At 41.5% G+C, this 72089-nt stretch overlaps 1 protein-coding gene across 1 annotated transcript; it reads left to right on the top strand.

The window, feature by feature from the left end:
* The first annotated feature begins 25050 nt into the window (after window positions 1-25050).
* lrrc38b (leucine rich repeat containing 38b) lies at window positions 25051-46891 on the top strand. The gene is made up of 2 exons (XM_083772023.1): window positions 25051-25965; window positions 42260-46891. Exons 1-2 carry the CDS (start codon window positions 25338-25340, stop codon window positions 42505-42507), a joined length of 876 nt encoding a protein of 291 aa, XP_083628149.1. The 5' UTR covers window positions 25051-25337; the 3' UTR covers window positions 42508-46891.
* The last annotated feature ends 25198 nt before the right edge of the window (window positions 46892-72089 follow it).

Here is a 72089-nt window from a genome sequence, read left to right on the forward strand (position 1 = left end):
TTCTGGAGTTTGCATGTTCTCATGTCCCCTAGGGTAGGTACCCTCACAAAAACATGCAGTAATCCTGGTCTCTAAACTGCCTCCCCCTGGCCAGCCGGGGCGCCTGATGGAGGGGAAAGGAACTGGTTGGAATAACGTGTGACAAGTGAGTGAGACAAGTCAAACTAATTGAGCCACAGACCAGCACTGACCACATCAAATGTCCAATATTTCTGCTACAGTATATTAGTCATTAGATGTAGGTAGATCTGCACTGTGTTGGCCATCAACATTAAAAAAACATCACTCACTTTCAGCGTATGTAGATGCAATTTCTGAGAGCCGCATTGAGGTTAAAAATTAATTAATTAATGATCTGGGCTAGATTATAGACTATTGCATTGGGAAAGTGCCCGATGGCACCAACGAATTTGCAGTGCTGGGAGGCAGCAAAAAAGTAAATGGATTTTGTGCTCAGAAATGGCAGATGAAGCATTTTTCAAGCACTTTGACTTTGTTACTTTCAATAGTGTAAAATAAATAAAGAACTGTTGAAAAGTAGCTGCATGCAATTGTCACATCCATCCAACCAACCATCCATCCATCCATCCATTCATCCATTCATCCATCCATCCAGCCATGAGCTTCATCAGCACAGAAACGAGAGGATAGTGAGATGGAGAGAGAGAAAATAGATGCAGTTTATTTAAATAAGTAGCATATTAAAGCATACACTTTATTGCTGCTCAATGTACAGCAGTAACCGTCCGTCATCAATATCCGTTTAGGGACTCCAAAGCATCGTCCGTGTCCTGCTCAAATCAGTACGGGGGGGGGGGCTCCTCTGACCCTCAACACAGGACCCCCCCCCCCCCCAGGGCTACTTACCCCCCACAGGACCCCCCCAGGGCTACGTTATCTTCCTCTGCTCTCTGTACACCCAACAACAGTGGTAGACCTGATCACTGATGATGAAGAGACGGCCGACAGGAGTGAGATCAAGGACCTGGACACAACCAGGAGAACAACCTGTCTCTCAACGTCGACAAGACCAAAGAGCCATTGTTGACCAGGAAGCCAGACAGAGGCTATATACATTGACGGTGCTACAGTGGAGAGGTTTGGTGACTTCAAGTTCCTCTGCGTCTACATCACTGAGAAACTCACCTTGCCATGTGGTGAAGAAGGCACAGCAAATGCCTCTTTTAGTGTCATAGGTCCTGATTCTTCAAAAACAAATTACGCCAGAGTGTAACGGTGGCGGAAACAGATATCGTATTTATCCGTCCGATCAAGCTACGTTGAGATGACGTGTTATTCAGAGAAGCTGTTGTAATCACTTCATTTGTGCGGATCGCTGAGTGTATCCTTTCCGCATTTTTCCCAAGCGATTCGCCTGGTGTCGCCTGGTTAGTTGGAACATCCACGCCCATTCTACACCATATAAGGCAACAGGAAATCTTGAAATTCATCATCATAGCCGGCACAGAGGATTTACATTCTATACAACAGCGCGATGAGCTTGTAGAGTAGTTCATTTTGATAGGAGGTTCTCTGCACGGACAGATCTTCAAGCAAACAGCGCAAATTATCTAATATAACAATTGTAAGTTGTCACGTGGCGCAAAAGATGTGCGCACTAGCTTACTTAATTAAGGTGAGCTGGCTTAAAACTATACTGGCCGAATTGCACGCGCTGATGCAATAATGTGGCAGAATGCTGCTGTCCGCCCCCCCCCCCCCCCCCCACACACACACACACTCACTCACACACACACACACACACACACACACACACACACACACACACACACACACACACACACACACACACACACACACACACACACACACACACACTCAACGACAGTCAGACTGACTCAAGTAACAAAACAATTTAAATAGGCCTACTGCAGGCATTACTACACTAAACAACGTTGGATTCGTACAGTGCAGAATGCAGATAAGTGTATGTTATTATTATAATTGTGAGTTTGTTTTTTAACATGCAGCGCGAGCCGATCTACAAGCTCACAACGCGTAAGTAAGTAAATAGTAAATGGTAAATAAAAAGGTGTCGGAGCTTGCAGGGGCAGTTTCTAACTAGGCTAACTTGCCTAGAATGCATGCATTTAGGCATACAAGTGCATACAAGTGCACTGGGCTTTTTATATATAGGCATATATATATCATTTTTTTATGTGCTGACCAATGTTGGGGGGACATGCCTACATATTTTATCTGAGATTTGGGAACTATTTATTGATTCAGCATGAAGACTAAAGCCTTCTGAATATATCCGTAAATTCCTCCGCCACCTAAAGAGGTCCCGTAGGATTTGACGGAGTTTCCGACCAACCTACGTGAGCGTCAAGTTCACGGCCATTTCCATGAATTCCAAATGAATGTGGGAAATCCACGTAAATGCCTTTCCGCTAGCGTCACGTCATGTTATCAGCGTAAACGCCGTTGTGAATTTGGACCCTAGAGAGTATATGAGCCTATAGTATAGAGAGCATAGACTCGGAGGCACCATTTGCATCACTGCCACGGATGAGAACCTTGTACTGCCATCAACTGCAAGGCCAAGGCATCGCAGTTGCCTTGCTGGACTGTTCAGAGCACGTCACCACACATTATCATTTTTCTGTTTTGTAGCATGGACAACTGGCCTGTTTTTGTATGGTTGTGTCTAGCGATTTCAGAACACTATATTCGTGTGCTCCATGCGAGATCTGCACTCTCTGACAGCTTTCTATACAGGCCAATATTACTATTTTTGTATCAAAGAATGAAGGCAGAGAATATTCTGGCTACACAGCCATCTGACACCATATACAGAAGTCAACCATATTATGTGGTGGGAAATATACAAACGCAGGTGTCCGAGGGCAAAGCTAAACCCTGTTGATCACCACATAAACACTTCTCTTAATAGCAGAGCTGCAAACGTCCAAGTAGAGCTTCTCTCTTGCAACATGGCGTAATCCGAACCCTATGCACGATCAACCAACCATTTCATTTGCCCTGACAGTTGGCAAGGGTAAGGAGGCGTGTGTAGCATCTGACGAGTCTAGGGGGCACTTAGAGGTGGCGAACAACATGACAGAGTTGACAGAACAAGAGAAGTTGTTATTTCCGTTTGTGACTTCAGACCGAGTCTTTAGAATAGAGAGAGAGAGGGAGAGAGAGAGACTTTTCTTCTATTCTTATCATTTTATCCCACAATTTTGCAACCCATTTTTTCACCCAGTGTCAATTATATAATATAATAATAATAATGAGTGCTACACTTCCTCTGCCAACCTGGGGGGCCAGCGGACTGACCTCATGCTTCCTACTATGCATGAGGAGTCCAAGCTGCTTGGGGACGTAGCACGTGGAAGGAACACGTTATTCCAACCAGTTCCTTTCCCGGCTGGCCAGGGGGAGGCAGTTTAGAGACCAGGATTGCTGCATGTTTTTTGTGAGGGTACCTACCCTAGGGGACACGGGGAGAACATGCAAACTCCACACAGAAAGGCCCTTTCACCAACCCCGCCTCGGGTATGGGCACTGATGACACGGAGGAGAGAACGCCCCCATCGGGAATCGAACCCAGGACCCAGGAGGAGAGAGAGAGTGTATTTATGGAACCATAGCATGAACAGTAGCACGGTCTACTATGCAGTTCGTGCTATGGTTCCATAAAGTGAGGGGGACACTAATGTTAGCTAAGCTGTGCAGTAAATGTAGTATTTGATTTGCCAACAGTGAGTATTGTTACAGCATGTAAGAGCCTACAGCGCATGTAAACGGCTTAATTGTCAACTTGTGTGGAAGCTAATGTCCTGCATTGTTGGTTTTTATAGCGTACTGATAGCTGACGTTAATGTATTGTATGTGTGTGTTGTGAAGTCCGCAGTCCGCACACACGCGCAATTTGTGTGATCCTCTTGTAAATGGTAAATGGTAAATGGTGCATTTATATAGCGCCTTTATCCAAGGCGCTTTACAGAGATTGTGCATTACATTCACCCATTCACACACACATTCATACACCGATGGCAGCGGAAACCATGCAAGGCACCAACTAGCACATCGGGAGCAATTAGGGGTTCAGTGTCTTGCTCAAGGACACTTCGACACTAACTCTGGGGGAGCCCGGGTTCGAACTGGCAACCTTACGGTTACCATCCAGGCACTCTACCCCTGAGCCACCGCCGCCCCCTTGTAGCATGCACAATGCGTCGGCGCGGGGTGGGGCCCCCGAAAATCAGCCCATTCTCACATTAATAAGGCCCTCGTTGAATCCCAGTTGGCGAGCCGCTCGAGTCTGGCCGCCAACCCCCGGCCGAAGGACCACCGTGCTTTCAGTCTGTCACCACAGTCATAATTGATATTTTGTACAGTATATAAATTAATTCTTGTTTCTCTCACCCCCCCCCTCTCTCTCTCTCGCTCACATGCACGCACGCACGCACACTCACTCACTCACTCACTCACTCACTCACTCACTCACTCACTCACTACTTTCTTCTCTCTCTCTCTCTCTTTCCCTCTCCCTGCCTTTTTCTCTCCTGCTCTCCCTCATGCTGGGAGATGACACAGTTAAGAGCTCTGGTTAGACACCAACTCATCCTCAGGCAGTGAGAAGTGTGCATGCATGTGTGAGTGGTGTTTCTCTTTACACTAGTGTGATTTCAGCCAAGCTTTAGACTCATTCTGTCACAGCAAGACGCCCTTGGGTCAGGAGATCTTGACGTCTATGTCTGATGCACACGTTAATTTCAATATTTTAATTCTTGGGATACCGGTACATCCATATTATTTGCTGTATTGGCAAATGTTGGGAGTGAAATCACTGCTGTCTGATATGTGTAGGCCTAGCTTTAGTATTATTAATACTAGTTATAGTGATATGACGATATTGTTTATTTCTTTTACAGAATGCGTTGTTTTTGGTTGAGTGCATTGTGAGTGCACCAAAAAAAAAAGCTCAGATTTATGGAGGCGTCCCTCCCATCTCAGTTGTTGTGGCACAAAGAAGACTCTGTTTTGCTGGACACTGCACTGTATGTGTTCTGCATACATGGCTGCTGGGTCGCAAGACAAATTTCAGTGTGAACTGACAATAAAGTAGGCTACTATATCATACCATATCATGATGAGGAGAAGGGGGAAATCTCATTATGAGTGTTGCGCAATGTCTGATGACATTTCTCTTAGGGGTGCACGATTATGAAATTATGACCGATTATTTGACTATACGGTATATATATATATATATATATATATATATATATATTATTATATGACTGATTCCGATATTATACAGAGGTACCACGATGAAAATAAGCCTGGGCTCCTAGCTTGTTAATAAAGTATTCAATCAATAAATAGCCTATACTCTTTTCCAAGTGTCTGTTTTCACAACTGAATGACTACTGAATGAGATGAGTACACAAATTAAATGTAATAATTAAAAACAAAAATTGCTGGTGATAACCGATTTAAATAATCGGTATTATTTTGAGACCATTCCGATACCGATATGGCATTTTTATGCTACCGATTAATCGTGCATACCTAATTTCTCTATCTGCCACTTATAACGGGTGGCACCAATTTGGTGCCAATTCTGTCCTCAGATTTTGAGGACAAATACATTGCGGTGCAGAATGGCAGACCTCCCATTCACCTATAACCCCTTCCTTTATACTGGCGTCCTCAATTTTCTGTCCTCACTACAAAAAGTATATATATATACTAGAGAGGTGCCCGTGGGGCCTCTACTACGGTGCCCAATGGGCACTGGCCTACTTGGAACGATGCAAGTTGGAAATGGATGCCCCACCCAGATATTATGTCTGTGTCCCTTTTATGCCCGACGTCAGAATGATGTCTCTCTGTACTGTGTCCCTTTATCCCTATATATAGAGTTCTGTGTCAGCCATGCCCAAATATGGAGTGTTGTGAGGTCAGAACAGGCCAGCTCCATATATGGACCCTGGGCAGGGGCCGGGTCCAGAGCCTGGGCAGAGGCCTTTTGGGGCGGTTCTGGACAACTGTGGGTCAGACCGACTCGACACCGGGCACTGCACACCCTGTGGTGGTGTGGAACGAGTGTGTTGAATTTTAAGTCAGTGGGGCTAACGGTTCTCGAGTTACGTGGATTACAGACGAACACATGTACTGTACACACAGAGACTTGGTGCATTTTTGTTAGATAGATATATTTTTTTTGCATCTAATATTTCCCTATGTTTTGCATTGTGCATTACGCCTGGTGTATACTTTTCAATGTGTGTGACACCAAGTATAAATCAGGCATTACTAATCCTGTTTTCCCTCGCTATTTTTGTCTGTTTCTGTCATCCTGTGAGTGTGAAGGCTCATCCATCATGTGTCCAGCGTTATTGTCACATCACAGTTTTACAAGAAACTACGCTTTACTCTCCTTTTTGTTCCTGTTGCAAATTTTCAATCCACACCAAACACTTATGTAAGTGTGACTAACTTTTGGTTTTAAAAGAGACCTAGATAGAGATTAGTCGTGCAGGTAGCACATCTAATCAGGGACAACATGGAAGCGCCCGTGGCCTGTGGGCACTGGGAAAGAGTGTCTGTTTCCCCCACCAGGCCTGTACACCTGCAGCAGCCCAGCAGTATAGTATAGTTGCGAATTCACTAAGCAGTCACACACAAAAAAACACACGCAAGCAAGCGTGTGTGCGCGCGCGCGTGCGCGCGCTCTCACACACTCAAGAAAACTTAAAAACTTTTTTTATTCTAATTGTTGTTGCAATTTAGGAGCTGTGTTCGCTTCCCGCTTTCTGACCAATTACACCTAAAAACTGAACTTAACATGTATTTTTGTGGTCTGGGATCTACTGAATAATTAAGCTCTGTGAATTCAGCCTGTGGACTGGGGAGGGGGGGGGGGGGGGGGGCACTATTTATTTCTCCATGTTTAACAGGTATAGTAGAATTGGACCGAAAAGAAGCAGTTGGAGCTGCAACATGGCGGCTGGATAGCTCCATTGCATTTCTTTTTTTTTTAATACCAAAAAAGAAAATATGAGGCAAAAAGAAAGCTCTCCAGGGGACGCCAGTTGAATATCACAGTTCGATGCAGTGCAGTTAATACAATTGAAAAAGAGGAAATGTATACTTTCCTACAAAAATCATTTCTATTCTAGATAATAAACTGATAATAATCTGAATTGGAAATTAAATCTAAATATTGTACATCCATCATACCATGTCTGTGGGTATTTCATTAATCAGGAATGAACAGCAGGTGAAAACGCATGCATTCCCCGTGCATGTCTTAACCCCTTTTGTGCGGGAACCCCTTTTGGTGATTTAAAGCATTATGTTATACTTTAGCTATTGAAAAATAGCAGATCGCTATGAACTAGTAGGTGAAATCGTGAAAATGTGCCTCAAATCTTTGAATATATATTATTACAGAGTGAACATTTTAACTCAAATCTTTGCTTCTGGGGAGGTCCCTGGAACAACATATTTTCAGATGGGGCGGCGGAGGCATATTACATATCATTTTTGGGGTCCTTGACATGAAATATTGAGCACCACTGATACAGAAACATACGGTTTTTCAGAAAACTGTCTTTTTGTCGTTTTTATTTATTTCAACGGGTGGGTAAAAACTTTGATATTGATTGATAATGACCAGCAGCTGTAGGGTGAGTGAGGCATGTTGCTGGTTACGTGCCTGTGTGTAATGTATAGTGTACATCGACCAACCTCTTCCTCCCAGTTACTGATGTACAGTAGGTGTTTACGACTGTCCATCCAATATTCCTCCTGTTCTCACACTGTGAACATCTATCTGTCTGCAATGCTTCAGTCAGGTGTCTGTTCTTATTGCCACCAGGAGAAGCATGCACAGTACATGACAGGGGAACATGGGCTGTTTGTCACTGACTAGTGTGTGTGTGACAGCTCACAGGGAAGAAAGTCCCTGTGACCTGCAGTACACACACACACACACACACACACACACACACACACACACACACACACACACACACACACACACACACACACACACACACACACACACACAAAACAAAAACATTAGGCCTGGGGGATTACATTAATCCACTTGCCACTATACAATGCTTTTTTTTGTCTGTTTGCTGTTTTACAGCCTGGACATAAACCTATGCTGAGGCTCTAAAGCACCACTAGTCGACACTGAAAATGCTATTATATAAATGTTGGCATACAATGTATTACTGCACTATATATTTTTATATACTGTATTACTACTGCACCTAGAGGCAGTAGTACAACTCAACAATATTGTACAGCAATTATAATCATTTAAGTTGTGTACAGTACAACTGAAATTATTTAATGTACTGTAGATGCATAGGATGAATTTGAATGGATGTTTTGTGATAATGTCATCGGTTGACGCTCTGTGTGGCTGATTAATTTATACATACTTGCACACACACACACACACACACACACACACACACACACACACACACACACACACACACACACGTTTAATTTCCTTCTTCAGAATATTGTATTGTTTTCTCTTGCTGTTTTTGACAATCTAGGTCTGTTATATCAATATGGAATTGACTTGCTTCAACCACCAATTGACCGTAGCAACAGAACTGCACTGTAAAAGGCCCAAATATCCTCCTACCATGCTTCTCCATCTAAATCTTTCATATCTGGTTAAGTATAATCACTTGGCACTTTGCTCAGAGGAATTTCACGAATAGTAGGCTATGCAGTCGTGTGAACTGGAGCTTAATAGCTCCAGGGATAAGGGATCATGTCATGGTTAAATCCAGAATATGCACAAGATCAAAGAACCATGCACAGACACTTACAGTAGGGGCTTCCACTTCACTAAAGCATGACCAAAGAACAGGATGGACCAGATGGTGCACCTTTATAAACAAAACATATTCTCATTAAAAGCATGTGCAAAGTAGTTTGGAGCATCTACCATTTAAATGTCAGCTGACTCACGCAAATAGTGACAACCACTTAGTAAAAAGATTAGTGAGTTGAAATGGTGCAGAATGAAGGCAACCAAGCTCCATTTCAGATCGCAGCCTTGATATACAGTAGTATGTGGGTTGAGCAGGCATAACTTGCCTCAATGTTAATAAATAATAATTAGAATTAGAATTTAAGCTCCCAAGTCTGCAGTGTTTTTCAGAATGATTTTACTACAATACACATAAGAAAGGCTCTGTAACAATCACCTTAATAAATATGTTAATCTCACCTCGCACATGTCTGCACGACCAGAAAGCCTCCATATCATGGCTTCTAGTTGGAGGATGGCTGATTTAAGCAGTCACACCTGGTCTGGGACAAACTAATTGGACTCAGAGCAAGGTGTGACTACACACCTGCTGTGCATTGACTTAATCAACGCACACAGGATAAATTTGTCTTCCCTGCTAATGAATGCATTATTCTCAAGGGGACGTGTGAGATACCAACAGTCCGACAAACGTGGCTGTTTAAGACACATGCGCACGACTGCGCAACAACGCAGTCGGAGAACAATACCCCTGGCGACCTTTGGCAGCAGAGAGCAATGCTTTTCCTCCACTGCTCCTAGCCCCCCTCTTTCTGAAAGAGGAAGCCACTTCCACCGGCTCCTTGAGTTGTAAATGTAAACACGGAACGGCATGGATAGATCACATAGAAACATAACATCATCGTTCGAAGCACAGCTTTACTCGTCGGTGATCAGGCCCGAACAGAATCTGCAGCCGTGGTGTTCTGGCGAGAAGTCAACGTAATTACCACGGAGAACAGATGGTTCAGATAGCTCTGATAGTTGTGTATAATTTATCGTCTTCTATGCTTCCATTTGGTGACAATTTGGCCGTTTACAGACGCGACCTATACAGACCGTGTTTTCCATTGCAGATGATCATATTTATAGTTCCTTTTCTCAGCCTCTTCAGTTGTGTATTGCATGATCTTGAAATCCCAGGCAGTGGTTTTGTTGACAGCCTGATAACTATAGCTTAAAATAAACGCTGCTGTTTTACAATTATGAGGCCTTGACAAAGTTATTATTGTTCTTATTCTCTCTTATTCTCTCAACAAAACAAAATGCAAATACATGTAATGTAAAATAGTTGACTATTAATTACACTTCCAGCAATAATGTTACATTACTTACAATTCAAACCTTTACCTTCAATAAATGTTAGGCCCAAGTTAGTTTCTCATTTATTTTGTCAAAAGCCTTCAGTTTCACATGTCACTACAGTGTTCATATCATCGAGGCTACTATTTTGACAGCTCCCATCTTCATTTCCGTCTCGAAACACAGAATTGCATTCTGGGAGGGCAGGCCATCTAGAATAGTTAATTGCATATTATAGACCGACGCAAGTCAACAATAGCGCGCATGTCAACAATAGCAACACACAGGGCACTCTGTATGGACAGACACTAAAAACCTTGCGTGCATTGTGCATTGTTCCTGAACTTGCCTCCCCCCCCTCCTTTTCTTGTTTTGTGTGTTGTCTTTGTATTCTGTGTTTTTAGTCTATGGGGTCGATTTAGGACTTCTATTTTACTTACTTCTATATTACTAATCTAATTACAGTATTATGATCTGGGGGCGTGTAGTATGTCATATTGCAATTTTGGGCATGTTAAGAAGCGCTTTTGACACCCCGCGGAGTGCGCAAAACGGCCTTGAATTAGTCATGGGTGTGTTTAAGGCGTGTTTGAGACGTACCCAATCAACATGTCCGTACTATTCTCTTTACCAGTCAGCTGATGTCACATACGGAATGCACACTTTGGGGGTCGTGGTATGACATTTCTTCAGGCTGGCACCATAGAAGACATGACATGCCTTTGTCACATTTGGGTTAATTATTCCTATTGCACTGCATGCTGTCACCTTTATGCCTCAAAAGAACAGACCCACCTTTCAGATCGGAATGGAATTGCGAGTAGATAGCAGCATATTGGCAAATTGCCAATCCATGCGTAATTAATTAATTCGATAACGATAGAACCATGTACCATACAGCGAATGAAAGCAAGATTCCTAAGGAATATGGAGATTTTTACATTTAATAAAACGGTTGAGAAATGAGAGAACCATGAGTGTTTATAGGCTAATATCAACGTTTTTTTATGAAAGACCAAACGGGCTGTGAACTTGAAGAGCTCAATCACCATCCCGACACGGAAGAAATATAGCCTAGTGCATGCATGTATATGCACTGTTGCACTTGCACACAGTAGCCTACACACGCTCTTTATTTGTTTCTATTGAAAAACACCAGTAAAATAACGTTTATTATATTTTATTTCATTCAAGTCACGACGAAGGAATGAGTTGAATGCGTGCTGCGTAATGCTGTGGCCCCGATGGTATGGTCTTCGCTGAGTTCGCTCGTAGCATTTTATTGAAGAAGACTTGAATCGGGTGTGATACAGCATATGAAAGCACATTTCCCACGGATTATGGAGATGTTTTTATTTATTTTTAAGGTTGAGAAATGAAAGAATTATGGCCGTTTCTAATCTCAAATTTTTTTAAAAAAAGACGCAAAACTGCCATGTCTCATAGAAACAAGTAAATAGGTCTATAAAAATAAGCGCATATAAAGGGGTCTGTAACCTATTTTAAATGAAGTGCCATGTTTTTATTTTCTAAATAGTGAGTCTGCCATATCCAGATTAATTTGAATGACACCACATTAAAATAAAAAAACATATTTTGATTGTCCACAAATATAAAGTTCTTCCTTCTTTTTAAATATGTTCTTGCACATTGTTATAATGATCATTATATATCCCCCTGCAGTCAGAGTTCATAGTTTTAATGAATGAATGTGATGCATTGTGAGCTGGTATAGATCTGCTATTTTCAAAAGTAATCTTTTTATTACATTTTTGGATTAGCTGTCCTTAGTTGGGCAAATGCATTCATCTGGGGATCCTTGACATGGGAATGTGCTGTGTGAGGATCACTGGTTTAAACAACATTAGGAGAAAAGCCCAAATAACCACTTTAGAAACAAGAAAAACAACCACACAGAAAGCAACTTTACAGAAAAATAAGCCGCTTATAATAAACAGACATGGCAACACTACCAGCCTTCCAGAGCCGCTCAAGTGTCAAATCAAACAGTGCTTTTTGCGTTTATGAGGTGGTCAGACCCACGTCTAATCGTTATGCGCTGAGTGTCTTTAGGTCAAGGGGCTTAATAGCAAATTGCGCAAAGCGAAAATAATTAACATATGGACACTCCCACAATGCTAAAATATTCAGGACCGCGGTAAGCCATAATGTGTGTGCGTTCAACACGGGTCAGTGCGTTCAACACGGGCCGATATGCCTTTCATAATACGAATGTGCGCAGAGCGAGGCCAATTTATGTATTTCCATTGGTAAAACGCACCTTCAAAATCTACCCATATGTGTCTACTTACTGTTTTACCTATGTACTGTACAGCACTTTGTGGCAGCTATGGTTGTTTTAAATGTGCTATATAAATAAAGTTGAGTTGAGTTGAGTTGAGTTGTGTGTCTTCTCTCACCCTCAACGAAAGTCAAAACGGACTCTGTCGAGGCCTTATCTCTGCGATCTCCTCAAACGTCATGTCCCCTCCCACTCCCTCAGGTCTGGTGACGCAAACCTCCTTGAGGTCCCCCAAGACCAAATATCGTCCCTGGGGCGACAGAGCTTTTGCTGTTGCTGCCCCAACCCTGTGTGGAATGTAGCCTGGCGCAGCCACACTTCACCCGCCCCTATTGCGTATGCATATGCCCCGTGGTATATTAGTATCGCAACGTGAGGCTAGTGTGGAATGCACTCCCCAAAACGCTCAGAGATGCCTCACCCACCAAACCTCCAAATATCGCTTTCCCTAGCTTCCACTGTTTTTATTGATTTTATTCCTTAGCCTTTAGTGTTTTTTGCGTGTATGTCTGTCTGTACAGCACGGAATCGATTGCTAATAAGAGCTTCACACAAGTGTGATTATTTTCCTGTAAAGTTGTTTTCATTTGTTGCTTTATCTTGCCCCCATGTGTCTTTGGGTGCTCAGAAAAGTGCTATATAAATTTGAGATATTAAAAATAAAGCATTTATTTACAGTATGTCGACATAAGTTTGTGCTCTCTACACGCCAGTCACTAAATCTGGGGTGCATACGTTGGTTAGACATACCAACAGTCCTACAGTCATTAGTCAGACAAACCCATGCTGCGGGTTAAAAATCACTCATGCTGCGGGTAAAAAAATCACCCATGCTGCGGGTTAAAAATCATCCGTGGCTCCTGTCATGCGTGACGGCTAAAAACGAATCCATGCTGCAGGTTCAAAATCACCCGTGGCTACCCAGTCACAACACCAGAAAAGCACCACTGATTTGCCACAAAAATTGACTAATAGGGAAGCCACAGAGAAATTATACAAAGGCCCTTTAAAACAGCTGTTTGGCCGTCATTGACTTAAACATTGCTGAGTGTTGACCAAATAACAAATATTGTGACCTTGTTTGCTCTACCGAGGTCAGGGTTCTGCTAGGGTAGTGCACTCTATTATTCTGGAGCAGTCACAGCAATTTGTGTATGTCATTCTGTTTACTGTGCCATTGCCCATTGGCTTGTAGACAGTGGTGTCATGCTCACAGAACGCAGTACCACGCCGTGGTACCAGTAATATTTTGACGTGCACGCGCAGGGACGGAACGGAATGGTGCATGTGTGACTGTGTGCACGCTATAGAAAGCATCCCCCTAAATTCAAGAGAAGACGCACCTAACCAACCTCACGTCACCAGAGTTTCCAAGACGCACCAAGTATGCAGTGGTCTAGGTTAACTAGGTGTCAAAATCACCATGACACCACTGCTTGTAGAAGTGTCCTATGTCCCCCATATAATAATAATACTTCTGGGGCTAGCAGGGCAGGCCCATGATGCCCAAATGTCAACGGATGGCTTAGTTAATGACAGCTGCAGAAGCATCTTAGATATCTATCCCGATATTCCAAGAAGCCTTCAAAGGGGAGGAGGTGGTGACATTTGCAACTGTGGTCCACTGACATCCTCTCGCCTTTTTCTCTGTACCCCATGTTTCCCGGCCCTGCTGGGGCCATGAATTAATGCGGGGCACTCTTCTTGCAAGTCCAACATCATGCTGTGCTTGACATTCATCATTTATTGATGGAGCGTTCTTTAATTGCAGTTGGAAAGTGTTTAGCTTCTCTGTTCTCATCATGGTTGATCCATGGGGAGAGCCCTCCTGTTGAGACTAGATTTACACAGCATGCTGGGAGCTCAATTGTTGACTTGTATAAATGCTATGACACAAATGAAAAATACCCTGCAGTTTTTTAAATGTGTTTATTTTTTACATTGTCTTTCACAAGCTGTATACACTCATGTCAATCACATTCAGCCTACTATTATGCTAACAGAACAAATTGTATCAAAGATGACACAAATAATCTTAAAATATCACATTTAATAATAATTTGTCATTTAGGCCTTTTGGGGCTAGAGCACTGGTTTTCGACCAGTGGTCCGGGCCGGGGACCACCAGTGGTCCTTGATGAGGTTTCAGGTGGTCCCCGGCTAAATGATGGAGTTGGTAACCAAAGGGACCCTTATTAGATCTTTCACTCTTGAGGGCGTAAAATGAAACCAAATGGACCCATTTGGTTTCATTTTACGCTCTCAAGAGTTAAATATTGTTAAACATCTGCATTACTTCATTTACAATAAGTCTACATATTAGAGAATGTATAATTGTTTTTTGATCAATGTTGGCCAACAGCACGGAATTGCTGACAACAAAATATTCTTTAGTTTTGGGTCTGAGAGGCTACACGTTATCAAATGGTGGTCTGTGGCTCAAATGCTGAATAAATAATGGGCCGTGATATGAAAAGGGTTGAAAACCACAGCTGGGCTAGATGCTAGAGTGTGTGAGGGTGAAAATCCAACATGCCTCCCTTCTCTGTAAAAGGTGGTCATGGTTACCCCCCTCTAGGTTATGGCAAGCCGTTTCAACTTTTAATCGAACCACCGGCTTGCCATACTCAGTGGCAGAGGAACTGCCTCGTGCAATGCCGACAAAAGAGAGGAGATGTCATGTTTTATGTCATTAACATGTATGGCTACAGGGTAATCCCTGACATCTCTGCGGATAGTGCTTTTGTGTTCACTAATACGGTGTTTAAGTTTCCTGGTGGTTTTGCCTATAATACATGCAAGGCCACAGGGACAACGTAATTTATAAACCTGCACGTGAGTGGAAGCGCATGTAATGAAAATGTGTGATAGTTCTCAGATTGTAAAAGGTGCCAATGTTTCTTAAATACTGACCCTGATATGATATGAATGGTGAATGTGTACAGGTTACAGAAAAATGCTTATGCTGTTTTACACTGAGTAGATCAGATCGGGACTTTTGCAGGGCAGAGGTAAAAGCCTGCTCCACCCATTCAACAGCTGGGATATAGCCCCATTTGATAAAAAGCTTTGTTTCATTTCCACAGATTGATTTATGCTCATCTGTTGTGTTTCATATTCTTCTAAGTCTGAAAAATGTACTCATGGGTAGACCTTTTTTGAGGGGGGTAGGGTGTGCGCTAGTCGCTAGGATCAACCCTAAAGTGCGAGGTCGCGCCGTGTGCGCATCCGCCTGGGTGACAGCAGACTGCCTGTTGAGCGCTGGCGCTTTGCAGGGGGGGTCAGAAAAACATATTTGAATTCTGTACTGGCCATATATGGAGTGTGTCTTGAGTGTACAGGGTTTGATGAGGTCAGATCAACATTATGGAATGTCAGAAAAGGTCAGCTCCATATATGGAGATCTAAGGGTGGTAGCGGGGGCAGTGTATTGAGTGCACAGGATTTGATGAGGCCCCAGGTAGGGCCGGGCCTTAATTTTCGGGCCTGTTGAGAACTCTAGTTTTTGCCGGCTGCAGGCACGGCTACATTAATAACTTTGGGGCAGGCCCGTCTAGAGTTTAAATGGACATTTATCAGTCAAATGGGAGACATCGAAAAGGAAGGATGGATGGGGAAGGATCAACATTATGGAACAGGTTCTGACATATATCCATATATGGAGATCTAAGGGTTTGTGGTTTGTCAGATGTAGAGTTGCTGACGAATATTGATATTTGCCTGATGACCTTGTAGGTCAAAACGTTGCAATTTGTTGCCTCTAAATATAGCAAGTCTCGGAGCTCTAGAATATAGTGTGCGGATGTTCTTTCTCTTCCTTCATTGCTATGTGTTTTGTATGAGTGTTTGTTCAATACCAGGGGTCTCCCTGTCTCTCTAGTTCTTTATAAATCACTCATTCTTGAGATGAGGGACAAAAGTGGAAAAAACATGTCCCACACATAAGAGCCTTATTATTGTTAAGAATACATTAATTTAATAAAAATAAAAGCACTTGCAAAGTTAAATGTAATACAGTTGTGTATTATTATGCCATTCATTTCATTATAATTGTTTTCATATGCCATCTGAATTAGTTAAAAGCAGGCACTGTACCCAAAAACGCCTGTATTTAGCCTGTCCCCAGCAAGTGGTCATAATTTCAAACTGCTAAAAAAGTGTCTAATAATGTCACAATCACATAAATATACATACTAAATTAAAGTAGATTGTCAACAACATAGCAAACAATATACACAATAATTTTAATTTATATTTTCCATTAGATATCTCATATCAAATGTGTGTCCCACGTCTCCTGTCAACTCCGTCAGGTTTTTTAAAAGTCTTAAATTAATCAGAAAATATTGTCGACAGATTTAGCCTGAAGACTCCTTTTCCAAGTCCCGTTTGTATTTGTTGCAACAGTGGAGCACCTGGTCTGACAAGCATTCAATTGTTTGATATTTTAAACAAACAATGTTGATATCAGGGTGGTCACAGCTTTTACATGTCAACTCCGTCAGGACATTATTATGATCTTTGTTAAGAATTCCAAAATAATGTTTATTATAAAAGTTTAGGGTTAGGTTTAGCTAACAAATGAAGCAAAAACAAAATGGCTACATTGTACTACAGAGGGTTAAGATGAAAACAAATGACATTTTGTCAACTCCGTCAGACGTCAACTCCGTCAGGTTTTGTGTCTGACGGAGTTGACATGTATCTGACGGAGTTGACAAAAGTGTTCCTAAAACAATAAAATTATAGTTTTTGAATAATGGGACGTATTCTAATTTGGCACACAGTTAGAGCATGCCTTAAGGAACATTTTTGGCTATAGGGCCATCACAGATTTGTCTCGTGGTGACCATGGCAGCCATTTTCCAAAATTGCCACCACCTGATGTTATTTTACAATAACTCAAGTTCTACACCACCTAGGATCTTGATTCTGGTGACTAAGACTACATTTTCAAGGATGAGGGATACAGTGGTACAATTTAGATTTTCCCTGTGACCATGGCAGCCATATTTCAAAATGGCCGCCACCTGCTGTTATTTTACAATAACTCAAGTTCTACACCATCTAGGATCTTGATTCTGGTGACTAATCATACATTTTCAAGGATGTGGGATACATTGGTACTATTTAGATTTGTCCTGTGACTATGGCAGCGATTGTTTTTCAAAATGGCCGCCACCTGCTGTTATTTTACAATAACTCAAGTTTTAGACCACCTAGGATCTTGATTCTGGCGACTAATAATACATTTTAAAAGATGAGGAATACAGTGGTACTATTTAGATTTGTCCTGTGACCATGGCAGCCATTGTTTTTCAAAATGACCACCAACCTGCTGTTATTTTACCAATAACTCAAGTTTTAGACCACCAAGGATCTTGATTCTGGTGACTAATCATTACATTTTCAAGGATGAACTTTCTCTGGGAGGGGTCAGGGCTTATTTCAGGTGCAGGTTGAGTTGCTACTGACAGGACATTAAAAGGAGGTGGGCTTTCTGGCCTTTGACTTGTCCCTTTCAGGTACAGACGCACAGTTTGACTTCACTGGCCACTGCAGTGTGGCGTTGATCTTGGTGGCCTCCTGCCAGTGTTTCTCCATCCTTCTCATGACCTCTGTGTTCTGGGGCTCTGTTATAGTTAACTTACATTGTCTTGGCTGGAGATTGCTTTCCTGCAGGGTCCAGCCCAGTCTTGTGCAGATGGCTGCTGGCCCACCTGGAGGCCCCAAACTCACTTGTTCGGTTGGTGTGATTAGGTGGGGTGGTCTTCCCCAATCAGGATGAAGGGTTTAACCCTTTCAAACGGCAGTCTGGCCAAGTGTCTGTATTTAGTTGTGAGGCTAGATACAGGATACGATTTCTCACCCAGCCCCAGGTGACTTGAGGTGAAGGCTCCTTTGATTTGGTAACATTGCTTTGGTTGACATGCTGGGGACACAGAACGACACTGATGCCTTCAGTGTCTGCACATCCTGCCTGATAGTCCTGAAGGCAGATCTTCTGTCTTCAGTCTTTCGCTCACTGTTCACTGCTCAATGTTCACCTCAAGCAGGTCTTCAAGGTGTTTGCCTTTGCACAGGCTATATGGCTAGGACTCGTGCTTCAACCACTCAGAGAACTCCAACATGGTGTTGGTTGCTCCTGGGCCGCAGAGCATTGTGCGGCAGAATTCAGCTCTCATCTCTGGTGGCAGCTTGTTGAGGAGTCGTGCAACATGTGAGCCGCATCTAAGTTCTGTGTCTCCCCCTGGGCCTAGGGTAGACACTTGCTATTTTCCGTAACACTAATTGGTGGGGCTGTCCAAACTTGTTGTTTAGTTGTCAATCGGGTCTCTGTTGGTGAAGTCGGGTCTAGGTGGTCTAGAAGATGAGTTAGTCAGGGGATATTAATACAATACCAATGTGTTTGGAAGGGTGTCTACTAACATATCCCACATTGCTTTATATTCAACCACCCTAGGGGAACTTTTGACAGCTGCTGAAAGTTGGGGTACCATCAACAACCTATATAAGGCAAAATGTTCATTATGCTTTAAGTAGCATGTGACATGTCAAACTAGGGAGTTTTCATGATTCTGAATGCATTCCAAACATTAGCTATGCACGAAGAACACTCCTTGGGCTGAAAACGGCCATAGCCGTCATCACAAAATGAGGTCAGCACATTTGGGCAAGTGGATATATGGCCGAATTTAGCCCAAGGGGTTTGACCCCTAGTTTGGCCATAGACTCCCTAGTTTGGCCATAGCCACTTGGTATGGTACCCAACTTTCAGCAGCTGTCAAAAATGTTCAATAGAAACCAATGTGGGATATGTTAGTAGACACCTTTACAAACACATTGGTGAAAAAAAATTTGGTAAGAAATGTATTCACAGATTTAACATTATTCTGATAATATTCCCTGACTAAATTGGTAAAATAATAGCAGGTCCACCATTTTTGAAAATGGCTGCCATTGTCACAGGATAAATCTAAATAGTACAACTGTATTCCTCCTCCTTGAAAATGTAGGATTAGTCACCAGAATCAAGATCCTAGGTGGTGTAGAACTTGAGTTATTGGGAAATAACAGAAAGTTGGCGGCCATTTTGAAAAATGTCTACCATGGTCACAGGACAAATCTAAATAGTACCAATGTATCCCACATCCTTGAAAATGTATGATTAGTCACCAGAATCAAGATCCTAGGTGGTGTGGAACTTGAGTTATTGTAAAATAACAGCAGGTGGCGGCCATTTTGAAAATGGCTGCCATGGTCACAGGGCCAATATAAATAGTACCACTGTATTCCTCATCCTTGAAAATGTGGGATTAGTCACCAGAATCAAGATCCTAGGTGGTCTAGAACCTAAATCAGTTAAACTTGTCAACTCCGTCAGATGTTCGTCAACTCCGTCAGACGTTCGTCCCGTGATGTTTTTGTTAATTTCCAAAGAAATAGAAAATTCAATGTTAAATATTTTGTGCTTATGTATTGAAACACCAACTGAAATGATACGTAATGATGTTTTTTTTTTTTTTTACATGGTTTTCATGTTATAATATTGAAAATAAAGGTTGAAATGACGGATTTGAGAAATTGGATATTTCATAATAGTGTGATATTGGAACAAAACAATATTAAAAGAATTGTATTACTTAACTTGATTACTGAAAGCCATTATAAGATAACTGAGGACTTTATATTATTGTTGAAATTATCAAATTCAATTAAAAGGGATTTTAGTGTGTCTGACGGAGTTGACAAGAATCAGGTATTAAGTGCATAAATGTCCCATTTTAGAAATAAATGTTATGCGAAAAACCTGTTCCTTCTCAAGATTGGTAGTTGAGACCTGTGTCTACAAATACATCTATTTGATTTGAATGTATCTTAAAAAAAAAAAATCTAGTTTGAAAAAAGTTTTGTCCCTTATCTCAAGAATGGGTGAAATAATAAATAAAAGCAGAAAATGTCAGCAAATCAGGAGAAAGTAGCCATTTATCGTCTGTCTGTCTGTCTGTCTGTCTGTCTGTCTGTCTGTCTGTCTGTCTGTCTGTCTGTCTGTCTGTCTGTCTGTCTGTCTGTCTGTCTGTCTGTCTGTCTGTCTGTCTGTCTGTCTGTCTGTCTGTCTGTCTGTCTGTCTGTCTGTCTGTCTGTCTGTCTGTCTGTCTGTCTGTCTGTCTGTCTGTCTGTCTGTCTGTCTGTCTGTCTGTCTGTCTGTCTGTCTCTCTGTCTCTCTGTCTGTCTCTCTGTCTCTCTGTCTCTCTCACTCACATGGGATTAATTTATACAGTGGGATGATGAATTTAGCCCTGAGACTGCAGTGGCCACACCCACAGCACTATAATAGCAAGTTATCCTGATTGTTGTTTTCTCCAAATGAATACCGGTAACTGGGGACTTGCAGTGGCAAAGCAAAGCAGGACCAATGCTCCTGTCTCACTGACAAGGTTGCCACAATCTGAGGCCTTGGCTTATTATTATTTTTATTTTTTTGGCTTTCGCCTTTATTTTATATTTTTTCATGGGAGGGACAGACAGTAGGCTGACAGGAAATGGGGAGAGAGATGGGGGGAAGACATGCAGTAAAGGCCGTCGGGATCGGGAGTCGAACCCATGGCACACTGCCAGACTGGATTACCAGCCAAGGTGCCATGGCCCAGGCCCGGCTTATTTCATTCTCATGTTCCCTTTACACCTTTATGAAAAGCTTGGTGACTTGGCATCATTCATTTTTACAAACTGTTGTTAGGAAAGTGATGCTTCATCCTTGCCCGAATTGGGCTCTCTCTCTCCTTCTCCTCGCTTTCAGCAGATTTGATGTTGTTTCAAGACAAGTTTTGCCAAAAAGGGCATCTACTATAACCACAGTGAGAACACTGTGGTTATACCAATTGTAATCAATTCTTGCAAACAATTCTCACACACCTACATTTATAAGAATCAATACTGTGCTTCTTATCCAAGTTTGGCAACAATATTTACAAATTATGAAAGCTAGAATAAATTTAAGTCTTTCTGTCTAAATTAATCTGTACGAAAATAGCCAATCTGCAAGCTTTCTATGGGATGCAAGGGCACTAATGGAAAGGCCACGACATCAGTAGGGTTCAGCCATAATACGCGCTCAGCATGTCTCAGTCTGCCCCTCTCATTATGAGATTGCTCATGTGGAAGTGGAAATGTTGTCCTCAAACGTTAATGGAAACGTTAATGGAAAGGCCATGGGTCACCAAAATCAGTAGAGGCCATCTTCTGGGACGGTACAGCAATGCCATGGAACTCTTGATGAGATAATTTTTTTGGGGCCAATGTGGTGCAAGTCAGACATTCATCCATCCAGAAATGCAGAAGAATACATATCTTTGGAAATCGAAAAACGAACAACCAGAAAGGCATCGTTTTCAAGATGGCGTCCACGGTGGCTAAAATGAGCTGAAATGCCTATAAACTGGGATTTAATATGTAAAAAATCATAAGTGTATATAGATATTGATAGCAAAGAAGAAAAAAAAAGGAGGAAAATGGCCTGCAATATAGAAAATGAAGTCCTGAATAACCATTATTACAGTATCTTATTCAATGCGTACAAAGGGGTCTGTCTACTGGTATTGCACATAACGTTCTATTTTCAGGCTGTTTAACACTAATGGCAATCACAGACTCAGGGGACTGAACATCTGTGCAGCTGTCCTCAGAAATAGAGTGGCTATTATTGTTGTGCCCGGACGATTAGTTCAACCGTCTGGGCACCTGCTGAGTGCTTTGCCGTCTTCTCCCCATCTCTCTCTCCCCATTTCCTGTCAGAATACGTTCAACATATCAATAAAGGCAAAATAGCCAAAAAATATCTTTAAAAAAAAGAAGAAAACAAAGACTGCTATGGTGCTTTTGTCTATTTCTTGCGAGGGTTGTTGTAATTATTTAGACAACACAAACATCAAAGATAATCAAATGACTTAGGGAGATATGAGGCTAAGTTTGTGAAATTCAGTCTAAAAGCATCACATTTGCAACAAATTTGATGCTGGTCACCGGCACTCTTTCAGAATTTTCACTATAACTAGATGAGCTGCAAATGTTAACTTTAGGGTGTTGTACAGTTGTACCATTAGGAACACAGGTTTGGATGCATCTAGACCCTTAAGTTGCACACGTCCAATATTTGATTATCCAAAAACTAGTTTTACCATAACTTTTAAACTTGACTGGGACGTTGTTATACACTTCCATTGATCTGTTTACATTTTCCTGTATATTTAAAGCTGCTATTTGTGTGGTATAAACAATATAACAAAACAATAAAGAACAACCTGGAACCCTGAACCTTACACTGATTTAATGTTTGTTGCCGCTTGTCTGTTGTCTAATCCAGTCAAATTATTTCACGAGTACACTTAATTAATACACTTGATGAAATACATAATTCATAATGACCTGTAATTCATGATAATGAATACTTACTCATTCTCAACATGTAGATTAGTAGTCTAATAGTCTACTTCTTATTCACCTTTTGTAATTTGTATTGCTTAAATATTAAACATGCAGTGACTGATTAGATTTTTAATATGCAGGACAGGTTTTGCAATTATGTTCCACTCACTTCCACTTCACTCTGGCCTATATGATACAGAATAATGGCTGTCTTTGATGTGTGTGAGAAGTTGAGAACCAATACTCAAAAATCTTCATGTCCACTATACCACATGTTTCCCTTATTTTATATTTATACTTGGGACTTCATACATTTGCTCTGACACATTTAGAGGAAAATGCATCTGATACACTTTAAACTTCAAGCATGCAAAATGAATTAATCAAAGACGGCATCTCTGGAAAACCACCATTATTGACATCTAATCACAGTGATCAGATAGTGATAGAAGTCTTTGGAAATGAAAATTCCTATGCATAGTTACAGTAGTTAGGATGTTTTCACAAGCTGATATTAGCTGTCCACAGACGGACACACATGGATCCAGCCAGGGCTAAAACACAATCTCCGCCATAGCCTGGTTTGGCCATACTATAATATCACACTGCGAGGGCATTTTTTCTTTAGTTTTGTTTTGCAGCAGCAGATTCATGTCTGGCCACTGCGAAGATGACAGATTACTTTTCCACAATACTTTGGTCAACAACACAATGCATGACTGCTTGCTGCTATATGAGTTGTTTTGATTGAACTCTATCTCTACCGCTAGCTGTTAGCATAAACCCCAGTTCCCAGTGCCAGCATACGCGTTCACTTTAAAAGACGAGTTTTCCCGCCCGCCTCCCCCACACACCCGCTACACATTGGAACAAGCACACACTGTTTACCTTTCATCAGAAGCTTTTACAAGGCGGCAGCGTCGCGGTACAAAGGCACAAATGTGGATGGCAGAAAATCCACCAAGGACAGCGATCCTGGAGTCGGACTTATGGAGGTTTGAAAATCCTCCTTTCAACTGGTTTGCACTATGATTATATTTGCAATCCCATAGTTGGAACGGTGGGCCGTTGCTATAGGAACCGTTACTGGACCAATGTTTAAAACTTCCGTAGGCCTCAACCATTATATAGACGGAGTATAGGTATATATACGGACCTGGTATATGACGCCACCTAGCGTCGACGTCCGTACGTACCTGGGGAAAAAAAGATTATTACTGGTCTAAAAGTTTAGCTTAGATGTTCATTAGCAGTTTTTAAATGTCTATAGACCGTCTATGTATAGACGTTGAAACAACGTTGTTTCAATGTCTAATCTAAGCCTGTCAATCTCGCCACTGGACGGACGGACGGACGACAGACAGACAGACAGACAGAATTAGCATATTTTATTCATGTCTGCTGTTTCTTCCCCTCAGAATGATCCTCATTTCTACACACAATAGGAAGTGACATCACATGTTGACAACAGGGTTCAGAGACACGCCTCCATGGAAATGAGGAGGAGGAGAGGAGAGCAGAGGAGTGGAGAGGAGAGGAGAGGAGAGCATGAGATAAACCCTGGCACACTCAGAGACCGAGATTCTATTGGCATGCAGGACCTCAATCTGCATGCACATGGCTTCTCACTGGACATTTGGATTCTCTCTCCATAGCAACAGAGCTGCATTACCCAGTTGGACAGTTCATTATCGACCTGCGCTCCGCTCTCGCAGCGAGATGCAGAGCACTGGCAGATAGAGACGAGTACAAATAAAGATATGGAGCGCAGAGGAACAGAACCTTACCACGATTACTCTTCAGCGATGTTCTGCAGGATCTTTTCTCCGTCGCTTTAAATCCCCCCACCCACCACCTCCCCCAAACAACAAACATACAGAAACCTGGGACTGATGGGGGGATGCAACAATATCACTCTTCACTTGTTATGCCTGAATCAACCCTCTGCATATCCTTTTGTGTCGCTTTTGTTTGTCACAGCCGTCAGATTGACCGTGGGTTAGTCTGGTGGAAAGAGCCCCCTCCTCAGCCCCCCTTCTCCCTCCTCCGTGCCACTGGTCTCTCATCATTCCCGGCTCGCTTGTTTCTATTTACCTCTGTCACGCTGCTGCACCCTCCCCTTTCTGTTAAGCTCTCCCTCCTTTCTCTTGCTCCTTCAAAGGCAGCAGTCTGCCTTTCTATCCAAGCTGTTCGATACATGATCTCTCGGAGAACGGTGTCTGTTGCTGCTCTGCTCCCGGTTCCCTTCGAGATTCCCATCTCCAGGACGGCACGATGCTCCTTCCAGACGATTGATCCCCTCTTTCACTTCCCCTTTCGCTATCCCCTTCCCCTCCCTCCCCTTTCCTAACCTCCTGCCCTCTGACCCTCACCCCCTTGTCCCCCTCCCCCCACTCACCCCTACTCCTTGGCTTCCTCCCCTTCGTCCTTAACCCACTCCCAAGCCCGTGCTACCTCTTATTTCATTTCACCCCCTTGACCATGTTGCCATGTGTCCGCTTGCTCCAGCCTCTCCTCGTCTTACTGTCCTCCGTCTTGCGGACCAGGGGAGAAAACTGCCCAACTAACTGCCTCTGCCCAGACCCTCACACCGTGGACTGCAGCGGCCGTGGACTGACCCGTCTTCCCGAAGAGATCCCCCTGGACGTGCGTAGGCTTCTGCTGGCCGACAACTGGATCCCCCGCATTCCCGCCGACTTCCTGGTTCTGTACAGTGACCTGGTCTACCTGGACCTACGGAACAACTCCCTCTCGCACATTGAGCCGGGGACCCTCAGCACCTCCTCTAGACTGGTCTTCCTGGACCTGGGCAGCAACAACCTGACCGAGATCCCCAAGGGGACCTTTGGGGAGTCCCGTAGCCTGATCAAACTGCGTCTGGGCAACAACCCTTATCTAAGTATGGTCAACGAGGACGCCTTCCAGGGTCTCACCTCCCTGAGAGAACTTGAGCTAGAGAGAAATGCACTGTCCACCCTAAAGGCGGGGGCGCTGAGCCAGCTGCCCTCCCTGAGGGTGGTTAGACTAGAGGGGAACCCTTGGGTGTGCAACTGCAACTTTGCCAACCTGTTCGTGTGGCTGATGGAAAACACAAACAAGCTCCCTAATGGTAAGTGAGTAACTAACCTTGCCAGGGAACCGTTTGCTTGACCTAAAAATAAACAAATTAATAAAAGTCTGTCTCCAGCATACATTAGATTATCTATAAAGCCTCTGCCATTGCTCTGTTTCTATTTATGTTGTCCCTGTAGGAGAGGGAACCCCCTCCCATCCCCCTCCCCCTTGTTCTAATTCAGTCTCTCTCTTCTTCCACCCCCGGAGCCCATAGCGTGAGAGACAGTAATAGAGACCGTGAGATTTTGCCTGGAGCGGAGAAGCCTGCCCTGAAAAAATACAAAATAAAGTGTCATCTCAAAACCAATGTTGACCATGATCCTATAAAGCAACCACAAACAGGAACTCATGTTGAGAAATGTGCTTTTGCTCACAATTTAACTGTTTCCACAGCTGCAAATCCTACAGTACCATCAACACTAACCATGTATCTGATTCTCCTCGCACCACCTCGTCGGTCTATTGTCCTTACAGTTCAGTTGAGAGTTTTTTTTACACAATGTAGCACTGCGTTTCTGTCAAAGCATTTGTCCAAATTGCCTGGAAAACCAAGGCAGCATAATTTTTGTTTTAACATGGGTTGGAGCAGTGAAAATTCCAGTTCAAAACTAGGTTCTAACCCTAATTAAAGCTGTAGCTCTACAAATCAGTATTAATGAGCATTGTATTCTGTGATCCGTTCTTCATGGCATAACCCATGTTTCAGGTCTATTGTGATTCACCCTGGAAGGGCGAGTTAGGTAACAGGGTGGGAGTGTCTGTGTGTGTGTGTGTGTGTGTGTGTGTGTGTGTGTGTGTGTGTGTCTGTGTGTGTGTGTGTGTGTGTGTGTGTGTGTGTGTGTGTGTGTTGCGTGCATGCGCTCGCTGAAGAGAAGCCCCCCATGTGTGCATGCAATTCGTGTGTGTGTGTGCGGCAAGTGCGTCGTGTGTATGCACATGTGCCTGTGCACAGATGTACATGCATGTGTTGTGCTGTTTGTACATGCAAGCTTAGTTTGTGTACAGTAAGCCTCATTTCTCACACACTTCTCTCTCTCAGTGTATGGATGGAAGTCTGGAGTACAACAGAAGGAAAAGGAGATGAGCGTGTTTCTGTGGGAGAGTTATACACTGAGTCCAATAAGCGTATAGAGATGATTCCACTCAATATTCAAAGCTAGTGGGCTCACATTTGTGGGGTGAGAAATGAGGAGACTGACCCTTTCAGTGTTCATTCTTGACAATGGAGACAATGGAAGTCCTCTCAACAAACATCATTAACATTCTTGGTATCTGATTATTTTTTACATCATGTACATTTGTTTGGCTATACGGGCAGAGGGAACCAAGATGCTATTTGCTCAAGGTCAGCATTTCGTAATGATATTGATAGTCCTTATAAATACAGGACACAACAGAGTAGCAAGCACAAGGCAATATATTAGAGATCCACGGCAGCGGACATGAATATAAAACTGACAGTGAAGCCAGGCCAATACTCCAGATTTGTGTTGTTGTATTCGTGTGAGATGCTACAGTATATAAAATAAATTGAATTTGCATGAGGTTCCTAAAATGAATCTCTCACAGTGTTGTGAAATGTATCCCTGCTTATATGTATTATGTTATTTAAAACAACGATTTGATGACCGCATAACATAATATCGCTTTCACTGTACCAAGGTTATTCTGTGGCTGAAGTAATGTACTGTCCCATGAATCCTGTTCATGTGTATCACTGTCACACTATACCAACATGGTGTTATAAGGAGAAGAACAGCGTTGTAAAAGCCACAGACAAACATACAGCCATCCTCTGTTATTGTTCTTTCCTCTGTTACAGCCTGGCCCTAGACAATGATTTCCCTGGGAAGATACATTTAAATAAATAATGCTCCAGATTAAGGTTCTGGTAAAAGAAGTTAGAGATCAGGTCAAACTGAGACAATTCGTTTAACTGACCTGATGAAAGTGTTATACCACCTCTGAACAACTCAATCATTGTCTCCACCAGCCGAAGGCATGGGGAGAGTATGTTTTGCACTCCGTCCGTCCGTCCGTGTGTCCGTGTGTCCGTGTGTCCGTCCGTCCGTCCGTCCGTCCGTGACCAGCTAATCTCAGCCACCGTTAACCCGGTCGATGCCAAATTTTGCACACACACTCCCTGGATGCCAACCATGAACCTCTGCCCCAAACTTTCCAGAACGGCCTGTTATAGCGCCACCAGGAGGCCGCTTTGTGCAAAACAGGTTTTTGCACAGCACACCTACAGATTTTGTCCAAACATCACGCAAATTGGTACACAGTCTCTCTAGAGCCATTCAACCAAACCGGTCTTTCATATTTCTCACACTCCATCCTGATTGGTTAAGATTGGCTTCCAAAGTTCACAGGAGTGCTCAGTTTCAAACAAAATGCTGCAAATCATGAACACATCGCGTGATTTCCGTGAAATTGTGCACCCACATTCCCACTAGGCCGAGGACAAAATGCCACATCAACAATTTCAACTCAGCCTCAAGGTGGCGCTATAACTGGCCGAAAAGTGTTTTTACCTCTAACTGCACGGATCTGTGGATAACCTGGTGGAGACCTGTGCCCAGAAGGGCACTTTTTCTAGTTGTTCATGTTTTCATTAGATGCATATACAGTAGCCTACATTGTACAATGGCTTTTCATAGACAGCTACAATTTTACTTAAAATAAAAAGGAAAAAAAGACAACTTTAATTCCCACATATGTAGCCATTCCTCTCACAGAACTGTATGCGTGCAGACAATTGCTGACGGCTACAAACAAAACACCAAAGTAGGCCTACATCTTTGGGCCTTGCTGTGCCCTGCTATTGGCACGTTCTCTAGCTCCTCTCTAGTGGCATCCTGCATTCAGTCTGAAAATAAAGTTTAGGACAAACAGAAGAAGAAGTTCATAAACTGGCAAGAACACCTTATTCCCCCAAGTAATAAGAGACAGCAAACACATTCATCATGATCGAGTTCCTGGTGTTGTCTGCTGCATGGTGTAATGAATTGCATTAGCAGCACTGGCCAAGCGCACATCATCACCTAGAATGAAGCCAAAGGAGGATGCAGCCAAGGCCTTGGCATGTCTGCCAACTGGGCCCACTATCTACAGTATACTCGAGTTAATAACGTACATCCCAGCTTGCATCTAGCCTATATTATGTGCTTATGTGCAGTTTATTGTCTCATCACTGACTGTTTATTTTATGACCCCCAGATAGCAGACCACAAGCTAGAGGCAATTTACAATTTACAATTTAGGCATTTAGCAGACGCTCTTAATCCAGAGCGACTTACATTTAAGCAAGAACAAAAGCATGGGAATACATCACATAAAAGCATTTATCATGAGACATGCGTAAGCTAAGAAGGTAACAGTGGAATATCTATATGATGAAACTATACATACACTATACATAATAAACTATACATATTCACTACTATGCTATACATATGTACTATGGCGTGCTATGACTATATACAATACAATTATAGTGCTGTCTACATAACATGCTATAAGTCTGTGTCAAATGCTATCTAAGCCAACAGAAATGCTATCTAAGGGGTTAGAGGCAAAACAGAGGAGACACGTTATGTACAATCATGCACACAATTAAATATTAAGGTGGTGCATGCAGCGTCACCGGGGCAGGGCACACATCATACTGGTTTCTTAACCCATTAAGACCTTTTTTATTTGGTGCCGCGATTATGAATTGGATTTATCTATAGGATAGTTTCCTTCTGAGATTTACATCATGGGTTTTAAACCAGTGCATGGTCCGCGGAATGCTAACCCATCTGCTGCCACCTGGTGGACACAGAGCCAACCGCAGACTGCCAAGCCGTTTGTAGTGTAACACACGCTGGAGTCACATCCTGTTTGGGCAGCCATCTTAGATGCTAAATAATAGCGTCAATGCTAGCAAGCTAAAATGTAGCCATCCTTGCTCTAGAAAGCGCCAATGTTCCCATCTAGATCACCGGATAATCAGCAAAGACCTCCGAACATTGCATGTTTTATCCAAACCATGGGGAGCTCCGTAGATTTCGAGTTATTCCGCTTTTTAGTCAGCCTGTATAAAGGGAGAGCGGCTGTGCAATCCAGTCTAGGATCACTAAAGAAGGAAAGGCCAAGCCGAAAAGAAAAGAAAGAAAAAATAAATCAGCGATCCGTTTTGATATCAATAATAAAGCTTATCAGACAGAACGTTACTCCAGAAGCAGTTGCCAGTTGGATTCCAACTGGCAGAGTTAATTTTCTAAAACTATCAACATTGACCATCATCTTCAGTTTAAAAGTGCTTTAACACAATACACAACCAAGTTGAACCAACCAAATGTAGCCTAGTTATTAACAACTGCTTGAACAAAAGCCAGATGTAGGCCTATTTGACAGTGCAGTGCAGAAACATAATTGCCTTGATGCATAACGAGCGTCAACGAGCATCAGCCCATCGGCAAAACAAAGGAAATACTGCCAATATAGTCAACAGTCTGTCTTACTAACTTCATTAAATTCACACACACACACACACACACACACACCCACACACTCACACACACACACAATTTCGGGACTGCCCTGTGAGATGCGGGACGGGTGGTCAGCCCAACCGACACAATAGTGGTGGTCCCCAGGTTGCTCTTAGTCAGGATGGTGGTCCCTGGGTCAAAATCGCATTTACTATGAAAACCTGCATTTCCGCCAGTCACACCCGCCTCCATAATGGTCACGCCTCATGACATCACACCTTCATATAGTCAATAGTCATGCCTTGTGACATCACGCCTCCATATATGCATAAATTGGGCCGGCCAGCAACTCACATCTGACCTCAAACCCTTAGATCTCCATATATGGAGCTGACCTGTTCTGACCTCTGACATTCCATATTGATCCAACCCCACCGGTCCTTTCTGTTCTGATATTCCATATGTTGATCTGACCTCATCAAACCCTGTACACTCAAGACATGCTTCATTATGGCCAGTACAGAATTAATTCCATATGTTGAGCAGGCTATAAGCTCAACCACTTAAAGTTTAAGCGGTTTAAGTCTTAAACCCTATAATATACTTAACTAGAAAAAGTGCCCTTCCGGGCACAGGTCTCCACCAGGTTATCCACAGATCCGTGCAGTTAGAGGTAAAAACACTTTTCGGCCAGTTATAGCGCCACCTTGAGGCTGAGTTGAAATTGTTCATGTGGCATTTCGTCCTCGGCCTAGTGGGAATGTGGGTGCACAATTTCACGGAAATCACGCGATGTGTTCATGATTTGCAGCATTTTGTTTGAAACTGAGCACTCCTGTGAACTTTGGAAGCCAATCTTAACCAATCAGGATGGAGTCTGATAAATCTGAAAGACCCGTTTCGTTGAATGGCTCTAGAGAGACTGTGTACCAATTTGCGTGATGTTTGGACAAAATCTGTAGGTGTACTGTGCAAAAACTTGTTTTGCACAAAGCGGCCTCCTGGTGGCGCTATAACAGGCCGTTGTGGAAAGTTTGGGGCAGAGGTTCATGGTTGGCATCCAGGGAGTGTGTGTGCAAAATATGGCATCGAAAAACTTGTTTTGCACAAAGCGGCCTCCTGGTGGCGCTATAACAGGCCGTTCTGGAAAGTTTGGGGCAGAGGTTCATGGTTGGCATCCAGGGAGTGTGTGTGCAAAATTTGGCATCGACCGGGTTAACGGTGGCTGAGATTAGCTGTTCACGGACGGACACACGGACGGACGGACGGAGTGCAAAACATACTCTCCCCATGCCTTCGGCTGGTGGAGACAATTAACCGGAGGCCCCCAGGGCATATACTAGTCCAGGCCTCTTCCTTTATTCTCTTTCTCTCTACTACACTATATCTTCGCTGGAAATAAACAATCTATGAGCTCACGTGTTGCAGCTCACATGTTGCATTGTTCTAATTAATTGGAACAATGAATTAAGAGTTTATATACCATAGTACATGCATACAATTTCCTTATCTGGTTTCAGTATTTATTTATGATGTATTTTCTCTATTATTGAGGTGTAGCTGTAGCGGTCAATTTGTATCGGGGTATAGGGAGGGGGACGCAAGACAGGAGGTCGCAAGACAGGTAGGCAGGAGTTACAAGACCAAATGTATTTCCGTGGGTCCCCAGCCAAAAACGTTGAGAACTCCTGCTCTAAGGTTCATGTAGTTAAGCCTGATTTATACTCTATTGTGTGATTGTCTCACGGTGAAAATTGCCAATCTACAAGCTCACAACGCGTCTCGAAGGTACACTGGAGTGTACGCGTAACTAGCCCTGTGATAGTTTTTGTCAAATAGTCACTGCAGAGTGCAGATCCTGCTCCAGCCTCCAAGCAGCGGTGGGGGCAGGTGGGGTATTCGGGTTCACGCACATATAGTCATCATATCGGCAGACCTGATTAACGTAATGACCGATCGCTGGCAGGGGAAAAATGTAATGTTCTGTGGAGTGATGCATTGGAAGCGGTTACACAACAACAGATGTGAACTCATTAGGAAATGAAACTGATTTGATAAGCTTCTCAGCAGTGATGGGCAAGCTACTTGGTAAATGTAGTAAGCTACACTACCAGTTACTCTCTATTAAATATAGCTCAACTACAACGAAGCTATCCCCAGATAATTGTAGCAAGCTACACTATAAGCTACATGGCAAAAGTAGCTAGCTACATGGACACTACTCTTTTTTTAAATATTTTTTATCAACTTCATGATCAAGTTTCCACCGAACAAATAGCCTAATAGGCAGGCAAAAATGCTGAGTTTGATTGTTTATTAAAAAACAAACTGGAAACAAGCCCTCTGTCTGGCTTTTGGTGTCAACTTTTTCACATTTACTTGTATTAATGTACCTTACGGTGTCAGGAGCCGGCTGATTCATGTGTTCAGTGTTGGGAAAGTTCTTTTTTTTATTAACTATAGTTCAGTTCACAATAAAGATTTTTTAAAGGAACTAATTCAGTTCATAATTCAACATTTTGAACTAAAGTTCATGGTTCCAAAAAATGAACGATTGTAACATATAGCTTTTGTTGAAAGCTACGTCACTACTTGGGTCTAAAAATAGCTACACTACAAAAAACGCTACTTGGTTCAAAAGGAGCTAAGCTACCATCAAGCTACTGATAAATGTAGTTAAGCTATGTAGCTTCGCTACTTGTAGCTAGCTACTGCCCAACACTGCTTCTCAGTATGCATTGACACTCACACTCATCATCCATGTGGCTGGCTCAACCATCATACAACAAATCACAATGATAAAAATCTGTATAGAGCACAGCTATGAAAAGAGCCAAATCCCTGGGACTCTCAATTGATAATAAAATCAAAAATCAAAAGGAAATTGTGAAAAGGTTATCACCTTGAGGGATCTATATGGTTCCTAGCCTGCATAATGTACCAGGTGCACAGTACAAGCGGTATACCCAATTCCCTTTCCATTTCTCACTTTGTGATTTCCCCAGCGATGGAGTCCAGGGAAGAGTAAACGTTTGTGTTTTCATAACTTTGATTACTGTAGGCCAGTGTGCTGAGTGGGTGGTTTGAATAATGAACAGGAAAAATATTTTCTTAAATGAAATTTGATCTCTCGCTGCTGTTTCAATTGATTATGTGTGATATAATTACCAACACCTTGAGTTGGGTTTGATTTTCATCTGGTGATGAAAATGCAGCAGGCAATGCTGCATAGTTGATAAGATAAAGGATTAACATGTTAAAATGAAACACTGACACGATTTACATGCACGCACGTACACACACACACACACACACACACACACACACACACACACACACACACACACACACACACACACACACACACACACAAACTGCTGCCATATGTTGCTCAACCTGACAATGAGCATGTTCAGACAAAGTAATCAGACCCTTATCAATGTTTAGACCTATAATATTAGATGCTATTCACACACGTTTCTTTTTTGACATCTTCATCCAGCCAATCAGGAGCCTGTATGTTTCACGCCGGTGACTAATGTAAACATGATCTGCGGCTTTTGGTTATGGGTGAACAAAGGCCATGAATAATTCACAGCGACACAGTTGTACGCCACATTGGGCAGGGTAATCGGAGCCAGAGCTGCCCCTTGGGGTAAGGCAGGCCAACTCCCATGAGAGACCATAGACTGGGGGCCCGACATAGCACTACTTTCATAGTCATCAACGCATGCAGTTCCATGCAGTGTACAGAGGACCAGTTCATGTGACGAGGTCAAAGTCTGAATTTTCTTTCACAGACTATTGAGTTGCTCCCTGGTGACCGGCTGTGCCGCATGAGCACCCTCTGAAAGTATGATGCCATGGCCCTGTGCTGTGCTGTGTATCTGTAGCACACATGATGGCATTTGCCCTGCATTACTCGCTATCTTTTCAGCCCACAGGCATGTGATGCGAAAAATATAGTTTCCAAATTTATGAGCTGAAGGCTTCTTCTACCCTGGCCTCATTCTAATGTTTATTTAAAGTCGGGAGGTGGGAGAGGGTGTTGACAGAATTACAGTGCACGGTGGTATGAGCTCGATGCATTTATAGTGCTTGGAAAAACAATCTGCCCATGTGAGACATATCGTTACACCGGTGCTGGGTTTTCAACGTTTTTGGCTGGGGTCTGCAGGAAATGCTTTGGCCATGTCTCGCCAAACCCCCATTTGAAAATCTATTGTGCCAGGGACCCCCAGATGAGAAGATTTGTGTTAAAACTAACCCAACATTTTCTAAAATGTTCAAGCGGTTTCAAAAATAGAGCACACGCTTGCATGAAGTGAAGCATTGTGAGCTTTGTGGGTCACAACCCACAGGTTGAGAACCCCTGCTGTAGAAGACTGAATGTGTTTGTGGTCTTTGTTTTTTGGAAACGAATTAGTGAATCAAGTAAGGTAATATTATTAATACATTCAATCAGTACATTATTAGCTAGATGCGATGGGGGCATGGTTTGCAAACTTCGTCGACTGGAATCCCCCAGGGGTCTATACTAGCGGCTCCCTCTTATTTTCCCTATACACCCAATATATTCGCTGAAAACAGCCAATCTAACTGTAACAACATGAGGCATTATTACAGTAGCCTAAATTGTAAACTGATATTTCTTCCGAATGTTCGCTCCAGAATAGAGATGTTATGGGGTTCATATGGTCTCTGTTTGCCTCTCTCTCTCTCCAACTTTCACTCTCTCACACTTGTCCCTCTCCCAATTAGCAAGTGCTGTTTCCACGCCTCCCCTTCCCTAGACTCTCCTTCTGTGACTGCGACTGAATAATTCCCTATCTCTCTATGTAATTATCTCTGTCTCATTCTGTTTCTTGCTGTCTACGGCATAGCACAGGCCTTGAGAGGCACAACCGTCCCGTGAAGTGTCGTGAGGTGGGGAGTGATTTGATTTCATGAGTCACTGACACCAGCCTGCCGCTGTATTCCTTGACAGATTTTGAGACAGTGGCCCACACCAAAAGTGTACTGTGTATAAGATAGCACCTGTGAGTCTGTGAGCCTGACGTGAGCATAAACATGAGTGCCAAGTTGTTTCCGATGTGGGCCTGTGGACGTAAAACGGTCGGTGATGAGGGCTGCTCATGATAATCTGTGCTGAGATCAATCAGGATAGGCCGGATGGCGATATTGGGAAGAAGGAGATCGAGACAAGGCTCCGATATCGGTCACAGCCAGGTAGATCAATCTGACTGGAGACAGTGGTGTGTGCCACTGGTGGATAGCCTATCCCCCAGGCTGGCAGTAATCCTAAATGTAATCCATCAACTGTCTACACCGGGGCTGTAACCTAGACTGTGTGCGGGTGGGTCGACATAGCACCTGATAGTGCAGGGCTTTGATTTGCTGGAGTAGCCATATGATATTCTAGAATCACATTCTGTAATCTCAGTAATTTGTAACTCAACACACTGGCCTGTGAGGTTCCATGAGGCAGGTGTAGCTAAGTTGCCAGCAATGCCCGTTAGCATCACAAAGTTATTAATATCTATATGTTGACAGTGAAGACAGACAAATATGTAAAGGTTGACACGTCAGACATTATGGCAGGATGATTATAAAACACAATATTGCTACTAATGCTTTGGTATATGGATTGGAATGTACATATACTGTATCCATATACTAATATTGATGACATCAGGGATCTCCATATATGGGCATAATTGCGACAGCAGGTCGCATTTACTATGATATGATCCCTGATTTACTAACATCCCTGATGATGTCATTGTGATGTCACGAGACCATGGGCACAATATATATGGGGGCTTTCCCCATGTATAGAGATTTTGATGATGTCATAGTGATGTCACGAGACCTGGGCACAATACAATATATTGAGTGACAAAAAATGCAATATTTCATTTCAAATGCAAGATTTCAACTGCAACGTCATCCACCGACGAGAACAGATACAGTAAGTCCATACTTAGATTGAGAAAACGGCCCATGGTTGCACTTTGCTTTGGAGCTTGGCTCTGATGTGCTGTGTCAGATACAGGTTGTTGCCACATCTATAGGCCTATAGTATAGAGTGTCGCAGTCCTGCACCCTTTCATGACGACGCCAGGCCCAGGAAATGAATCCCAATGCATTTTTCCCATAGACATTTCAAAAAGTATTTATTTAAAGACCTTTTAAGCGTTGTACGAAGCCAACTCGAGTCGTGACAAATCATGACAACAAACACAATATTTTGGAGCCCCTATTTTGGGAGGGGCTTAGCCTATAAATAGGGAGACCTGCCACTGCCAGATAGATCAGTCAAGGTAGGACTGTGGGGGTTTGAAACCCAGGCCAATCTTTCCGGTTCTGTTGTAAATACTTTTGTTTTATTTTGATCCCTGGAGTAATGCGTGTTAAAGGTGAATAAAACACTTCGATTTTTCGAATAAGGACTCAGACTTGCTATTTTCAGTATTTTTGCACATTGGATCCAGTGGGTAGCCTAATCCAATACGTTTCCAAATAGAACACCCGAATAGAAATGTCAAACACACAGCGACAAAAACATACAGTATAAGTCACTTCGTCATTGACGCGACCCAATGGGTGTTGTTGACGTGTTAAAAACATTTGAAAAAATATATACAGTAAGACAGAAAGTATGTAAAGTAATGTACATGAAAAGAAAACAACTAAGAATGGGAATACATTTTACCCAGTAACACTGTGACACAATGTAGTTTGTCACAGACAAAACAGACAGGAGCCTCTAGCCAGCTAAACACGTTTATCACATGTTAGAATACCCACTCTCACTTCAAATTAAATAACATTAATAGTTTGTGGAACAAGACCCGTTCTCCTGTTCCACTTTTATCATTATTACCATAACTCTGACAGGGGTCACATGTTCTCACAGCAAACTCTAGTCTCTTATCTCATTAATCAAACCTTTGGGACAAGACGGAACCAAACAGAACCATCTCAGAGGCAAAGGCTAAGTCTCAGAGGTGATGAGTTACTTCGCCACATGCAATCGAGATCACTGTGAATATAAATAGTGTCCATTCATCTCCAGCACAAGCAGATGGTGACAGGGCTCTCCAAGCTATGCATCGAATCTTTCAAGAAGTTTTTGAACACCTTGGGGAAACTGAAGTTATTTCTGTAATGCTGTACTAATGCTTGCATAGTACAGTCTGTATTGCTTATGGCTGCATGATATGGACAAATTTTAATATCTATATATATAGAGGGTATGCGCAATGCATAAAGTGAATGGCAGATCGAGTGGCAAAGTGAATTTAATATTGTTTAAAGTCATTTAACACCACGTAAATCACCGTCAAGTTCAAGTGGACGGTCATGTGCCCGAGACGGAGATTGATAATCTCCGTCAAATTAGTGCTATGAAAACTGATCCATCGTCAGCAAGCCTAGAGGCGCTTGCTGACGATGGGCACATTTTATTAATGGATTAAATAGGCCCGGGCCAATGGATATTAAAAAAGAAAAGCTGAAATGAATATTATTATACATGGGAATAGATATTTTGTAAAGGATTTTTGTATGAATGAGGGGTGAACACTGTCATTTTTCTGTCATGAATGATGTCATAATTGTATCTGTTGCGCCCATGTTTTTGCTTTGTCCTTTGTTTACCCTTAATTTTGTTTCGTATTACTTACTTACTTTATTGTTTTATTCTACCGATGTGTGATTATAATGAACCCTATACCTGGAAACGAACAAACTAAGACATTCTGAAACTACTCAAAGAGGATTACCTTACTCTCCTGGAACTGTAAGACCCGTTACACTGTGAAAGTTAATAACAAGAAATGTAACAATTACGATATGTACTGTGATGCCCTACGTGACCCACCTGTTTACTGAAAAATAAAAACAAAGTTTCAAAAAAAATAAATAGGCCCTGGCCCTCAAGCTGTTAATGCAATCAAATAGGACTTTTCTGTTTGGATGTATAGGAAAGAAAGTAGTTTGCCACTTCGTATGCGTTTCTGCATAACTTCTGGGTATGATTATGTCACGCGCATACCCTCTATTCGATATATCGCAATACTGTTGCCTTTTTGCAATATTGATTATTTTTGCACATGTTCATACCTCGATAATGATACGATAACGATATGTTGTGCAGCCTTGCATCGCTCTATATTTATTATGTAGGCACATGTCTGCATGTTAAAAAACTGTTGTATACTGTACTAGTACTATACAGTATTTGTCTTATTGTTGTCTTAAGGCTTTATAATATTGTATGTGGGAATAACTTTAACTTGATGGTCTCTAAAAGCAATACCATATAGGCTACATAAATAAACAGTCAATGTGTTCTAATGTGTAACTACTAGTTTCAGAATTTCCTCTGTTCTATTACATTTAGGTATACAGTCACATTTCCCGTTCCAAATTGGGAAATATTTTAGATGTTGCATTTGTTACTTGAGTTCATACAGTATATTACTAGTTGAGTTGCATTACAATTTACAATTTACAATTTAGGCATTTAGCAGACGCTCTTAATCCAGAGCGACTTACAATAATCAGGAACAAAAGCATGGGAATACATCACAAAAGCATTTATCATAAAACATGCGTAAGCTAAGAAAGTAACAGTGGAATATCTATATTATGAGACTATACATAAGCTATATATATACTACTATGCTATACAGTACATATGTACTATGGCGTGCTATGACTATATACAATGCAATTATAGTGCCGTCTACATAACATGCTATAAGTCTGTATCAGATGCTATCTAAGGTCGCATTCATACCAGAGAGCTTTGCTGCTATTAAAACGAATCCTGCTGCGCATTGTCAGAAAGTGCGCTTCGTTTGGCAGGTGTGAAGGCTCATTTGAATCCTAATGCGCAGCAAATAACCGCATTTTACTCCGCCCAAAAACGTGGGTTTCGCTTCGCTTCGAATCGCACTTGACTACGATTCGGTGCAGGTGTGAATGCAATCCGCAGTAAATAAAGGAAATGAAGCAAACATAATGTGGCGGGTGAGGAGCTGAACACAGTTGGAGACGGAGAAGGCATATTTTACGCAGCGCAAAGATGTCCCATTACTGTGGATAGACGTGGTCGAATAAGGAGACTGAAGCCCTGATCGAAATGAGGACGTGTACATTAATCAATTGCTTAAGAAAACACATACAAACACTGCAGTGTAGACTATTATAGCCTACAGAATATTCTGTCTGTCTGTCTGTGCGTGCTGTAAACATGGAGTGCTATGGAGTGCTGTCACTGTGTGGGGACTGGGGAGTTATATCAGTGCGCTCATGCAGCGCTGTGCCTCCATGCCCAAAAGAACAGTGTGTGGCGGCTGCGTGCGTAGAGAGAGAGAGAGAGAGGGGGGGGGGGTCCCAGACGGCACGACACATGCACGTTATGAGTGTAATTTTATCACCATAGATTTCACTGCGTAGGCTAGTTTATGAATGGAACACATTGATAAAGGTCCCCCCTGCTGCGTTTCCAATTGCTGCGAATGACAGTGTGAAGGCAAACCGCAGCCAATTAAATATGCAAGAATTCCGAATCCCCGCCCATACGGATCTGAGTCTACCGAAGTATTAGGTGAGAATGTGACCTAAGTCTACAGAAATGCTATCTAAGGGGGTAGGGTAAGTGCTATGGGCCATGATGGAGTCTAAAAAGGTGGGTTTTCAGACTACGGCGGAAGATTGGGAGTGATGCTGCAGTTCTGCATCAGCATCACTGTTGGTGAAAACCGGTTCCAATACAGTTGCTTTTCAGGGAATGGAAAAAAAAGAAGATCCTGTGTTTGCTCCATTAGATCAATGTAGTTATTATATTTTTGTTAACACTTCATTGGTTAAATATTTATAAAACCCATAGAAAGACTTCAACACTTTTAACCTGCTGTCCCTATTTTGAGCATGTTATTATACAGTAGGTGAAAACCTTCCAAAATGGTGAAAATACAGGCTTGTAGACATGCTGTGAGCTTGTAGATCAGCTATTTTTTGGCTACTTTTATTCGACATGGTCATGCGATACAGCATAAAATAGTATGTGCTGTATGTGTGTGCACTGTGCATGCTGTGGTTGTGCTCAGTACCTTGAAAGGAATCTTGACGCAGCCACCCACTTCTTGTTTATGTTGTACTCTGCGCTGTGTTATGCCAAAATCTAGATAGGTGCAGGCAGTGTACGTGCATTGTGTTTATTCTCTGTGTGTGTGTGTGTGTGCATGCGTGCGTGCGTGCGTGTTTTTGACTTCTCCATTATTGAACAGCCTTATTGAATTCTTGAAATCTGGATCTAATTGTATCAGGGGTGATGTCTTGTTATCAAGCCTCAGTAAGAGTTCAGTTACAAACTGATTAATAATATAGAGTAATGTAGAGATGGACATGCATGGTCAAGGATATAAATTACATCTGCATTTTCCATTATGTATTTAATTGTGTTGTATAAATCATTCAAAATACATATCTGAATGTGTTTAATTTTCTTTAAACTAACTAAGGACTGAGGTCCTTAGGTAATAAGGACCATTTGCTTAAACATAAAATATAATATATTTGATACAGGTTGGACTGCCTTTTACAGTGGAATGAAAGATGGTTATATTATGCAGTACACTCAATTTTCTTTTTACAAAAAATGGTGGTAGAGGTAGCAATTTCTGTCAAGCATGCTCTGTAATCCAGGAAGCTCAGGGCAGTATGTGATCAGCACTTGAACCTGTGCCACAATCATCCACAGCATGGTATAATTTGGGGGGATTTGGCCAAATAATCATGACTTGAATTGGGGCGAAGTTAGCAGTATTTGTATACGGTCCTGTCCCTTCAAAATGCAAGACACATGTTTGTAGGAACCCACAACAGAGTCCCCTTGAAATCCAATAAGCCACTGCCAATGTCCTTTTTCATTTGAATGACGTCTGAGTAATAAACTACCAGGAGAGACACCAGAGCACACGACTCACTGATTTATCAGACACTCCTTCATTTGCTGATGTACTCAGTCAAGGTGACCTTGTCTCTCAGACAAGGTTTAGACAGAATGGTTATTTTGAGTAACTTTTTACATTAATTGGGTTACTTTTTAACCTACAGAATATTTTTTGTTGAAATGCATCCAGGAGATGCATTTTCGGTAATAACAAAGTCATACGACAGTACTGTATGTGCATGCTCAAATATTATTCACCTAGAATCTTAAATGAAAAAAGCAATGCTTTAAATTGCTGTTCCTTTACAATAGAGACAATGACTGTTCAGGGATATTAATTGGCTTAGATAGAAAATCAATACATAGATGCACATCACAAGACAAAGCTACAGTGCTAATGGACAGTGCAATACATCATTATGTACAATAAACAATAACACAAAGGGACTTTAATATAGGGTGTTTTGGTTCAGTGAATTAGTATGCATGCAAATGTCATAGGTTTGAACTTGACAATGCCAGCATGCCATCCCACCGCAAGATAAAATACAGTATGTCATCGGGGTGCACAGGTGGATCACCGGCTACTAGTGTGTCGACTGCATGGGTTCAACGGGAAGCTGGTTCAGTCCTGTGTTGCATGTGGCTTCTCCTCTCTACCCTCTCCTATCTAAATACTAATACGAAAACATAAAATAAAAGATGTCCTCTCTTATGTTATGTTACGTAACATAAGAGAGGACGTGCGTGCGTGCGTGATGTTATGCATCTCGACATAACATCCTTGAGGGTACACATAGAAATATGGATGGCATGTCTAACGTCACGTCTTCTCTCCTGTACAGGTGTGGACGGCATGGAGTGCTCTCTCCCTATGGACGGCAGACGTGTGTCCCTGACCCAGCTCTCGAAGGACAGCTTCCGGGAGTGCCAGGTCACCCTCACCCTAACAGATCTGCTCATTATCATTTTCTCTGGCATCTCAGTGTCCGTGGTGGCCATCATGACCAGCTTCTTCCTGGCCTCCACCGTTCATTGTTTCCAGCGTTGGAGCAAAGGCACAAAAGGCGACGAGGAAGAGAGTGAGGAGTGACATGTCGGCTGGCGGGCAGTGGTTCTCAGAGACGTGGCCTGAACTCTGACCTGCAAAGGCTCCTGCCATCTTCCTCGCTTGAGGAGAGCTCATAGAGTTATTGACTGACGGACTATGAGTCTTGGTTTTACAGCACTTGTTCCCATGGTGAACACCAAACGAATACTGATATTGTAGGAGGCTTTTTCTTTGTCTAAGTATCCTGGAAGTTGTTTTCTTTTGCACATGGATGAGTGAGACATGAAGCAGACATCAGTGGACATTCCTGAGACGTGTGTCAGAGTCTCATTAGCACGTATATAATGCTCTCATGCACACACCATGTTAGAAAGGTCAGAGCCTGTGGTCATTCCTGTATGGCCACTGAATCTTAAAAGGTACTAATGACCACCAATGTTACCAGGCCTGCAAATATTATCAATGACAGAAATGTAAATGAGAGAGATACCGCACAGTTGCTACATGACTGCCACATACTGCACTTCTTAGACAAGCCAATAACAATAGCAGCTCATAAGATATCCAAAGTTAGTCTGAAGTCATGTAAGTTGACATCAATCAACAATATAATGACCTTTTATGTGTCCAGTTGTCCACGGGTCCACCAAGCATGAGAGAGTGCCTGGAAATAATGTATCATCACAAGGGAAGGACATTGCATTGATCTTAGCATTTAGATTTTTGACATAGTGCCTATACTAAAAACATTGTAGATGTAGACTGGCACATTCTGCCATCTTCAGTATCTTTATTTTGGAATGCCTCAAATTGGCTCACAAGTATTGGCAAATGAAGATACTATTGCCTACAGGCCAGTGAGGGAAGACTCAATGTAACAGCAAAGATAAGATATAATGACAATTGAACCATATTTCATATTGTTGCTGTCAGGCAGAAACCAGCTAACTCAATTTCTTTATTTTTATAAATCAACACTACTGAACCAACTTTATGTCTGTGTTCGTTAAAAAAGTATTTTTAAATGCGCTTCTGACAAAACCAGCTAACCAACTAAATCCTCAAAATGTCTGCTAAACCAGCTATCTCCAGAGTGGGTGGAGTAAGCTGCTTTTTCCCTCTCCCCTGCAGCAGAGCATGATATTATAAATATTGTCAGCTCATACTGAAATTTGTCTTGCGACCCAGCATCTTGGAGATTCATTGTCAGCTGTTCTTATCAATGATCGACAAAACTCATCATCATCATCATCATCATCACCTTTATTTATACTCGGAAATACAGTTGACGGCAAGCCCTCATTTTCAATGTAGCTGAGGTTACAATACACAAATACAGTAAAAAACAATACATCAAACACAACATTATAAATCAGGATAAATTACAAAGGAACTTAAATGCAGAACAACCAGTCAGTAAAATAAATCAATTGAACAGGAGCAATCACGGTGGAAAATGTTCTGGAGCATTCCTTTGAACTGACCGAAGGATGGCAGGGAGCTCAGTTTTAAGGAGTTTTGAAGTTCATTCCATGAAATTGGGCCATTGACAGAAAAAGCTGTCTTGCCCAACTCTGTCTGAGCCTGAGGAACCTTGAGCCTTAAGAAATCACTAGAGCGGGTCTGATACGTGCTATTGTTCAATTCCAACATGGAACAAATATAGTCGCGGAGCATCCCAGCAATGGCTTTATATAAAAATAGGTGCCAATGCTTATCTCGCCGCTCAGTCAGTAATATGATGACACATGAAAGTATCTGACAATATATTGAGTCACAATACCAACTTTGATGAGGCAGTATTGCATTGTTTTAAAAGTTTTCTTCATCTCCATATATATTTATATTTATTTATTTTTATTATTTTTCATTTATGAACAATTTACATTTTGGAGTTAGCTGGTTTCTGCCCAACAGCAGAGATATGCTGTAAACTTTCCAGCACGGTTTGCTTTTCTCCTTGTCTTTCTTTCCTTTCTTTTTTGTTTTATTTTACAGAATAACTATTATATAATCAATCACACATTTATATACCAAATAAACCAATGTATATGAGTGAAATGTTAGACAATGATATAAACAATATCCAGACAATAAGTGTTGCTTAGATTGATAATTGTGAATCGTGTAAAACAGGTATCCAGAGAATATCTATAATCATGGAAAATTATGGCAAACATATTATTAGATTATGTAGAGCCGATGTGTCAAATACTGCACTTTAAATGGTTTGTAACTGAATTTGGCAGGCTGCTAAGTGTTACTGTAAGTGGACTTATGTTGTCTACATCTGCCAAAGATGGTCTAGAATAGGATCCACATAGAATCCATGTGGATGTGTTGTAAAATGACTGAGATGACATGACACTTCTTGAACACATACTGTATTGTACAATGTAGAATTGTCCAAATATTTAAATATATATATATACCACACACACACACACACACACACACACACACACACACACACACACACACACACACACACACACACACACACACACATGTAGCTATTATTGTTACTGAGACAGCACTCTTATATGGATTTGAACATAATTGCCAGATTTTCAATGACTTTAAAGCATGATTTCAACTCTCATTCAATGTCCAGATTGACTTGGTGTCTCAAGATGAAGCAGCATTTGGCCATATTCACACAGTGTACATTTTGCTCTTATGTCATACTTACTCAGTGGGGAAACCCCCACCGTCCACTAATCTGCCCTATATGAGTCTATGGACACGGTAAATAAACCCCTCTAATGTTCACCAGGGTGACCCATGTAGAGAGCATTCAGAATCCTAATAAACCAGCACCCAGAATATGATGCCCTACACACGCATGCACGCACACGCACACACACACACACACACACACACACACACACACACACACACACACACACTATTTTTTTTATTTTGTATGCAATCTGTATGATTAGATCTGCTTTAATCGTGATGGCTAATGCACTAAGCTGAATTATGTTCTTCCTGTGCTTCCAGAGCAAAGGTATGTTGCTTTGTCTCTTGGAATTCTAATAAGGCATGCGTAATTAAACAGATTCAGTCTTGACGCAGAGGGCATTTCAAGCCTTCAAATGCAGGCAGTTATTTACTGCTCGGCTGTAAAAAGTAAAACAAAAAAGAATCAAATGCTTCTCTTTACTATAGAGCTACTATAATGCAGATTGTTTTTACATTTACAGATTGCGGAGGACATTTAGGACATTCATGAGGCCTTATTGCTGTTAGTAATTTTCAATGAGCACCAGTTACCCATGAAAAGCACAGTGATTTCATGTAAAATGAAGACTCCTGCTCATGTTGACATAAACACATTGCGCATGCTGTTTTATTTTTTATCTAAAATTCCAACTTGTAGGCCTGCTACATGCAGGATGCTTCGAAGGCATAGACCCAGTGGCAAATTTCGTCCATTTATTCCTACGAGTGTTCAGATCAGATTTTTTAAAGAGGAATGCCACTGAATTTCACAGAAACAAAATATACCATCCCATTACCATATTAAAGATTGATCCGTAGTAAACATTAATTACTGTCCCCCATAGCCACAGACGAGGAAGGAGGGGGGTATGATGACACAGGAGTATTTTTATGGTGTTTTCCGTTTCTGGAGCTCTTACTGAGGTGCATTACATTTTCAGGTTTGAAACACAGTCGGTAGTTCAAAACCAAGACTCCCATTCCTCCTTGTCAAAATGTAGTGTGTCCACTAATACCATGCCAATCAGATTATGGAATCCCTCAATAACCACACAATTAGAATGAACGGTGTTCCTATTTGATGGGCTATACCACAATATATTATAAGGCTAACAGATTAGCCTAAGAGTCACAGAAATATTTTGTATACATATATCATTTTCAACTACTATGTAGTTATTGTATTATTACATGACACAGGGATAAGTTAGCTTCAAGCATTATGTTAGCATGACATTATTTTCTCTTACTCTACTGTTAATTAAATATCAACAGGTATCGGCACTTTGAAGCATGCAGTTTTGAGGATACCAAAATGATTCAGATTAATGTCTATTTTTCTATCAAATATCAATGAATGGAGCATTTATTCAGTCCTCAAGCAACCTCTGTCTATCACCTCCCATGGAAACACGGACACAGTGGTTGATTTGCTCCATTAACTAAAACACATCTTTGACATGTTTCCTTTTTTATTAATATTATTATTATTACCGTTTAATTTTTTGTGTTCAGAAAACTGTCAGAATAAGTCAACCTGTTTTAAAGTGACAGGAGAGACAGCATGAAGGTTACTGATACGGTTGAATGCAATTTTGTCATGGAAAAACCTGAGCAGAGAGTATTACTGTATGTGTGTCTGTACAGCGATGTTTAGTAAAAAATATAAAATCAAAGTCACATGTCTTCTTTTATTTTTATTATCTCCTCTTCAAACATATAAACGTGGACATTGAAATGACATATCCCGTACGTATCTGTTGTGCAATTAAATGTATTGTAGTGGTTTGAAATTATCTCTGATCTACAGCCTTGGATAATGGAGACTAGGGCATTAACGACTTGAGATTTTTCCCAGTCGACTTGTCGGACAGTAATTTATCGATAAGTCGAATTATCGTTTCTGGCGGCGGGGGGGGGGGGGGGGGGGACGCGGACGCGCGGGGGGGGGGGGGGATTTAACAGGGGCGGGTGGAGCTGCCGCGCGCTCAAATACGGAGCATGTCAAACATAGCACTGCGCATTCAGTGGCCTCTCCAATATGACACAGTCACAGTGCATGTATCATCTATATCAGAGGTTCCCAAACACCGGTGCCGGTCCGCGGGACACGTGGCACTGGTACGCAAGAGGGGAATTCTACGTTTTGCGTCGTTTAAAAATGTCCAATCTTTGTATCTTTAGCAGCAGCAGCTGTAGGCTATTTTGTGACGATAGCATTAATGAAACCAAACGCTACACGCGGTTCCGGTACAGGATTATTATTTCATGTGAATCATGTCAAAATGAAAAGATGATGTTATCCAGGTAAAGTAGTGGTATTGGCACACAGCGCAGCAGCAGCACCGAGAACACAATGAGAGATATGACATTATTATTCTCCTCCTCCTCCTCCTCCTCCTCCTCCACAACTCGATAACGTTCTCATTTGTTACTCATTTTCTGAGCCATGCAAATAAACAACAACCCGCACTGACCGGAGACGGAGAGGTTCATGTGCGCTGCGCGTAAAGCTTAGCCAGAAACAGACAGTCATTGCGTCAGCATGCATGTAGCCTCGGGAACCCAGACGTTATATTTCCAGCACGGAGGTGAGGGGGATATCGTTTGGGGGTAACGTTTGCGTGCTTCTATCTGTTACTTCTCTGACACAGCGCAGTTCAAACAGACTTCAGCCAGTCTCAATAGTGGGACACCGCGCGCTGAGAGCCACATAGCCTACACAGCTGCATTTGGTTTTTAATTAAGGGCGCGTTCTGAATGCAATGAAAAAAGGGGAGAAAAAAAAAAAAAAAAAAGCTCAACTTTCGACTCGCGCTGCTGCGAGTCGACTCGTGACTCGTTTATCGATAAATCGATAAATCGATTTTTTGATGAATGCCCTAATGGAGACTGCATGTAATCTGGGATGTGTTGCACTAATGCATTTATGAATATCAATCAGTCCTGTAATACAACATGTAGTACTACTGTACAACAGGTATACAGTATACACACACTACACCACTGATTCTCAACCTGTGGGATATTAAAAAATTGACAAAACAGTATACACTATGATTTTATTAATAATATAACATTAAACTATCTAAAAAAGTAATGGATTTTTTTCTTTAAAACCTTAAAAAAAATACTTCATTGTGATACCGATAAATACAGCATACTATGTTAGTTCCATGTTATCCAAGCTGCAACACAATCTATCATTAAAATAAACATGCTCTGAAAATGTGCATCTGACCACTTGGCCAGCCTAAAGACTGCCGTGTTTAAGTGGTCAGACACTTTATTTGAGTTTTAACAAATAAACGTGTAAGAAAACAACAGAACACAAATATGCATAATTATGATATATGAGGGCACATGATTAGGGCGCTAATTATGAGACATTCGAAAGGTGTTGAAGAAACCTGCGTTATATAGCCACATTTACTGAAACTAACATCAGTCAGCAGATGTTAAAACTATGTTTATCTTATGGTTAGCGTGTGCCAATGTTAAACAATTCACTGAAGTTAGGGGGGCACGGTGGCTCATGCAATCAGTAGTGCTGTCGCCTCCCAGCTAGAACATCTGAGTTTGATTCGTAGTGTAATGTATTCCACTCCACTGTCTGCCTGTTTTATTTTTATTCTGTTCTTGTTTTTATTCATTGTGTGGGGACTGCAGATGCAAACTAGCATCTTTGCTATATCCAACGTATTTACGTTGCAAACACATGTAATGTCCATTAATATGCACTGTCCTGTCCAAATAAATGAATAAAGTAAAGTAAAGGTTCCCCGCAGGGGGAAGCTGTGGGTGCTGGGGGCGTGTTCTCTCCTCCGCCTCAATCAGCGCCAATACCCTAGGTGGGGTTGACGTGTTCTCCCCGTCCGTGTTCCCTAGGGTAGGTACCCTCAAATGCAGTAATCCTGGCTTGATGGAGGGGAAAGGAATAACGTGTTCCACGTGCCACGTCCTACCGGGGAAACTCCCACCTGTCCGCTGATAAGAAGCGGCCTGCTTTCTCCTGGTTGGCAGAGGAAGAGCAGCGACCAGGATTACATGCTAGGCAATTGGCGTACGTGCAAAATAGTGGTTTACAATATCATGGGATAAATAAATAATTCACTCAAGTTCCTTTCATTTAATTTCACAATATTAAATAAGCATTCACATTTTGGTGTACCGGTAGTTTAAATAACAAATATTTGCATGATATGCAACCTGATAATTAGATTACTAAACGATTATTTGATTCATTTTTTGTTGATCAACTCTATTCAATCAATCACGTGCACGCCGTAGCCTACACACACACACACACACACACACACACACACACACACACACACACACACACACAAGCACATGCACGCGCACGCACTTGAAATGTTCATACTATGTATGCACTACAATATTAACAATGATTAAATAACACATTCATCAATTCTTAATTAACATAAATCCAAGTCATCTGAAACATAGGTATCTTACTGTGAGGGTTACTTTTCACTTACATTTTTTATTTGTGTGATGTGGATCTCTGCAGTGTAAATGTGGGGGAGAATTTCCGTTCTTCTCAAGCACAGCATGGGATTATGCTGCATAAACTGTAATTTTATGATCCATGCTTTGCCCTATTAGGATCTCTAATGGCGGGGGCACCATTGACTTTATTTGTTTTGCTGCTCCACATTGTGTGTTGTGTAACAAAGACACTTTGTCCGCGTTGCAACTGACATGAGGATAGGTTAGATAATGACCGAATTCTCACTTTTGTGTAAACTATTGCTAAGGTCAAAGAGCATTGTTCGAGACTGAGTTGAATGGAAATTGCAATGGCCTAAAGGCACCAAGAGCTACAGCATAGGGCATAGGATGCTGGGTAATCCAAATAATATGTAAATTTAGGCTGGCCAGCAAGTACGAATGTGAGAAAATGCACGTGTGTCAGTGGTGGTGAGGATTCTCCTGCAACCATTAAACCTCATTTGGTTGTCATGGCTACACAGCCGACGGCCTAGGCTCTTGGAAGCTGCGGCGGAAACGAGAGAGAGAGAGAGAGAGAGAGAGAGAGAGAGAGAGAGAGAGAGAGAGGGTGGCATGTTGTTGGGAATCAATCAACTAACTGGACCTGGCATTTGAAAAGGGAAAAACACCACCATGTCCCTGTGAACCAATCTGTGACTTTAGAACTAAACGTTGACTTTTTGATGAAGGTCTCCTGACCAGTCATCTTTCTTCACAACATTACAGTATTAGCCAGTTGGTCATCAGACTTTGCTGACCTATATGTCTCTGATTGAAACAACTAATACTATTTGACCCAATACTATACAAACACACTGATCATTTATTACAAAAATGTTCTACCTAGTCTACAAAGTAACGGGGACAGTGCTTTTCCGTTCCGTTCCCTGACCTGGAAACCACAGACAGGAAGCCAGAAGGACAGAGAGGGAAGTAAGCCAACACTCAGAGAGGAAGCTTTGAATGAATAATGGGCCTTGTGGCTCACAGTGGGATAATTGCTTTGGGGAGGAGCAGTCTGAAGGGTTGCAGAGTCAGGTTGCAGAGTGTCCTCGCTTCTGTGATTGACAAATTGCGCGTAACTCTTAAGCCCCATCATTGATTAGATGTTTGTGTTCCCAAAATGAAATATCCAGCACTGGTTTCACAGTTACTACTTACTGTGGTTGTTTACAGAGATGGACAATATTTCTGTTACATGTATTTGAAATATTTCCATTACTTTTGAGAATGTTGTGCGTTCCAAAATACTTTTAATTTAAGTCATTGACAAAAGGAACAAAAAAGAAAATCACATTTCTTTGTAGGCATAGTATTTAGTATTTATGTCATTTCAATATGATAACCAGCAAGTTCATAGAATGAAATATGAGTCCGTACCTTTGTTTCAGATCATGCGTATTGATTTCCCAGAGGAAGTCCTGAGCTACTTCTGAAATGCACACGTCTTACATGTACAAGAGTTTGATATGCAGCTCAATACAATGAGCAGAGCACACGGCATGCATCAGATAAGTAAATTTAATGGACACAGATGATGCAACAACAGCTAATTCATTATTAACCTTTACTTTCATCACTGTATCAGTTAGAATTTTGATCTAGTGTCCCCACTTAAGGTGTTTAAAATGTTCTTAAACAATGTTGTTCTTAGACTATTTAAAATACTAAGATCCTGTAGCACTTTCGTGATTGCCATGTATAGCATCTGCAATGATTTGCCATGTATTGCAGATGGAGAGGCTGAGAAATGCATTCTGTACTACATTCTACATCTACAGCATGTAGAATGTGCCAAATCTAGCTTCCTTGCAGGACTCTGTAAACAGCACAAGAGTATATGCTGCATCTATAGTGTGGGAGTTACATTTATTCTTTGGCTGCTGCAACTTCGACCTTCCTTGCGTTTGGTTGTTTGGTAATGTTCACAATGTTGGAGTGTAAGTGCAAACTATTGCTTGACTCTCATTAAATTGTTCTGAAAATGACTAATCAGTGCAATATTTTGAGTATTAAATATTATTTTCTATTCATCACACAGGGAAAGTAGTGATACAAATGTGGCTGAAATAATGTATTTAAGTAAAGTAGGCCTAATGTAAAAACAACAAATCACGAGTCAGCTGTAATAATTCGTAAGACAGTGTGGAAAATGTTGGTGAAGGCCATCAGGATTCTGAGCATTAATATTCAAAGCAAAGCCACACTAAAATGTCTCTCATGGTGGAGAGGAGAAGGGTGAACAGAGGACCCTGCTACTGTGGGCAGCCATGGGCATCAATGCATGTACAGTATGTGGCAAACTGTTCATCCACTGCACCAAAACACTGGCTGGCACTCTGCCAGTGTCCCTTACCCTCATTTTGTATGCTCGGTATATGCATGGAGACAACCATACCGCACAGGCTATATATCAGTAGCTGAATAAAGGATGAATAATGAATAATAACGAGGGTAATAAGAGCTGCCTTCGTCATAAACATCTGAGGATTTTTCATGCATCGGTTGTGTATGTCGGTATACTCTGATTTAACACTTGTCAAAAGTGGGAGAACATCTCTGTCCTCACATGGTTTCTTTACAATTTGCATTTCATGTGGGATGATATGCGCAGCACCCGCGTCCAGCCGCTGTCCTCCAGCCACAAGAGACACGTGGATCAATTGGGTCTGCAGGCATACAGTTAAGTGCAATTGTTGGTGTTGTAGAATCTGTTAGTATGTAGAATGTTACACATAATAGACTTGTACTATATACTGTATATATAGTTTATGGCAGTGGTCCTCAACAGGCGGACCGCGGTCCACGACCGGACCGCAGCACACCTCTCTGCGGACCCTGGAGAAATGATAGAATAAAGAGAAAAGGCCTGCATGGGCCGTGGCTCAGTGGGAGTGACCCCCCATCTCTCTCCCCATTTCCTGTCAGCCTACTGTCTGTCCCTCCATAAAAAATATAAAATAAAGGCGAAAGCCACAAAAAAACATTTAAAAAAAAAGAAGAAAGAGAAGAAGAAAAGTCACCGCAACCGCGAGTTGAATTCTCCGTTGGGCCGGCATGTCGTGATGACAATGTCTCGCTGACTGGCTCACTAGCAGTGACACATTCACACATTCAGTTGAATGAACAGAATTGGATTTTTGGAGGTGTGAATAATGAATATTTGTTAAAGTGAAAAAATATATTTTCATACTTGGGATGGGACCGGTTTGTATAGCTTGGTTTGACTGTAGTAAACAGGCATAGTTGTTTCTAGGGGTGGGGGGCGAGGGGGGCAGCCCCACCCTGTGGGGCCTACGTGGCCCGCGGGCCGCGACCCACAACTTTATTTGCGTGCGCATGAGACTGGACCATATTTGTGGACCTTCAACATTTCTAGTTGAGGACCCCTGGTTTATGGGTTGCCTCGTCCGTCCGTCCATCCGTCCGTCTGTCTGGTCTGGTCTGAATTCAGTTTGTTTGTTCATCTGGAGAAATATCCAGCACAGGCAAGCGCATTACGCAGGTTGCGGTGAGCGACAGGAAGAGTTGGCTCTAATCAAATGACTCGCTGGAGCTTTAATGAGGTCACTCTATTGCCCATTCATCACATTCCTGTCACAATGATTTTCTTGCACGAAACATCACAAAGACAGTGATAGTGGATATCATAATGGCCAACAGTTGATTTATAGCATCCGAAAGGACATTACTTATTTTTTGGGGGCATTTAATGGGTGTTTGGCAAATTCAGCTTGTTTACTTGCCCGTTCATCAAAACAATGCCAATATTCTGGCACAATATGAGAGAAAACAAAGTAGTGAAATTGTATTGAACAGATAATGGTAATGTGCTGAAGATAAATTATGATATCCAAGTTTTACATTAGTTTAATTATTAATTATAGTTAAAACAGCCTAATACTAGGTTTTTACACGCTGATTAAAGTTAATACAAATTATAAGAAGTGCAAATTTCTCAGAAGTGTGACAATATTCTTTTGCCTCAACCCACTTTTTGGTTGATGATTATTTTGCTAATGTTGACTTTTGAATGAATTTCAGCCTATCCAAAACCTTGACTAATTGCATGGGTGAGGCCTTGAGAAAGGGAAGAGTATAGCAAATAAAGACTGTAGCCTAGTGATTCATAGTGGTGTAGACACGTCAAAGAGAGAACACCGTGGCTTAGTGTCAGTGACGTCCTATAAATAAATGCAGGCTTCCGTACTGTATGGCCTACTTAGAGGTTTGATGATGGATTGTGTTGAGGCAGCAATAAAGGGCAGTAAATGGAAAGAGTAAATGGAAAAAATGGGACTCTGGAGGCAGTACATATTGTCACTGTCGGGCAGAAACCTTGTATCACCATATTTCAAATTCTCAATGTTTTTTCGTCACTAATAACGCCCTCCTGGGGATACTTTGTTGTACATGAGTGTCAAGCTAAAGTAGTGAAAATATAGGCAATCTACAAGTAGATCTGCTATTTTCACTATTCATTCCATTTCCTGAAAAGTAACCGTTTAGGACATTCACGGTTTCCACCGATGATATTTGCTTGCTGTTTCAGTCATTGGATTGGAACATTGTCGCTTATCTGCTTGTCGGTCACACCACTGTAGAATGTCAAGGTGAGATCTAAACTGTGATCGCAATGAAACCCTAAACAGCTTGGTTGTATTACACTGATTAAACATCACCAGCAATCTGTAAGCAGGAGATGAATTGCTGCAGACAGACAAGGACAAGGGCCTGCCTCATTCTATAGTAGTCTACACAGATCACTCACCCAGTGTCACGGTCACAGACTTTGTCCATCTAGATGTTGTATTTCTGTTATGTTCTTGTTCTATGTTCTGCTTATCTAGATGTTGTATTTCTATGTTCTTGTTCTTGTTGTTTTGGTTCTATGTTGTCTTCCCCAGGTGTTTCTCATGTGTAATCAGCCCTCATGTGTATATTAGTCTTGTTCCCCAGTCAGTCCTTGTCGAGTCATTGGCTACGTTTACATGAAGGGTGATCATTCCGAATAAATACTTCCGAATAAAATACATCCGATGTAATGTTTTTTGCCGCGAGTTTACATGGGAAATGGTCATTCCGAATGAGTGTTTATATGGAGAAGTGATAGAAGACATGATACATGTTAATTCACGTGAAACTACGCCATCTGTTGGACACATAAAATATAGGCAGTTCATTCATTGTGACTGTCTCAACAATACAAACATATTACAGACGAAAGACGAATAGACGATACTTTGAAATCCCATCATTTCATTCCACAGTAGCTTTGAGGCTGCTGGTTGGATAGGGCGGGCAAATATGTTTACCGTCTTTTTTTCCCCACCCGCTGCGGCTCCGCTTCTCCGCTGGGAAGGTGATCATCTCGTTTTTATTTGTACTTTATTATCTACAGCACGGCCAGGGCACGCAACACTGATTATTATTGTATCGGGTCGCTCGTTATTTTTGAGAGAGAGAGAGAGAGAGAGAGAGAGAGAGAGAGAGAGACCGTTGAACACACACACACACACACACACACACAGATCAGGGTTATCGTCATCTGCTGCTGCTCCACGTTTTTTTGTGGATTTCGGATCTGAAAAAAGGAACAAAATAACGCGCTCTATGTGCAAACTCCTCTGCGCGCCTTGGATATGAGCGCCTTGGAGCATGCTCAGAAAGACCAGAATGAACTTACATCCGAATTAGTGTATACATGAGTCCAATTTTCTTTCAATCGCATTGAACATCGGAGTAATCCGGCCAGTGACATCGGAATGGTTTTTAGATCGCATCGAGCGTTTTCATTCGGATGTGAGTTTTTGTAGGTGTTTACATAACAACGTTTAATAGGATTGAAATTCTATTCGGAATGAAAAGTGGATTTAACTGCTCATGTAAACGTAGCCACTGTTTGGTGTCAGTTCGAGTTTGTGTTATCTGTCTCTGTTCACCTTTATTAAAATAAAACACCCAACCATGGGTTTGATCACCACCTGCCTGGCTGTCCTCACCAGAACGTGCCACCCAGGGCTAGTGTCTGTGTTTTTGGCCTGCTTTTACAATGCAGATGAATGAAGTTGCATTTGTTAAGCTATGACATATAGTATGACAGTGCTGCTTGCCGTCAAAAACTGAGTTTCACGCAAAGAATCGAAGCGCTAGCTGTGAGTTTTAGAACGGCTACTTTTAGCACAGGATATCATCGTCCTATACAACTTCATGAGGTCTGTACACACCGGGTGTGTTTTGTTTGTGCAATTAATTTGCATTCATTTTAATTCCTGTTTGTGTAGTAGGCTACATGCAATTATAAGTTGATTAAGACATAATTAGTTTATTAATATGACGTCGGTTTTTCAGTGCAAATCAAATCAATCTGTATATGACTGAGGCATCACCAAATTAAAAGTTGGATAAATGTGCTTATCGTTCAATCGTGTTGCTCCTGATGTGTAACAACCTTAAATATAAAGCAGGGTTAATAGGCTTAAGAGAGGGGATAAACACGAGTGTAAAATAAGAAAAACGTTTTGAAGCAGTAAAGCTACTCACCTGGAAAAGGTCAACCTTGTTTGTTCTGTCTCACTGGGCCTGTGTGTCTGGGGCAATTAATGCATGGTTGGTATCTTGGCAAGAGGGGGGGGAAACGTGGGCAGCTCACATACTGAGACCCTGGAAGAAAAACCCAAGGTTAGCCTGGCTGCAGACCATAGACCTCACCCACTCACTGAGTGGAAGCTTCACGCTTCAGTCTACCCAAGGTCTCTCAATGGGACATCTGGAACTTTCCACTGCGTGTGTGTGTGTGTGTGTGTGTGTGTGTGTGTGTGTGTGTGTGTGTGTGTGTGTGTGTGTGTGTGTGTGTGTGTGTGTGTGTGTGCACGTGCGTGCGTGCGTGCATGTAACTAAGCTACGGTGAGAAGTGATGCTGTTGGTAAATAATGTCAATGCCTGAGTCACCTCCTCCATCTCAGAAATTGCTTCCCCTTTTTACAGTTTCAACGTGGCAATCTAGTGTCCCTTTTTAGCAAATCTGTTGAATGCTCTGCCTCAGTATGTTCAAATGATTTCAGGTGATTTCATGGGGTACGCTCTGCCAGGGTTCATCAATTTCGCCTTTCCTCTTTGTAATTTCAATGGATAGAACCTCTTGCTATAGTAATAAGGTTGCATAAAGTCGGAGACCTGGAACAGCATTCGGCATTATATGCCGTTGATGCAATTGTATTCCTAATCCTATCAGAATGACCTTGCTAAATCGATTCCATCTCTCTTAGAGCGGATTGGTCTGTTTGGTGGCTTTCAAGGTGAATAAAAATAAGTAATATATTATGTAACTATGTGAACTGTAATGTGGACATTGTATTTGTGTAAGTTTGTTTAATTGTATGTAATGTTTGTGTGTGTATATGTGTATACATGACTTATATTTATTTCGTCTTAAAACTCACTCAGTGCCACAGGACGCCTTATGACGCCTCCCCCTTAATTGTTTTGTTTGTTTTATATGAACATATACTATTGAGAATTGTTATTTATTTAAAGAATTTATTTCAATATTATGTGCTGCCATTTGCCAATAGCAAACACAAAGCGTTGTGAAATTCTAGACTGTTAATTTATGCTATTATTATTATTATTGTTAGGTTAACTCTGAGAGTATTAGGTAGATTTTTACACTCACGTTAAATGAAAGGATTTTACTGAGCAAGTTGTAGAAATACTGTTGGTAGGAGGAGAAATGACATGCAGGGCCCAGATGTGGGAACCGCCTGCATATAGAGAGCAGATGGTAGCCTACTCCTGTGCTATCACGGGCAGAATAAGATTAGTTTGATGTGTGAGGGGCAGATGGGGGTGCAGTTTTGGGGAAAGTACACATCTGTTTGGATTATCTAATGCAGGAGAGAACCAGAGGGGACACGTCACATCTCACAGAGAGTGCCAGGATGGTCCATCTAAGACAGATCATCTGATGATTTACACTGTCCTAACCAGATGCCTGAACCACCTAAGCTGGCTCCTTTCCAGGCGAAGAAGCAGCGACTCTACTCCGAGTCTCTCTCACGTGACTGATCTTCTCAACCTATGTCTAAGGGAGATGCCAGCCACCCGTCGAAGAAAACTCATTTCGGACGCTTGTATTCGCAACCTTATTCTTATTCAGTGGATCTGGTGCCATTATTGTTAGAAAGTACTGACAGTACGTGAATAAGGCCACAGTACTGTGGACACTAGTACTGTGGACTTTAATGATCCAGACTGAGTCATTTGGCCAGACAAAGAGCTAGGATGTTAAGTCTTGGTTCTTACTTTCTTCATGCAACAATTCTATGTTAAATTGCAGCTGAGGAGCAATTAGCAAACATAATTGTAACTCATTAACACAGTGTATTAATATACAGTAACATTGCACAGGTTTGCACAGCTATTTCTAACAATTGTCCTTAAACGGAAAGGACATGGTGTCACCCAGGAGCAAACAGGTTGCCACTAAGCAAGCACAAAGGAGTAATATCAGTAATATGCAGTAATATCAACACACTGGTTGTGTTGTGAACAGGGCAGCAGTTTACTGTAGAGCAAATAATTATTGTTTCGAACAACTATGCCTTTGTTTTCCCACTAGCATTTTACTGTCATTGCAACATTTTTCAAGCAATAGTGGTGACATTATAGCATAAAAATAAGGGTTGAATAATGCATAGCATATTTTTGTTAGTGTTTTCCATTTTAATAAAAAGATGTGTCACAGCAATGTTGAATAATAATTTATAGAGAATGAGAATGAGAATGAAAAACAAATTAAGTACATGTGATGTGAACTTGTGTGGGTGGTGGTGACCCATGTCTTATTTCTTTTCCTTCATTCCTTTCCTTGTCTCCTTGTTTATAATTCTGCCAGACTAGCCAACGTCTCACCAGCCTATTCATTTTACCATGCACATGTAGTAATGTGCATTGAGCCCGATTGGCAGGCTGTTGTGGGTAGGGTCTTGGCTGGGTGCTAAAATCACCCTCCCAGTCTTTGGAGTGTGTTTCACTTCACCTTGCCTTGCACTTCACGCCGCGGACAACAGCATACAACGTCCTTCATGTCCCTCTCGCAAGGATCCCTGTGCTCCACGTCCTGCCGACTACACCAGATTGTAGTGATGTGCAGGAGTCGGGATTGAACACCAGTATCCCCAGACCGACACACAATCTGTCAGAACCTGTGTCCGATTGGCATGAGGCTGTTCAGGTCTTGGCTGCGTACTATACACACAGTATGTTACATCTTCTTGTTGTCTTTCTGGTGATTTACTACGTTCTTATTGTCTCCACCAGGCCAAAGGTTAGGGAGAGAGTATGTTTTGCACTCCGTCTGTCCGCCCGTGTGTCCGTGTGTGTGTGTGTAGATGTCGACGACTCAATACTGAGCTTCTCTTCTTCCCAGCTAAATCCTGTGTAACCCAGCCAACATGGCAACCCGCAAATGGCAACCCATGTCAACTGTCAATCAAGGCAGTATAAAGGTGGCATCAGTTCCTAACTTCCTACCTTAGAGTATATATGAATAGAGAAGACACCCGAGTTCTCCTCCCATCCACTTGCATTAAGTTGCTCAAAAGCGCATGAGGCGATTTCACTCCTCCTTCTGTGTAGGAACAGAGTGCATTCTGGGATGGATTGGCCCCAAACACATGAATGCGCTGCCGTTGACTATCATTGTGCCGTTTGTGCGTGTTCACGTATGAAACATTCGTTCACGTGTCCAAACACATGAACGTGCGCAATGATAGTCAACGGACCAGCGCTGGCTCGAGCTGCAATACCGAATTCGGCCACTATGTCCATTTCGCCTCAGGGTTTCCTCCGGGTGCCGTCTCTATTCATATATACTCTAAGGTTCCTACACTCCTCACTCCCACTTCCACCTCATGCAAGATGGCCGAAATGTTTGGCATGGCAGCAGCAGCAGCAGGTTCCTGTTCACTGTGACAATCTTTGGTTACTCTTCGGTAAGTTATATAGGCTTGGTGTCTTAACTTGGATCAACTGGTTAACTGTTTGTTTATATTGAAAGTATTTGATCTATGATTTATGTTTGAACTTTTGGTTTAATAATTCATATTGATGTATTATATTATAATATATATATTTCATGTTATATAATTATTATATATATTATAAAATACCTTGAATTTTATTTTCTAAAAGCATGCATGTAAAGATATAAACTGGTATTAGAAAAATGATTAAAGATTCGATACTGATCACATCGAACTCTTTATTCATTTAATAGTTTTTATTTAAAGTTGTACAACAATGACTTTTGGAACAAAAGACTGATTTAGGCACCTGGCCTTGCAGGTCAGGTTTTTGTGTCCTTGAAAGGAAAACCCTTGGATGGTTCTGGTACCGGCTGGTACCTGGACCTGGCGAGCCGACCCGGACCTCGACGCCCCCCTCCCTCCACAAATGTGGTAACCCAGTTCTCCACACTGGAGAGAGACTGAATTTCCCCTAGTTAGGAATTCAACATGGACTGAGAAAATCACCACCTTTAAAGGGGCCCCCATTTTGTGTTTATTATTTTCTATGAATGTTCAAAGTTGTTTAAGTTCTGTTTTTGATATAATAATAATAATATTTCAGTTACCCTTTAACTCCAGTTTCTGCCTCCCTTATTTCATTGGTTTTCACTTCACACATTGAGCTCCTTCTGAACCTGGTTTATACGCAGTCAATCCCTTTACCATATACCAACCTTTTATTAGTTATCCATTGCGCCACTTGCTACACCTGCCCTATGCGGGAGCTAACTATTTCCGTAGACAATGCCTTGGTAACGTCTGTCCCAACAGCCAGGAACCTTGATGTTGTCCTGGACAGTCAGCTCTCGTTCAAAACACACATCACAGCTGTCTCCCGATCCTGTAGGTTTACACTATATAACATACGACGAATTAGACCGTTCCTCACCCAGGAGTCAGCCCAGCTCCTAATCCAGACAACAGTCTTATCAAAACTTGACTATTGTAACTCATGTGCACTTAAGCCTCTCCAACTGATCCAAAATTCCGTAGCTCGCTTGGTCTTCAACCAGCCAAAACTCTCACACGTCTCCCCCCTTCTCCGCTCCCTCGATTGGCTCCCGGTCGCTGCCCGCACAGAATACAAAACTCTGATGCTGGCATTCAAAGCAACCAAAGGTATGGCTCCCCCATATCTTGCAAGTATGCTCGAACCCTACAAACCCTCACACTCACTCAGATCAGCCAACGCGTGGAAGCTGGAAGTACCTTCACTAAAAACGCCGGGACAACGCTCCATACTTCCCAAACTCTTCTCCTTTCTGGCTCCAAAACTATGGAATGCACTTCCCATCACAATCAGAACTGCAGCCTCACTCCCAATCTTCCACGCAGTCTGAAAACCCACCACTTCAGACTCCATCATGGCCCGTAGCACTTACCCTAGCCCCTTAGATAGAACTTTATGTAGACTTGGATATCATTTTATACAGACGTATATAGACTTGCATTTTATGTAGTCATAGCACTTTATAGTATATATGTATAGTATAGTTACAGTATGTATAGTTTATATGTATAGTTTCATTATATAGATATTCCACTATTACGCTCTTAGCTTACGCATGTTTCATGATTACTACTTTTTATGTATGCGATGTATTGCCAGGCTTTTTGTTTTTGCTTATTGTAAATTGCTCTGGATTAAGAGCATCTGCTAAATGCCTAAATTGTAAATTTACATGCCACTTTTTTTTGTCCAAATCAATTTAATCGCACATCCAAATCTCACACAAAAAAATATATTTCTTTAGATGTTTTTTGAATATTGGCAAGGATAATGAGGATTTAAGTGAATCATCTAGGGAGTTCCATAGATGAGGGCCTCTAAATTTGATGAAAGATTGATGTTTGGACGTGCGACAATAGGGTAATTCAAAATGATCTCTTTGCCTTGTGGGGTAGGAGTGAATGTCAGAAGTAACACGGAAGAAATTGTGAAAAGAAGACGGAATGTCTTGTATGCATTTTTGAATTTAAACATAAATAAACAGGTCTGAAAAACGTTTACTTTGTCAATGGGTAATAGTGAGTATTTAATAAAGAGCGGGGCAGACGGCTCATACCGATTTGAATGTGAAATCATTCTCAGAAAACTTTTTTGAATGATCAGTAATTTAGTGAGATGTGTTGAATATGTAGCAGCCCAGACAATATTACAGTAATTAATATGAGGGAAAATTAAGCTATAATAGAGTGTTAAATGACATGAAGGAAGAACAAAAGGGCAGATTTTTCTCAATATGCCAAGCATCTTCATAGACTTCATACATACAGCATCAATATGTTGTTTCCAATTTAAATGTTCGTCTATAATGACACCCAAGAATTTAGTATGGGGAACCTGGCAAATTTCAGAGCCATTGATTAAAATTCTAGGTTTTTCTTTGGGAAATGTTTTGTTTATATTACTAAAAACCATGAAGTTGCATTTTTTTATATTGAGGGTAAGCTTATTCAATTGAAACCATTTGAAGACATCCAACAATTCATCATTAACATGTTTAACGAGAGTGTTTAAATCCCTGTGTGAGGCAATGAGATTAGTATCATCTGCAAATAAAATAGGAAGAAACTTATTGCAGTTCATGGTTAAATCATTAATATAAATCAAAAATAATAAAGGACCAAGTATGGAGCCCTGTGGCTCTCCGACTGATATTTTCAACTTTGCAGATATACAACTATTTATACATACATATTGTTCTCTGTCTTCTAGATAATTAGAAAACCACTTGAGAGCAACATCCTGTAGGCCATATCTATTAAGTTTAGAAACAAGGATTTTATGATTTACAGTATCGAAAGCTTTGGTTAAATCCAAGAAAACCCCAAGAGCAAATTTCTCGTCTTCTAGAGCAGAAGAGATATTGTTGGTAAGCTGTAACAGAGCTTGTTCAGTTGAGTATTTCTTGCGAAATCCATATTGGTGGCAATAGAGGATGTTGTTCTGAAGTAAGTGAGCTGAGATTCTGGAGTAAATACGTTTTTCCAAAATCTTTGAAAAACAGGGAAGAATTGATATAGGACGATAATTGCTAAAATTATTTGAGTCTCCTGATTTGTGTAGCGGCACAACTTTTGCTATTTTGAGTTCATGCGGAACGACACCAGATTGTAAAGATAAACCAAAAGATAAAGATAAAATCAATTATTTATTTAATGAAACTACTTCTGAACCCATCATGCCCTTCAGCAGAATATTTAAGTTTAAGACAATGCTTCTCGCTTCAGCAATACTGGGGGGCTGAAAACTGCAGAGTGGAGAAAACTGACCCTTAATCAAACTAGCTGGTATTTCATCAGAAACATTTATGTTCGCTGCCAGCGAGAGGCCAATATTGACAAAGAAATCATTTAAACCATTTGCAATCTCTCTCTGATTGAGAGGAGAGCCTTCATTTCCTAGTACCTCAACTGGAACAATTAATTTTTGTTTTTTTCGTTGTAACAGTTGATTAATGACACTCCACGTGGACTTAATGTCATTAGATGCATGGATGAATTTATCTGAGAAATATTTCTTTTTTGCATTCCTTAAAGATTGAGTGAAAGCATTTTTGGATTTCTTTTAAGTGTCCACATTAAGAGGTGTGGGACTTTTTTATATAGTTTCTTTTTTAGAAGAGAATGTTTTCTTAATTCTGTGGTGAACCAAGGGTTTGCTTTATGAGCTTTTTTCTTTTTTATAGAAGTTATCATTGGGAAGCATTTTTCAAAGACAGGATTAAAAAGAATTAGGAACAGCTGGTAAGCTTTCTTCACATCTTGCAGCCCTAAAACACCATCCCATGAAACACACTTTATAGAAGATATGAAGAAGTCTACATTCCTTTTGGAATATTTACGATATCTAATTTCCTCTTGTACCAAGTTATTACTAAGTGCATTATCATTTATATGAATTATTTGGAAAACTGGGAGACGATCTGAAATATCATTTAACAAGAGGCCAGAAGTAATTTCAAGGTTCAAAAAGTTTAATAAAATATTATCAATAAGTGTGGCTGATGAAGTAGTTATTCTGGAGGGTCTGAGAATTGAAGGATAAAAATAAGTAGAATAAAGAACATTTAGAAAGTCTACAGTAGCTGACTGTTTACTGTTGAGAAGGTTTACATTGAAGTCACCTAATAATACACACCTTTTCCGCTCCTTAGAAATCATTTCAAGCGTGTGGTAAAGGGCATCATTAAAAATGGCAAGATCTGACTCAGGTGGTCTGTAAATGCACCCATTTATGATGCTTTCCCCATTAAAGGGTAAGCAAGATGGAATTTCTACAAACACAGCTTCCACTAAGGTCTTATCAAAATATTGGTTTAGCTCCTTTTTTTCCTTGAAATTAAACTGATCTGAAACATAGAGGGAAACACCAACACCTGGTGTGGTGTTTCTACAGGAATGAATAGCATTATAATTTTCCAAAGGATAGAGACAAGTAATATTATCGTGAAGCCATGTTTCTGAAAAGGCCATTACTGAAAATGAGAAATTTAGGATAGATAGGTAATCTGTTAATTGATCATAATGTTGAGGTATACTACGAATATTTAGGTGCAAAAAAGAGAATGTATTTGGTGCTTTTACTTGAGCAGATTTACTAAACTGATCATCAGTGTAATATTCACAAGATAATTTTACATTTTTCAGGTCAACATGATTTGAATCAGGATTAAAGAACTCATCATAAATGCTATCCTTATCAATACATAAATCAAAAGGATTAAATGCTGGTAGACTAGATATGGGTTGTAAAGGCACATAAGTATGATCAGTCATGATAAATGAAAAAGAAAAAACAAATTAGAGAGACTGCTAAAAAAAAAAAAAAAACAAGCAATAGAATGGATCTAAGCTTCGCGAGGGGGATGAACAATCAACTTATCAAACTTCAAGTAGGCAATGTTTCCTTTCAGACGTTCAGCCTTCATTTGTGGCAACAGATCCTTTCGTTTTTGCCTGACGCTTTCAGAGTAGTCTTCGTTGATATAAAAGTTTGTGTCCTTCAGTTTCTTAGCGTGTTTGAAGATTTCTTCCTTGTCCTTGAATCTGAGGAGCTTTGCTTGGCTACGATTGCCTTCCAAATCATGAACGCATGGCCCAAGTGCAGTGAAACTGTGCATGCATATTCCCACTAGGCTGAGGAGGCAATGCCACTTGTCAATTTTCAAATCAGCCTCATGATCAAAGGCGTAAGAAGACATGGCACCCTCTTCACATGCCTGAGGGGCACTTTTCCTAGTTTGCTTTAAGGATGGGCTTCACACAGGGGCATGAAATGTCATACTGGCCCACTTGCTGTAACCATAGATTACAGATAATTAGAGAATAATTATGAGTGGCACATCTCTAGTGGACACATGGCAGTTGGATATGGATACTATGTGTGGACACTGAAAACATTATAATTAGTCCAGAATGTCAAAATAAATGCCTAAAAAAATGTCCATGTTGTTGTGTTGAAGAGAAAAACAATAGCCAATGTATTCTATTCTTTTTTTTAGAGAAAGCAGCATGGCGAAAGCACCATGCTCATTCAAAGCCCTTCAACTTTTCCAGAAAGCCCCAGCACAATTTCTCTTTCTTTTTTGGGTGCAATTGAGCTCAGAAAACCTAAACAAAAGTGTTTTTATTTTCTATAGTCAGTGTGCCATATCAACATTTTAATAACACCACATGAAAAATGACAACATATTTTGATTGTCCACGACTCAGAGACTCAGAGCAATAACCCACCTATCTCCCAGACTCCCAGAGTTCAGAGTTCTAATGAATGTAGAATGTGCAGTCATGTAATTTACATACAAATGTGATGGACATTTATTTGACAATTATTTTAAAATAGTTTATTTGAAACCAAAAATACTCTCTTACGCACTTATGCCAGTGGGCCAGTGATCACCCTCCTTTGTGCCAATGTTGGCACTGGTACCTGACAGCATGCGAGCATTGGCTGACACATTGCCTAATCGCCCGGTATCGCTCAAAAATATGATTTTAATCTTTTCGGGCGACATTCCTCCACCCACTTTTCGACTATCGGCCGTTCACCTGCTATCGCTGTTAGTCGCTGGGTCCCATAATAGATCCCCATTAGCTGATGCCTAGGGCGGCAGCTAATAGAAAAAAACATGATAAAATACATATTGACATTGTCTGGGTTTGATGTTTACCCGGTAGTTTCTTTGAAGCATTAAATTGTTTCTTTGCACTATACTTATCTGGCCATTAACCCTGTCATTTGATGAATAAGGTTCATGCCATTTACTCTGATCTTGCACGTATAATTAAGTCACTCTGGTAAGAGTGTCTGTCTGCTAACCACTTAGAGCCTATATACTTAGTTGACCCCAGTCCCCCAGCGGTCTATGGTCCCCTCCTTTTTCCAGAAAATCTCTTTGCCGGAAGATAGGCGAAGTACAATCTCACTGTGTGGTATTTTGTTTGGAGCCCCATTATGAGAAGGACCTCAGTAGTAAACCTTATACTCCATTAAGAAGGAAGACTCTTTGTCAGCTGGATTGTTAAGTCTCAAGTCTGTGTGCACTGTGCAGCATCGTAAAGGCCAGCTCCTCTGACTCAGCTGAAGTAGTTGTCACATTACATCATAATAAGGTGACAAGATGTTATAAACTGCATTCACAGCCAGTCAGGCAAGGTAGCCTAAGGCTGTGTGTGAAACAGTTCTTTAATCTAATGCATTTCAGAGATATTTCATTATGATGTACTATGTGCACTCAAAGGCTTGCACCAAAATGAGTGTGTGTGTGTGTGTGTGTGTGTGTGTGTGTGTGTGTGTGTGTGTGTGTGTGTGTGTGTGTATGTGCAAAGTTTGTAGGAAAACTGTAACAGGAATTGTGATGGAAATGGAATGCATTGAGGTCAAGGAACTCAAAGTTCTTTAGATAAAATGAGCACGTAGACATCGAAAAACAAACCGGTCCAGACTAAATGCTGGAGTTTCCAAAACAAAACAGAATCAGTAGTCTTCTAAAGTCTCAGGTTTTTTTTAAACCATTAAAATGAAAATATATTAGCGTGGATGTATAGTCTGCATTGTGTCAAGCAGCAAAGTCGAATAGCAGCTGCAAGCATATACGACCAAGTTTCTGTGCGGCCTAGTGAGGCAAGATGACTATAGTGTTAAAATCAAGCCTAACTTTGTCTGCTGATGTGGAGGATGGAGGACTGTGTGCGGGAGGGAGCAGGCAGTCAAAGGAGACCACAAGCCAGCAGGAAACAAGTCACCCCTCTGCTGTGGAGGAGGACAAAAGATTGTGTGTGGAGGAAGAGTATAGCAAAACCAACCGGAGCAGAAGCACTGGTAAGAGACACTCCAAAACATCAGCATTGATTGATTGATTGATTGATTGAAGTATTTATTAACAGTTTGCAGAATTACAGTACATTTCCAGCACAACAAAAACTGTTAATTGTGGACGACACCATAAAGCATTACATTTGTTTACAATAGGGTCCACGATTTTCAGAACATTTAGAGACGTACAAATATACACTTATATATAACCAAAAACAAGAAATCATCATAAAAGGATGTAAACTGGGAAAAAACAAACATTGAGGGGAAGAGGGGTGCAGGATTCAGATGTTATGGGGGCCAGTTTCGAATTGCAGCTGTCCGTAGGTGCCCTTTGAGAGCGGTTTTGAAGGAGTCAAGTGATTCACAAGTCTTAACGACTGTTGGTAGGATGTTCCACATTTTGGTGGCATATAGGAGCAATTTATTTAGTCCCTTAATTGTTTGTGCCAAATCTGGATTGCACATGGTTTGTTGAACTCCCTGTTGTAGGTGTGGATTTTGTAGTAGTAGTAGTAGTAGTATTTAGACAGGTACATATGGGTATCTTGGTGGTGTAGTGAATCTTGTGGACCAGACCCAAATGGTGTACTCTGTCATCAACCCTAAGCCATTCCAGCCTGTCAAAATGGGCAGGTCTGGAGCCTTGTTTTGAGGGCCTTTGAGGTGCTGTGGTACCAGTAGCAGTAGCTGTAGCAGTAGCAGTAGCTCAAGGGCCTGTTTGACAGCGTATACATGCATTCTTTCTTTGTAACTTCACAGGACTTACTGACAACCCATGTGTTCAAATGTTGTGCTTGATCCTGTGCAGAACATTACATTTTCCAGTTATTTTCCTTTTTGATTTAATTGATTGAATACTTTATTAGGAAAATGTAAACAGTACAGCTTCCAGTCAGTCAACCACTTAATCGAAAAGGATATCACCGGAAAAAGGTCATTGCGGTCTTGTTTTCATCTTGTGTAACTGGATAGAATGGTGGGAATTGCTCGTAGTTTGAAAATCAGCAGCAGACAAGGTCAGTAATTTGTTGAAATGTCACGCTGAAGTGTTTATTACACTTCCAATGCTGGTTGAAGGTCATCCCTCAATTAGGCCTGTAGGCTGTAGAAGGTTAAGGGCCAAGGCCTTACATGTGCATCGCCGTGACACCTTCTAAGCATGTTATGATTATATCCTAAGTGCCTATAAATTTGGCACTAATCATTAAGTTGTTGTTAGGAAAGGAGTCAAGGACAAATGATAAATATTATCCCTGAGATTATAGTAGATGTACTGTAGTATATTATGAAACATCTAAGTACATGTGCATTTGGAACTATACTCACTATTCACCCTAGGATTTAAACATTCAAATGTGTATTTATATTTTGTTTATCACCCCATCTCCACTGCAAGTGAAGGAGTCAGTCATTGATTGCCATCTAGTGGTGTAGTACTGTCAGTGCATTCAGCCTGCATACTGCCCTCAAGCAGCTCATTACATTATAACTGGCTGAATATCTGTCTAATGCCTACATCATGCTCAATGCATTGTGAGCTACTGAGCTTATAGATAGGCTATTAGGGCAACTTACTGTTTAAAGTTAATTGAAAGCTGTGTCATCTCTAATTGACACAGATTGCAAATCTGTGTCAGTTAGAGATGTTTAATGTTAAATTAATGTCAAATTACTGTCACTACCTTAACTAACTGTTAGTTAACTTTTGATGAAATTGTGTCTCTAATCAATCATGGAGTCCAATAGTGTTGATAATAATATGCTTTGCATAGGCCTATAGGCCTACAGTAGCCCCATGTGATATTAATTTAAATTAAATTAAATAGTTAATGGAGTTGTCCAAAGTATTTAGACAAGGCATGTAGGTTGACTTCTCTTATCCCCCCTGATCTAACTCTGGTCCATAGCCCTAATGCGCTTTGCAAAGGCGGCTTGTGTTATTAGGCTTCACTCACATCTAAGACACACGAAAGACACACTTGTGTCCTGTGTCTTCTGTGTGTTATGGCCGCCTCAATGCATATCCAATGGGAGTCACATGGTTTCATGACACAACCTTGTTGCATGGCTGTCTTCTGTCCTCCCCCACCACATGTCACGTGTTTTGACCAAACATTTGTGTGTGCAATCAAACACACGTGTTTGGTCAAACCACGTGACAACCATTTGGAAAGCATTGAGGCGGCCATGAAACACGGACACAGAGCACAGAGCATGTTCGTCTGATATGTGTGTACAAAGCCTACTTTCCTTAGTGGATGCACTCTGAGCCCCCCACCACGTATACAATGCACTTTTTGGCCAGAAGGATTTATTTTCCCACCGGAAAAATTATACTTTTAGTTACTCCACTATATCTATACCGATATTGCCAAGAGAAGACCTCATAGACAAGATTTTTCCTTCCGGTGAAAAGAAATCCTTTCTGGCCAAAAAGTCAATATACGTGTATATATAGTGCGTCCACTAAGGAAAGTAGGCTTTCTAATAAGCCACCTGGTCCTTTGTATTGGTGAGTAGTTAAAACGTTCTTAATATTTTCGCAACAGAGGAGAGGCTGATCTGCAGTTCATGCAAGTGTAGCCCCCAGCCAAGACCCAGCCTGCAACAGCCCTGCCAATCGGGCTCAGCCCTATTGGCACCACAGGTTGCGCGTTGGTCTGACAAGTGGGAGGCCTTGGTTCAATCCCCTCTTTCCACGCATTGCTACAATCTGGCGTAGTCGGCAGGACATGAAGCGTGATATCCTTGCGTGAGGGACATGAGGAACATCGTGTGCAGCAGTCCGCCGTGTGAAGTGAGTAGCGCGAGGAGGTGCTTCAAAGACTGGGGGGGTGGTGATTGTAGTCTCCCAGGTTCAATCCCCGCTTTCCGTGCATTGCTACACAAGGTCAGGGTGACAACAGTTCCAACGGCAGCAAGGGGCATTACGCTGATACCTTTTGGAGACTGTCAATGTCATAGAGTCAGACAGAAAACAGTATAATTGTTGCAGGTCCCAGATCTTTTATATATATCCAGGACAAGCATGCAGATGGCTACGCCCCTACTGGCCAATCACATCATGTCACCCTTTGTCAGCCTTCTGATTTTGTCCCGGTTCCGCCTTGTTCATGTTGAATTTGTTAAAAAAAAAAAGTGGAAAAATTAATATGCCCAGTCACCATCCTGCATCTTTCAGCCAAAGTCTCCTAGTAATTTTGAAGTGATCTTTTGTTCGTTAGCCATATAACAGAATCATATTAATCAGATGTTTCTTAGCGCTGTTGAGGTCTTCTTTTGTATGTTAGTGTAACAGCCGGGAATCGAACCCTGGTCTCCCACGTGGAAAGCCAACATCTTAACCACTAGTCTACGACAATTCGATTTTTGTGGTTGTCAGGCTGAGGCTGTGAGCCACTGCTAGAATAGCAGTAAATGGAGCTCAATAACTAGCATTAATCTTCAGGAAGAGTGGGATTTGAACATGAACTCTCTGTGCTGATCAACCCCTACTACACCATCACTCAGTAAAAACTGCCTCTTCGTACTGTTGAAGCAATCTTTTGTATGTTTGTAAGCAAAGTTGACACAGGTCCCCTGCACTGAAGGCCAACATCTTAACCACTAAGCCAAAGCAACTGACTATGGCTCAGGGGAGATATGAGACTTTTGAGGTCATCAGGCTGAGGCTGTGAGCCACTGCTATACAATAGCCTTCAGTTAATACACCTCTACATGTTCAAATCCCTGTTCTCCTATAGCTTAATGCTGGAGTGTTTCAACTTTACTAACTGAGGGCTAACACACACAATTACCAGGAGATGTTCACTGTTTGTCTGACTGATGGTGCAATGGTCTAATGATCAGTCTCTCTGTACGGACATTCCATGTTCAAGTCCCATTGCTCCTATAGCACACTGCTAGAGTACTTTGAACTTTTCAAGGCTTGAATAAAAAATAAAAACTCAAAAGCACCAGGAGACATGTGCTGAATGCCCTAAGGTGCCTTGGCTCAATGGTGTGGTGCGCTTGATCGGTTGCCTCTGCTACAGACAGTTGGCAGGTTCAAGTCCCATGTCATCAAGGTGCTGGAGTGGACCATCGGGAGACGGTGCTCTCTCCCCCTGTTTACTGAAAAGTAAAAGTTGGGGGTTATGTTTGAAAGAACCCTGTCCACCTAACATTTTACAGATAAGAATTAGGTCAAACGTTTAAAAATAAAATCATCATCGGACAGAATAGTCTGTGTATTTGCATACTGGTCCCCGATTATAATCGTCGACAATGGCAATGTAATTTTTCTTGACTTTTGACAATGAAAAAACTACACACTATAGTATATTTGTTTAATCATTTTCATCTTTTTTTTTATCGTCGCAAAAACCATGAACTACTGTATAGTTCATGGTTTTCGCAAAGATTTCAAAAACAAATATGAAAATGATGAAAAAACGACATACTATAGTAAGAGAATGCATTGGGCGTTTAAGTTAAATAACTCAGAAACTAGGCTACAAAACATTTCAAAGTAAAACGTTCCAGCATGTGTCTCCACAGTAAGCTGAATAATAAAAAGTGTGAATGGAGTTTCTAGGTGAAAGTGATTTTTTGACGTGCCAAAATCTGCCATTGAGCCCCATTATAAAAGTCTCAAATTTGAATGCACTATATTTCTAAAACTATGACACCTTTCAAAGATTCCTTTTCAGGCAAACATGTCCACCGTAAGATGAACCTAAGTAGGCTAGAATGGGGTTGGTAGGTTTAAGTATGTAGGACTAGTAGCATGCCAAAGTTTGTGCTATTGCCATAGAGAATGCATTGGGTGTTTAAGTTAAATAACTCAGAAACTACAACACATTTCAAAGTAAAATGTTACAGCATGTGTCTCCACAGTAAGCTGAATAATAAAAAGTGTGAATGGAGTTTCTAGGTGAAAGTGATGTTTTGATGTGCCAAAATCTGCCATTGAGCCCCATTATAAAAGTCTCAAATTTGAAAGCACT

This window comes from Protomyctophum parallelum (assembly GCF_964188405.1).
Source record: "Protomyctophum parallelum genome assembly, chromosome: 8".
Lineage (NCBI taxonomy): Eukaryota > Metazoa > Chordata > Actinopteri > Myctophiformes > Myctophidae > Protomyctophum > Protomyctophum parallelum.

What these genes read in the sequence shown, in the direction of transcription:
- lrrc38b (XM_083772023.1), top strand. Translation starts at nt 25,338, where the DNA reads ATGTTGCCATGTGTCCGCTTGCTCCAGCCTCTCCTCGTCTTACTGTCC. An exon ending in CACAAACAAGCTCCCTAATG is followed by an intron (nt 25,966 to 42,259) that starts GTAAGTGAGTAA and finishes TCTCCTGTACAG; the next exon opens with GTGTGGACGGCATGGAGTGC.